The 62997-nt window shown below is 39.4% G+C and overlaps 2 protein-coding genes across 5 annotated transcripts; one reads left to right on the forward strand and one right to left on the reverse strand.

Moving 5' to 3' along the window:
- The first annotated feature begins 11122 nt into the window (after positions 1–11122).
- NRDE2 (NRDE-2, necessary for RNA interference, domain containing) lies at positions 11123–45432 on the forward strand. Of its 2 annotated transcripts, XM_054201289.1 has the most exons (14): positions 11123–11256; positions 18586–18694; positions 20716–20940; positions 23025–23174; positions 24662–25124; positions 25314–25716; positions 29144–29277; positions 31322–31442; positions 33462–33640; positions 34342–34728; positions 35760–36688; positions 38957–39095; positions 43918–43989; positions 44649–45432. In XM_054201289.1, exons 1-14 carry the CDS (start codon positions 11178–11180, stop codon positions 44772–44774), a joined length of 3516 nt encoding a protein of 1171 aa, XP_054057264.1. In that variant the 5' UTR covers positions 11123–11177; the 3' UTR covers positions 44775–45432. The 2 variants fall into 2 exon arrangements, with proteins under 2 accessions (XP_054057264.1, XP_054057265.1); XM_054201290.1 differs by lacking the exons at positions 43918–43989; positions 44649–45432 and adding an exon at positions 42537–42835.
- Positions 45433–48346: 2914 nt separating this feature from the next.
- PSMC1 (proteasome 26S subunit, ATPase 1) lies at positions 48347–57401 on the reverse strand. 3 transcript variants are annotated; one of them, XM_054201291.1, is made up of 11 exons: positions 57339–57401; positions 56522–56575; positions 55570–55666; positions 55035–55159; positions 54370–54555; positions 54040–54168; positions 53026–53122; positions 52663–52852; positions 51297–51448; positions 49397–49596; positions 48347–48654 (listed from the first exon to the last, which is right to left on the reverse strand). In XM_054201291.1, the coding sequence occupies exons 1-11, from the start codon at positions 57339–57341 to the stop codon at positions 48520–48522; spliced, it is 1368 nt and encodes a 455-aa protein (XP_054057266.1). In that variant the 5' UTR covers positions 57342–57401; the 3' UTR covers positions 48347–48519. The 3 variants fall into 3 exon arrangements, with proteins under 3 accessions (XP_054057266.1, XP_054057267.1, XP_054057268.1); XM_054201292.1 differs by having other exon boundaries at positions 49397–49551; positions 57339–57400; XM_054201293.1 differs by lacking the exon at positions 57339–57401 and adding an exon at positions 57167–57185.
- Between the last annotated feature and the right edge of the window lie 5596 nt (positions 57402–62997).

The raw sequence follows: 62997 nt of genomic DNA on the forward strand, positions 1-62997 counted from the left end.
AGCAGATCACACTATATGTGGGATTATGTTTTATAGAAGAAAGATTGTTTATATATTTTGTTTGTTAATATGACCTGTAAATGAGAAATTGAGCTTTTTGTTTGCACTCCTTTTCCACCTAAGCGAATAAGAAATGCTTTAGGTTGGCTATACTGCTTTTTATCCTAAATTTGTTAACAAATGAGACCACCACAATAAACTGAAGAGGAAAGATCTGTCGTGTTTTCTATGGTGGGAATCTATAGTGAGAAAAGAAATGCTAGAACCACTCCAGTTACCTCAAAAAGGTAACTGAGACTGTGTTATTTGACAGGGGTCAGCAGAATGCTTGATGTATTGACGTATGTATTGAAAATTTATTGGCACATTGACTTAGAAGAATTTGAGGAAGAATATTCCACATGATTTCAAACAAAACGTAAAATACTTCTTAAGCAAACAGCGCTGGTTATAGAAATCAATCTTCTGGGGCTTCTTCATTCATGGAGTCACTCGTTACAAGCTCTGTAACACTTTTTGTTGGCTACGGGCTTTGGTGTCCACTGCTTGACCTCTCAAGAATGATTAGGTAATTAGAGAGGTCTTATCTCTCAAGGCCACTACAGCTACCTCCCACCTTGCTGTTTTGCAGAGATGTGCACAGTATTTGGGAAGCAGAGTGTAATCACAGGCAGACTGATAGACACAAGTGAAAAAGGAGAAGATATTCTTTCACATTCCATGTATTTATCACATTCCCTCACCCATCTGGACTACACATAACACTTCTTTTGCCAACTATTGAGGTCTAGCCTGGATCAATGCAGTGGTGGTTGTTCTTTTGCCTTACTAATGCCTCAGTTCCACCCCAGTGATAGGTCCAAGCTTGTATTTCTGAGGGTGGATTTCACATCCTGCCAAAAGTGAAGTCGTAAAAATAGGTGAGAAGTCCTCTGACCAAAAAGGACTTATAGCCAGATGGGTAGAGAGTATTTCAGATAATGGCTGCAGTTGTGAAAATGGGCTCAGGGTTCATGAAAACCCAACAGCTTTGAACAAAACTGATGATCTTGGAGAAAGTGATGAAGAATCTGAGGGGAATTAAAAAAGAAAGTAACATTTAATAAGGGGGGAAAGAGTATTTTGCATGGACAGTGAGATAAATGAGTGTTGTGCAATGTTGAGTGAGTAGAAGAGAAGGAACAGTATCTGACTGTCCATTTGTGAGCAAATGGTCATATGCGTTGATGATGATCTTCAGTTTGGGTACCAAAAAGGAAATATGTATATATGGGAAACAGATTTAGGCTGCGAGCTATTTGACAAAGCGTTATCATCTAGTTTTGTGCATGCCTGGATGTGGAATAGTGGTTGTGAGAGAGAGAATTCTAGAGGGAGGGAGAATTCATACAGCATCATAGCACAGGTCAGCTTGGAAGAGCCTTCAGAAGGTCTTCTAGTCCAGCCTCCTGCTTACATGGGAAAGAAGATTGTTGCAAACATTTGGATGAAGCTGTGCATATTCATGTTTGTGGTACAGATTGAGTAGCAGATTTTTGACATACTCAATTTTCTTGGAAATTATTAAATTTCAAATTGTTCCACTTCTGTGTACGTGTATAAAATAAGCTATGAAATACAAAATTGTATAGACATATAATTTTTTTTTCATTCATACCCTAATGAAGGTACATGGACATTCAAATTATTCTGGCTTAGGCTATTTTATTGCACTAAGAACTAGATTTGAATTACCATCACCCTTACTTTTCCTCCTAAGACATTTAATGCATGTACAGCTGGTTTTTTTTTCCAGCCTTCTGAGCCAAAAGAACTGCTTTTATACAATTTAATGGGTGTAGGAGAACACTGAGGGACAGATAAGGTGAAAAAGAAGTGCATGGAAGTAGCGCGGTCGTACCTGTGAGGAAGGACCATAAAAATAAAATTAATGTCCATTCTTCTCTACATGAAAATTAAATTTCCTAAAGCTATTATAGTGCTTACCAAGTGTTCTTGCCTGTCCATTCTCCTCTTCTCAAGGTTGTGCAGCATATTGCTGCTATTCAGGTCAAAAGTAAAAGCACTTCAGTAGAATAACTGCAGTTTATATAAAAGGACTTTCACTGCTAATAAGATAGAGGATTTCATTTTAATAAATATATAGTTGATTAGTCACAGTTAATATATTATTGTGAGTTAGTGATGCCATCCATAATTTAGGTATGTTAGGTTGGTGGTTTTATAGGCGTAGTAATCCTTAGTCTGCTGAAAGAACAGTGTAATCGTTCAGGACAGCAGGATTCCAGTTCATTATGTTACAGTTTTTGTTTGGTTGTGGTTTGTTTTTTTTTTTTATTCTGTATTTATCAGCTAGTTTCATTGCCTGTCATATTGGTTGTCTAGTGACAGCCATCAGCATTCTGTCAGAGAGGTGACATTGCATACAACTCAAGCATTATACAAATTGTCTGGTAATAAAGCTTTTCAATACCAATAATGGATACCTATGTGATGTTATTTACAAATTGAAATTTTCTAGAAAGCTCTGGAGGAAAGTTTGTGACCTTGATAGCAGCTGAGTTAATGGGATTTTGCAGCACAAAGGGAGACTGGAGGAAGGAAAATCTCCTTCAAGCATCCCAGCTCAGTTGTTGGTGAAACATGGGGGTGAGGGAGATTTCTGATGAGGTTGAAGAGAGATTAAAAAATGCAGATGTACAGTGGAAAACATAAATTACTAATACCAGTACAGCCCAGATATTTGTGCAAGTGACAACTGAAGCTTTTTTTTTTTTTTTTTTTTAACTGGGCACAAACTAATGCTATTTTAGGCTAATTTTAGGTAGGCAGTAATGATAGGGAGAGACCTGGTTGCGTTTAAAGTAAGACAGAGCAGTCCCCTCTCCATCCACACCTGGTTGAAAAATCCAAATTAAATGGAAGAATAAACAAAGCTGTTTCAACAATTAAAGTTTATGAGGGCTTTTTTAACACCATAAGAACAAATGTTGACAGATTAGACATAGTAATTGAGGTATTTGAATAGCCTGAATAAATCGGAGGTTTAAACATGACAGAGATCTGGAATTTATCTAACTCAGAGATGCAAAAACCGTCTGGAATTTACATTCCAAGTATGGAAGCAGGATGAGTAACCTCAGCAGTCAGAGCAAAAGCAAGGAAAAGGTCTATATGGAATGGTGAAGGGAAATAAATGAATGAAGAAAGCTATGACTTGGAGACTTGGAGGTGCAGGAATCAAGGAAGATTTGCCAAACCTAACCCAAAGCTAGATCTTGCAAAAGAGTAAAACAAAAAGCAAAGACTATTTAGTGATGTAAGTAGCACATTGCAACTGGCACAAAAAGCAGGGGGAGCCCCAAAGCACTGAGGTTATATATAATCTAGCTACATTCCCCAGCCTAATGAGGAGTTTTTGCAGCTTTCAGAACAAAGATGTAGAAAGGAAAGACAAAGCAAAGTTTGCTGTTAGAAGAGAATATACACAAAGTCAAAAGAACCATGGCTTGGAAGCTAAACAAGGAGAGCTCAGCTTGCTCAAATGGGGAAGCATTACTGACTAATGAAAGAAGCACGGCATGAAGTTTTACGGCCAGTGGTAGAGATTTTAATCCGTCTGTTGTATTGTGTTGGTGCTATATGGCAAGCTTCACTTTTCTTTTTATAAACATTTAATGTATTTGCAATTATTCTGTTAGTCTACAATAACACACAAAGCTTTAAAACAGATGTTGAAAATAATGAACACTATGCATATAAATGGAAGATGGGATAAAAGGCAGTTCAACTTTACTAAGACAGATCATGAGTGTACTTTAATGGCAACAGAATTTTTATGGATGGAAACCTGGTAAATCCGATTGATTTTTATCTCAGTAAAGCTCTTGACAATGTAGTACTTGTGCGATTATTAGTTGAAATGGGAAATAGCACAAGGAATGTATGTTAGATAAAGAACTGGCTAAAAGAAGGATGACAATAGGTCTGTGCTGCAAAGGGCACTATGAGACCAGAGAGGGTTTTCAAGTGGGGTTCCTTATACCAGCAGTTGGCCCAATCTTATTTAGTAAAGGCAATGGCACAAAAATAAGAGTGTGATAATTAAACTTGCTGATGGCAAAACCTGAGAGGCCTTGCTTACAATGAGCCACATCAAGAATTTCATTCCTAGAAAACAGGTGACCTAGCAGCCTGGACTAATAGAAATAAAGTTAAATTTAATACAAAATACGAGGCCATGTCCTTAGGGATTAATAACAAGATTTTCTGGTATAATAGGGGCATTCATCCAGGGGAAGCGATAGATTGGAAGTGCCCAAGTGTAATAATTGATCGTGGTCATTATGAGCCACTAGTATGATTCAGCCAACTAAACGATAAACGCAGGGGGATGTAGAGAATGAGAAGTAGGCCATTCTGTAGAGTACCACTGCATCTGGAATACTGTGTACAATTCTAGTTCAGAACACGAACTGAGAAAAGTGCAAAAAATTCTGTGGACTGAGCAACCAATCTTACAAAATTTTAAAACTGCTTAATGGAAGAAAGGCTGAGTGGCATATGGTTACTGTCTGTGCATAGATTACACCAGGTTAGCGCCCTGGTGAAGCAAAGAGCTATTTTAAGCCATAAGAAAATGCTGGCCCAGAAACAGATGGATATAAACAGAGCATGAATGAAATTACGAAGGAAGTCAGGATGTTTCTAGGTATCGGAAAATAAAGGTTCTGTAACTGTCTTGCCACAGGAGTTGTGGGTAGAAAAGCCCAACAAATTTCAAAATGGAATATAGGAACAAACTTATGTGGTACGGTTTTCTGCAGAGAACCCCGGCCTCAGTCTCAAATTATCCCTTCCAGACCTATGCTCACAAAATGTTAGAGACTAAGGATAAATGGCTAGATAAACTTTATTTTGGGGAAAAGTCTAATGAGAAATTAGCATGGATTTTGGATAGGAAATCACAAAACCCAGAGAAAGGCAGAAGACTTGCTAACTGCTTCCAAAGGAATGTATAATAGAACATGGGAAATCCCATCTGTTAGACAGTGTAGCCTATGTGTTTTTAAAATACTGATTATTTAAGCATGCTAACTGTGTTTCATAGACTGCATTTTGAAAGATTCATCAGGGATATTACCTCTCCCCCAAATTAAAACATCTGATCTTATGATCCCAAGAAACCAATAAAAACCCCATTACAGTCACTGGAAGCCTGCTGGCTGCAGGATGAAGCCACAAAGCCACCTCACAATGCATTAAGTTGAATGTTTTCAGTCCAGATGGCATGTAACACTCACTTGTTTTCATTTGAGAATAAAAGAAGTATGTAAAATTAATTTTTCTTACAAGAAGATCTATTCCTGTGTTGTTTTAGAAAGACGTATGGTGGGCCTACAACACAGAAGATACAAAAATAAGCCAAAAATAAGGGTTGGAGGGTGAGGTGGTTTTTTTGGTTGGTTCATTGGCTTTGGTTTTTTTTTCCAGGAATCAAACTCCTTATCTCTGTTTCTCTATAAAAAGAAGCTGTATAAAATTGCATGGGTTTGGGTAGATAGGAAGTTCTCTAGTCTTCGCCCTGAGAAAGCATGTATAAAATGCTACTGGGCACCTCTAGCAAACAGAATGCTCTGCTCATGTTTGCAAAATACATTCTTCCTCTTCTGGGTGTAGTTTTTTTCAGAGCAAAATTCTCAGTAAGTGTACGAGGAACAATACCAAGACCCTCATTTTTTTGTACTCTATATAGAAATACAAATTTATATTCACATATGCATACTTGAATGCACAGCAGAAGTTAAAATACTTTCAAAGTCTGAAGTTTATGTGTAAAAACCTAATAGGCCTATCTATCTAGTGTATGGCTTTGAAACAAAGGTTGTTGATATTAATTTGGTTGCTGTTGCTGTTTCATATTATGGAACGGTGTATACGTATTTCATACATGCATACAGGGTCAGTCTGACCATGGCTTTAGTTCAGAGTTCAAGGCCAGCGCTGCCATGAAGCTTCAATAATTAAATACAAAAATCTCCTCTAGGTTTTTAAAGCGTAGAATCAGAATGTATATCTGAACTAAACCGGTTATCATTATTACATATGTCCATCACAAACATACCTGCAATTGCTGATCTCCCCAGCAAGCACTTCATACAATGCTTATCATAACTTAAGATTTTACAGATAGAACTTGCATCGGTAAATAAATCACCAGATTTGTTAAAACATTAGAAAGATGGCCTGACAGCCTTTGTAAAAATATTAGCAATAGTGCGTCTGTGAAAAAGATCAACTTATATATGCTTATTTTCTATTCAATTTTATCTATTGAAGGAACAATGTTCTGTGTGATTTTATATCCCTGTTTTATTAATAAACTGCTAAGATTTTATTCAGGTATTTATTTAATACATTGTAAGGAGAAAAAGGCAGTAGAATTGTATATTTTCAATGAGCAATAGCATTATTTTCAAAATCTGTATATAAAAGACTCTAGAAAGTATACACATACTGACCTGCAAAATGGGTACTTTGGGGGCAAAATACGATACATCAAATTAATTAGCAATATTATGCAATCTCCTCACCTAGGATATTTACTGTACGTGTAATACAATATATAATTAAAAGTTGAACAGAAAGTTAGTAATTGGAATTTGCTGCTAAATATGAATCAGCTCATTTCCCTTTAAAATATAATAGAAGTGTTTTTGAAAGTCAGATGCAAAATTATTATATGTTAGAATCAAACTATGTCCAGTTTTGATCTGTCAGTTTTGAGGATTAGAAGAATAGTACCTAGACATTTAAGAAGAATTTTTTTCTTAGAAGACGTCTACTTAAGCTACCTCTCTCAAACAACAGCAAAGTGTGAGATGATGGAGAGCTCTGCGAAATGTCCCAGCCTGATGCTCACGGCATGAATCCAGTTACCTGGGAAAGAGCACGGAGGAAGGAGAGCCGGTGGCATGGCAGCGGTGGCTGACAGGCCACATCCAGCTATGCCCCTGCAGGACATCGTCTCTTCTGCCTTGTTCCCCTGGTGAGGCCGGCCATGGGACAATGCTGAGGTTGCTCAAACCGGAGCTCTCGCCTGCCCAGTGGGTGTCAATAAGAAATGAACCCTTGGTAAAATTACTCAGTGGAGCACAACACATCTGGGTAGCGTTGGCATAGACAAAAGTAATTCCCAGTGAAAGAAACCTGACAAAGGGCTGGGAAAACGTAGAGGAAGGCTGGAAACTTGGCGCGCCATCACATCAGGAACCTGTGTTATTGGAAACCCCGCCGTGCTCCACAGGCCTCGCTGTGGGGAGACAGAGCTATAGCACCCTCCTCTTACATTTGCCCAGTTCCTTTCACGGCTGGAACGTGCTAAATGGGCCGCATTAAAACCCATTTATAATAAATGGCTTATAGAGCAAGCTGCATAAGCGTTCTTATGATGATACAAGTGCATCACCCCATGATGCTAGCAGCACTCGGCACATCATGGAGGTTTGGAAAGGCTGGTGGAGCACAGAAGTGGAAGCCTGCTAATCCACCCCAGGGGGGCGGCACACGTGAATACATCCAATTGTCCCTCTAGCTTTGTGGTCAGAATTCATTTCATGTCTCCCCTCATGCAACCTCTGCTCTTACAGCCTTACAAAATTTTACCATATTTTAGCGATGCTTATTTCTTTAAATGAGTGCAATGTAGCCCTTACTCAAAAAGGTTGCCTTTATTTCTGATGCTTTTATTCAAGGTACCCACTGTGAACGCGTTAAATTACACCATTTATAGTGCTGTATTATACGGCTTGTTCTGTAAGTTTTTGCATGTGAGAACAAGCCCTCCTTTGTAAAAAGGATGGTCTCTTGATATCTTACGGAGAGATGAACCTGCTCCTAGCAGGGGCTCCTTGATCATCAGAGCAGAAGGAAGAACTACCTACAGGATTTACTACAGAGGAAGTAGAAAGTGTGGAGAAGCAACAGAAAATGTGAAAGATATGAGAGGCATGACATCACAGGCTGTAAAGTTCAGGAGTGGAGAGCACGACAGAATGAAATGTGAGTGCGTAAGGCCAAGAAGCAAACTGGCCCGCTGTGGCCCTTCAGGGTCTGGTGAAGGGCCATGAACTACCGTGTCATATGGCACCCATTTCACCAAAGTCAGATTCACAAATATCTACTGCAATTTTCTTGTAATAAGGAAAATATTATGGACCTGATGAGAGGGGATGTTCGTTGGTCCCTTAAGAGAATGTTTTGATTTTTGTCAAAATCTACAAAAGCACTCAAGTCTGAAATCTACTGAAAACTATCACTCTCACATCTGCTTAGGCAGTGCAGTACATTAATTACATAAGACTTTCCAAGGAAAAATCCTTATCAAAGAAGAAAAATCCTTAAAATGGATTATTAATTAAAATATTAACTATACCAGACTTTAATATGTTAAATAGGTAGATACTATGTAAAGAGCAGACCAGAGTGTTCGTAAGAAAGGAACTTGCTAGTTCCTACAGTTAATTAGTTTGTTCCTTCTTATTAACAAGGAATTCTTACTGTATACAGCTGCTGTGGTTTTGTCCGCATTGTAAGTTCCGATCAAATATGAGAAAAAACTTCTTTATGGTGAGGGTGACAGAGCACTGGAACAGGCTGCCCAGGGAGGTTGTGGAGTCCCCTTCTCTGGAGACTTTCAAGACTCGCCTGGGTCCTGAGTAATGTGCTCCAGGCAATCCTGCTTTAGCAGTGGAGGTGGACTAGATGATCTCTAGAGGTCCCTTCCAACTCTGAAAAATTCCATGATTCTGTGATTCCATAAGAGGCTTGATGATTTGCTGTATTAGAATAGAACTGAAGAAAAAATGCTGAGTGTTTCAGGTAACTTTATTCTAGACATCAAGAGGTGTTTTAGTCAGGTTCTTCACTAAATCTTAAGAAAAGGCTTGGCTCAACTGGGTTGAGGCAAACAATTCATTTATAATACTACTTTTTGCCTGTAAAGGCTTAGTAAATTATTCATATAACGTTATTAAAATGCATTTTGCAGAGTTTTAAGGCAAAAGCTGCAAAATAAAACTTGTTACACGTGGGGCTAAAGACATTGCAGAAAACTACATTTCATCAGAAGGAGCATTGCTCACTCAGTAAGTCAAGGAACTGTCAATGTAGAAGATTTTACTACATAGCCAATTTCCACTAATGATAAATAGGAACTACTTGTACAAATAAATGCAGTAATCTAAAAGCAATGTTCACACAAATTTAACTTCCACTTGTGATAATGGGAAATATTGCCTGTGTTTATGTGGTAGTGTTAAATATGGTGGGTAGGTTTTTTTTAATGTCACAGTAATATATGTATGGCAACAATGATAACACCCTTTGTTAATTTATCCCTCTTTTTATCCATAATTGTGGCTAACTTCCAGTGACATGGGGCATAAATCTGTATTTAGGATTCTTATAAACTCTCTCTTTGGTCATTTGCTTTACTCTCAAAACACATTTTCTGTATTCCCTTTGTTGAGAAGTTCTTAGCTACCATCACTATGAGCAGCCGAGAGACAATGTGAATAAGGACATTCAGGAAATAAACTGAATGCTTTCGTTATGAAATCCATTTAGTTTATCCTGCATCTAGAGCATTAGTATCTTGAAAGGGCTTTGAGTCTGGTTCGTAAGAGAATAGGGAAATAATTAATTTTCTGTAGATAGGTGGTAGTTTTCCCAGTGCTGAGGTATGCAGAATAAACACATTTACAAATTTCAATAAAAGTCCAAATAAGATTAAAACAAATATTTCCATAAGCAGGAGAGCTCTGACTCAACTTTCCCAGTAGGTTAGACTCCCAATATGAACTGCACGCACTGGAGTTTTCCTCCCACTGAAAATCCTGCTCTGTGTTGCCACCTGTTCTCATGTAATTTGCAGTAATGTAATGACCTGTAACCTCCCGTTAAATTTGTTTGAAATCGGTCACGAGTACTAAAACTACCTGGAGAAATTATACCAGGCAGACAGAAAGACAAATGCTTGTTCAGGTAGCACAATTACAAAGGTTTTCTCTTCTCAGTAAAAAAGCTAAAATGTGCATGTGGCAAGATAATTTTTTTTTAATTATCTCTTCAGAATTTGGTCACAAATTCGTAATGTGCTGCTTTTAGTTTTTTTAAAGCCCATTCTTTCCCCATTGGCAATCAGGCCCCACTCATTTGATGACTTCCAGACTATCGGTGTCCATGACCACTATTTTGTTCTGAATCCTGTTCTCTCTGTACTTATATTCTGCTCTCCTGTTGATAAAAATGAATAGCACTTTATAGATTAATAATAAATTAAAGGTAGGAAAGAAGGATTTAGAAATAGTTTTATAGTTTTCTATAGGAAGAAGTCACCAGCGGGATTCCTCGGGATCTGACTGTTCAACATCTACAAAAAGGCTGCAAATGGCAGCGAACAGAGTTGAAAAAATCCACAGATGGTGCAAAAGTATTCAGGATAATCAACTGGAAAGCTGACTGAGAAAGGTCATTGATGTATTTCAGAAATAAATTATAAAATGACCAAAAAAACCAGCTCGATAAGTGCAAAGCGGTGTGTGTAGGGCAGCTAATCCTAAAATCTATACGCAATAGTTACCTATTATCTTTAGCCACTCAGGAATGGGCTCTTAAGAGACATCGTAACTCGGAAGAGGCCAAAAGCCAAACGGAATTATCAGAAGGTGTTGGGAAGGAAGCAGAGAACAAACCAGTCATTGTAATTCCATATAATCCCTAAACCAAATGTACGCCTATAGCTTAATCACTACATCAAATTCAGGTCATGCAGCAGTATTAGTGTACGAGTTAGAAAAACTAAAGAAATTCAACAAGGAGAACATTACGGAGTGGTTTTAACATATGAAGAAAAAAAGCAGACTTTTCACTCCAGAAAGGAGAATACTGAAGTGAAGTATCTTAACAGTGTATAAAATTTTGCAGAGAAAGTGAATAGGATCACTTATTTTCCCGTATTAAGCCTTTCTACCCCCAGCAGCCACCGAGCACCGCCGCCATTTTGGGAAGTCGGGAGGACGAACTACACCTCCCAGGATGCTCAGCGTCGCGGCGCCATCTTGCCCCGCCGCTCCGCGGGGCACTTCGGGCAGACAGTAGTGGCGGTAAGCTGAGACATGGCGCTGTTCCCGGCTTTTGCCGGTGCCGCCGAGCCCGGGGAGCCCCCACCCGGCAGCAGCGAGGGCTCCAGGAAAGGTAAAGTCCTGGGGGAACGCTCTTTCCCCCAACAGCCCTCCGCGGCCCGGCCCTCGGAAGACCCTTCCGCTTCCACTCTGCCCCGTACCGGCCCTTCCGCGCACCCCCTCGGGCCTGCTGCGACCGCCAGTTCGCCCGGCGGCGGTGGTCTGTGCCCAGCGCCAACGAAGGCTTAGGAGCACGGTAGAGGCGCCGGTCTGCCCGGCCAGCCCCGCCGCTGAGCGGGCTCCGTGAGGTCCGTGTGAGGGGGCGGTGAGCCCCTCAGCCTGGGCTCCTCCCTCACGGGCAGCGTACGAGCACAGGCGTCCTCTGCGCAAGGCATGTCGTCGCCGGTGTGAATAAAAGTTAACCATACTTGCGAATAAAGTTACTTTCCCTGAGGTAATTCTGAGGAGAACCCGAAATAGGGACACCCCGGCAAAAAAATGGTGCTGGCGTCTCGTTGATGGGCTCTCAGACGTGTTCAAGTTTGCTTCCAGCTATCTGCTGGTAGATGCTGGGGGCATGGCTGTAGAAATACTCACCTCTGAAAAATATGTCTATGTTAATTTTCTGTGTGTGTTGGTGAAGGTTTGCTTTATGCAGAAAACGAGTTTTTTTTCTTCTTCCCCTGCTACCCTTGGATAACTTTAAAAGTGTTTTCTCATTTCCTTGCTTACAAAGCCACATTTTAGTTGTAAAGGATATTTTTTGTAAGGTCATGAGTGAGATTGTGATTTGGTTTATCATTTGGCCTCTCACGGTTGCTGACTAGTAGTTACACCTTTATTATACGAATAGAAGTATTGCCAAACTCTGATGTATGCACAACATTTATTAATTGTACTGGAGGTGTTTTGAACTATGCTTTTTGCTTGCCAGCTTCCACCACACTTTAGTCTGCCCATCCTCTAGACACCACAGCAGGGGTAAACTGGAAGAGAATTGTTTACCTAAGCTAAATTTCTTGTATATTTGGCCTAAGCGGTACGGTGAGTTTTTGAAGCTTTTAGCAATACAGGCTGGGGTTAGCTTCTTGTTCTAACCAGGCATTACCCCCTGATGGCGTTGCAGCTGTTGATACTCTGTCTGCCAGTACAGAGATGTTGTAGCCACATGCAGGAGCCTTTCTGGTAATGACATGTGGTGCAGGGAACAGATAATAATATCGCAAATTATAGCCTCTAGGAAGAGGGGAGCTGCTCTGCCAGGCAGAGGTACAGTAAAATTCTCTAATAGTAAGATCTTGCATATATTTTAAAACTCTGGGAATTTTAGCCTTTAGGTTGGTTATGCGTAGTCTGTGTCACTGCAGACCACCTGTCTGGAAGACCAAATTACACAGAAAAAGATGTTAAGACTGACTTTTGGAACTAAAGTTCAGTTATTAGCACTGTTTATGAGTTACATTTTGGTCTACTGGAAGATTTTTATTTTTTTTTGAGCATTATTGACAAAACTTTCAAGAACATAATTTGTTTGTTTTACGTTTTAGCCAATATTGTGCTTTGTTTTTATTTCAGTATAGTTATAAAAATTAAGTATTAACTTAGAACCATGTTTTTGGTGGCATATATCAAATTTCACACATTCAGCTTGTGAGAACTTGGGAACTTCACAGGCAACTTTGGTATCTCTCTGATAGATGACTCTCCTCAGAGCTGATATGAAGCCAAAGTCCATCATAATACAGAGATCATGGAGTATGTTATATTTAACATGATATGCAAAACTGAGCTGTCTTTTGCAGTCATTTAGGACTGCTTCATAATTTTACTGTGAAAGTTGAGGTAATAATGTAAATATGCTGACCGTATTTCATTACTTCAGACCACCTCTGTCTCTTACAAACCTTCCTAAACCATTTATAAATATAAGTGTTGCCTGAAACAGAAGTATTGCTGTACACTCTTCCTACCCTGCTAGATTGCGGAGTTGCAGCAGCCTCTAGAGTGTAAAGTAGTTTTGTATATGGTTTCTTACAATTATGTTGTCAAGCTTGACTATTTTTGGGTAGAAGATAAATTACAAATTTATCAGTAGCCATACTGAACAGAGCAGTGGTAATAATTAACCCTGCTGACAGTAGTAAGCGTTATGCACAGCATTAGTTACAATCTGGACTATTCTATAGGTAAGGCGATGCAGTGATTTTTGCTGAAAACACATTTTCAGGATTCTGAGAGGCAACAAAAGGATCTACATAACTCTTAAAAATTGTCTCTGTAGACATGCACTGTAAATTTTATTTTTTTTTTTCTTGGGAAGGTATAAAAAGAATGCCATTGGATTACTTCTACTGTTGTGCCCATGCATGTGGATAGTAGAGTAGAACAATAACAAGTACATGCATATTATCACAAAAGAAGTCTTATGTATTTTGTTCTTTAAGAATGTAAATCTGGCCTGAGAAAATGATAAACTTTTTAAACGTCTAACAAGAGAAAATAACAAAGAAATGAAAGATAGAGTTTTAAAGTGGGGAATGGATTTCGATGTTTGAAATGTTTGTATCCAGCTAACTGATTCACTGGAGATTATTTACAAGGAGTTTTGGACTTGCATGTTGTGTAATGGAAAAAATTGTTCAGTTCTTTCCAGAGTATTAGGTCAGTTTGATTAAATTGCTCAGAAAATACTGTAGTTGGAGAATTCTAAATATTTCCCTGGGGTATCCACAGAGGCATACTGACTGTGCTACAGGGGTTCGTTCTTGCAGTGTGATTCTTCAATGTTTTAAAAAGGCAATTTCATCTCATTTGCTCAGGTAGGACCAAGCTACAAGAACAGTCAGGGGATTAATGTTTATAACTCCATTTCTCAAGGTGAGTTTTCCTTGGAGGCCCTAAAACAATACTTTAAAATATAAAAAATAAACCTTATTCTGCTTGTGCTCACTGTTGTAATCATATTGCACCAAGTTAGTGACTTCACATCTGTAAGGGAATAAGATATACTTTCAGCTAAAGTTAAGTCAAAATAACATTTCGAAGTTTGTTTCTAATAGTTAATGGTGATAGTAGGCATTATTTTGCTATAGTTAAGACACATTTTTCTATGGAAATCGATTTCCTGCATGCTTGCTGTGCATTTGTCTGCCAGCCTACTTAATATCTCTTTCTCCTCGGAAGTTTTAACCCTTTCAGTCAAATTTGTTGTGGTGGGAGAGAGAATTGGCAAAAGCAGAGGACGTCTCTCAAAATCCATATTTGCTTAGAAAAAAGAAACCTAGGTAAAGTGCCGCTGCTGATAGAGAGACTGTAATGTGAATTGAACTGCTAACCAGGATAGATGGGCTTGGCAATGAGCACATGTACATTAGCCAACTAATAAACATCTTTGGAGATCATAATCTGGCACAGCGCAGGCTGCCTTTTGCCCAGGGATATGGCAAAGTACTGTAGAAGGGTCCAGAGAACCCAGATAATTCCTGAAGCTGTGGTGACGGTGGAGGGTGTAAAGGATGGAGGACACAACTCAGAAGTCCAGGCTTCATCTTTTTGTGAGCTGCAGGATTAATTTGCTGGGAGCAGGGGGGTAATGAAAATTTTGCCAACTCTTTTTATTTAAGAATGTTATTCTGGTCTGAGAACAACCTTTTAAACACAGAAATATAAAGATAACTGTTTTCCACTCTTCCAGTTCAGGTGTAGCCTCTTTTGTTTAAAGTTGTGTTTTGTGCCTCAGGGAAGTTTATATGCTTGGTCAGCCCCATGTTTTATTTTGTATTCTAAAACAGCTGGAGCTTTACTGCTTGCTTTCTTTATTTTCTTCTCTGTTCATTTTGTCGATGTGGTCAATAATGCCACTTCAAAAAAAGAGACGTATCAGTTGATTTATATTTTTCAGTTCTTAAGACGGAAGCTCTTAGTGCTGCTAAGGATCTGTATCTCCATTTGGAAGTTATTTGGCACTGTAGTGCCATCAGGCTCAGGGTTATAAAATCTAGCATGCCTGTTTTCTGCAAACATTTTTTTCGGAATTTGGGCTGGTCTGTATCTAAGGTGTTTACAGTGATGAATAATATTAAAAAATGCATTTTCTGCGTTAATCTTTGGAGAACCTGATATTACGTCCTTGAAATCAACGAAAAGCCTGTTCTGATGTGTAGAGCATTTTAAAAGACCTTAGATCAAGATCTTGAAAGTTAAACATCTTGGACTTTTTTCCTAATGGTCTGAATATTGTAAGTCTTGAATTCTGAATTTTGCCATCAACAGCTCTTTATGACTGAAGGCAAATGAGTTCATTCTGCCCTCAAACTTACTTTTTAAAAAAACATAACCCAATGCTTTATTGCATCGTGAGTATTAGTATTGATATATTTCAAGTGATTTTTGAGCCACAATTCTTCATTCAAATCAGTACGGAACTACCTTACAATAAATTTATTTCCACCAAAAATAATACCAGTACATGATTTATTATGCATTACAAAGTGAAACAATAATTTATTTAAAAAAAAAAAAAAAGTAGCTCAAAGGCAACAGAGAATATCTTTGTGCCTGAAGTATGTTATTTGAGATCAGATCTTGCCCAAGATAAATTAGGTAAGTTTTGTATATCTTTGTAACAGATATAATAATTTTAAGGAGATCTGTCTGGCTAATAAGTTACAGTTTTTTGCTGTTATGTGATACATCTTTACATTAGAGACTCTGCTAACCAGTGCATTTTTCTGTTTTGTTAAGTGCATCTGGGTAATACAACTCAAATCAAAACAAAGATGTATTTTTTTTTTGAGGGAATTAAATGTCTCCTTTATTTCTGTAAGTATATAAAAGGCTTTATGCACAGTTTAGTTGCATTTATTGAAATCTGGAGTGCTCTGGGCCATTGTGCTTTCTCTGAATTTGTCTGTGTTCAAGGAAGACCAGTGGAAAAACATTGTAGGGTTGCAGTTTGCTCCTGCATTCCTTTACACCCTGTCATCATTACCAAAATGAACAGAAATGATTGAATGTAAGGAAGATAATTTTTAAAATCAATGTCATATTTAATAAATATACCTAAAAAATCTCAGGTATGAAGCGGCACTTGGTGCATTGCCTGACATATATTGAATTATTAACTGCAATTTGGTTATGCAGTTATCAAGTGTATGGATTTATTTAACTCCTGTGTGTTTTAAATATGTGATGGTGACGGAATTATCCATGAGAAACATTTTGGTATTTCACGGAATATACTAAATACAATTCTTCTAAGAAGTAATTCTGATTTTAGGTTTGTTCTTAACATACCTCTTACAAGATCGAAATAAGAAATTAACTTATTGTTACACAGCACTTTATTCCCCAGCAGGGGAAATAATTATTTTGATAGGTGAGTTAAATGTTTCTTGGATATTATCCAGCATAAATCTTTCTCATTTAAGCTCACCAAAGGTTTTGGAATAATGCTTTGTGGTAGATTTACAGTTTTACAGTCATAGGCACATACTTAAAATGAAGGTGTTTGTGCCAGGGTGGATTAATTTAAATTAAATAGTAGATTTTTATCGTATTTTAAATAGGCATGTAAAGATCACAGGTTTAAGGTTTCAATTTTTATTCTAATTTTACATTAATATATCCTGAGTATTTTCCTGGAAAGAAAAAAAAAAAATATCGCATGTTCATTTGCAGCAAAGTAGGGTAGTGTATTTGCCTTAGGTTTGGTGATTCTGATTGCCAGGCGGAAGGTTACAATAATACGCATATATATTATACATCTGAATTTTTATTTTTTCAGTCTACATCTTACGTCTTGGTGAGCCGGGCAATGGTGTATGGCGGTGTTCTGCAGAGTATTGGTTGGGATGCTGGTGGGAAGTGTGACTTGGTCTTGAGATTGCCATGAACCCTGGGTTCTCCTCTGCGCAGAGGAGAATCGTGGGTTCTTCTCTGTGCAGCAGTTCAAGGAACCACTGGGGAAGGTGTCCTTGCCCACGGGGCCATGGGTCTTTGGTAGCAGGGGCAGTCTCGTGGGAAATGGGAACCGGAGCTTTCCTTGATGGTATGTACTACTTGACAAGTTTAACTTAGGTTAACGAACTGTTTTGCAGCCTGCTCCGTTTTGTGGACAACAATTCAGGCATGTGAGAAGGAATAAAGAATTTTGGTGTGAAGAGCTATTTCTGAAAGAAATACTTTAGAAAGAGGAGAGATGTATGGCTTGGCAGACAATGAGTTCATGCTATTTAAGGATTAGAGGTCAGTGTAGTCAAAAGCACAAAGGCAAGAGTGTGACAGGAAGAACACTGAGGCAAAAGTGGTTGTAAAGAGCATGGAGAACAGGCAGGGAGACCAAATTTCTTCCTTCCTCCTTGTTATCTCTTGTGGTCTGGCACCGGAGAGGCTGATGTTAAATTCTGTGCTTATGTGAAATAATGTTTGTTGCTTAATATGTTAGAAAATTTCACATATTTAAAAGAATTCTATAAATGAAATCTCTATGAAAATCGTTAGAGAAGTTTTAATACCAGTAAAATTATGGCAGAAAATTCCCCCTCCACGTACTGTCAGTATCTGATCTTATCTGATGACTGAAATGGCTGAGGTCTAGATGCAAAATGCTTAATGCTGACTAATATATCAAAATTAGCATCAATTAGCCTTTTTTCACACTATTTAAAAGTCTAGTGGTATTTTGGTGGTTAGATAATTGAGAATCCAGTGACACGTTTTGACCTTGTGTAAGACGCTTGAGTATTCTTATTGGTAATGTGTATCCCTATCAATAAAATTGTGTTAAAAATATTTTCCATACACTGAGTAAAGTACATTTTTGTAAGTTTGCGTAAGTTGTATTGCATTCATTAACTACACCTTTCATTTAATTATGCCCTTCTGTAATTTTTTCCAATTTTACTATTTAAATATGTAAATATTATATATTGTATATAGTAATTATCATTAATATATACAAAATATGTGAAAATACATTGAAGATCTTACATAATTATGCATATATAACATATAGTTATACAACATAAATATATAAAGTTAGAATTTTTACATGGTAAAAATTAATAGTGGACAGATTTGGTTTTTTTTAAAGTATATAGCAGTGTATGAAACATATTACCTGCTTTCAGTATGAACTTTTAAGTGTTATTGTATAGTGGGTTTTTTTGAAGCTTAGGTTGATTTCAGGGGAAGATTCCAGCTCCTAAATATTTTACCTCATTACAACCTAGTGTTCTGCTAAATGGAAATTTCATGGACTGCTTTCCAATATGCTCAATTATTACACATGACTTAGTGACATTTGCTGCGAATTTGGCTGTCTGCTGGCTAGATTAACCCCCAAATTTAAAAAACACAACATGCTAATTTGTACTGATCTCACACTTTTCTTTACCTGCAGAATTGGACTGGCTTAGTAACCCAAGCTTCTCTACGGAAGATGCACTATTACTGCATCAGCGCACTACAGAAGTTGCAAATCTCATCCCGGAAAAATCACCACTAATAAGGTAGAATATACTTCAGTATCTTTTAAAATAGCCTCTTTCTTTTGTCCTGCTTCTCTTTTGTTATGTGAGACCAAAATCAGGAGCTTTTAGGGCTGCTTTTTATTCCCCTGTTCAGTATTTAAAAAGGCCTGAACTGAGTCATATATAAAAGTATGAATAATGCTTCCCTGTCCTTTAACTTAAAATAATGAGAAATTATACTTATGCAATTACATTCCCATTTCCTTTTTCTCACAGCTGCATTTAAATCATTGTTATTTCGGAATGGAAAGGGAACTGAGTGATCATGATTCTTCATTAGTTTTTGAATGTCCTAAGTGACCCTTGAAATAATGTAAAGATTAAGCATCATCTTTGTGATTTCTCTGTGAAAACCAGTTCAATCAGCCAATTCACAGTTGAGTTTTTTACTCTTTAAAAACTCATTGAAGATGTGAATTAATGAAATATTACTTGTATCAAGTTGTGCGGCTGTGTAGAACATGCTGATCACTGAAGTGGGTGATTATATTCTTTTACAAAAGTGAGTTTTAAGCAACCATGTTTGCTGAAGAACTAGTTTTAATAGCTTCACTAGAATAGTTGCTATACTTGGCATATCTACAGTATAACTAGCACTTAATAATTAATGGAATCAAGTTGCAGTTGCCAAGTTCAAAAACTTAGTTACTTTTAATTTGATACAAGCTCCTGTATTGACAATGACTGGTGGTGGTTATGATAGAGAATGTCTTTATAAAAACAGTCACAGCTGAATATCTGTTTTTGTATACTTACTCTTACATTTACATGTATTGTGTGAGTGAAATACGATCACTGTTCTGTTTATCAGTCATATATTCTGCTTATATTTCTTCAAATCTTTTCAAGACTTAATTGTCATAAAACTAAGGAATTTACAAATTACCATTCAAATAGAATGACATAGTAAACCTACCATATTTAATTAATCTTTGAAAAAGAATTTGTCAAAAAATAATGTACAGGAAAATGTTCGATCTTTTTGCCTATTACTAGGGTACATTCTCAGTTCAATAAAAACTAATTACTTCAACGTAGCTGCTGGGTTTTTGGGATTCTGGGGTTGTTTTGCTTTGGGGGAGTGTGTGTGTTTGTTTTAAAGGTCTGCTAATGGTTCTCCCATGGCTCCTATTTTCTTAGTGCCCTTAAATAAGTTGTGTAAGGGTTGGTTTTTTTGAGGTGCCTTGCTTCTGAAATGCATTTTCTTTTATTGGCGTATTAGGAATACCGAGACTTGTCACTCCTTTCCCTTATTGAAAGATTCCAGAAAAACTGCTTAAAAAGAGCTTGTGCTTTAATTAAGGGTTAGAGAAGACCTCCGTTATTTCAGTTGATTATTAAATATGGCAGTGTATGTAGTATGTACAATGATATACATGTGCTTTACCAAAACTATCAGTCCTTTGTGTGATCTCTCAGTAAGTCAGTTATTTGTTTCATGTAGTGTTTCTTACTACATTTTATTATATGATAACATTAATTCAGTAGTCATCAAAAATTGTTCCTTGATTGGTGAGATTTGAATTTATAATCTGGGAGTGATTTTAAAAGTATGGTTTTGATATTTCTTGTGTAAATCATAAAGATACATGGAAAAACGTGCAGACTTTTTTCTTTCGTGGGTCACCCGGAAAGATTTCTTGTCCCTTTAGCTTGTCTTAAATCGTCTTGGCAAAGTTAGGAAATTTTATCAGCTCAGCCATCTTATTTAATTTGGTGATGGTAACGTATATTTATACAGATCACACATCAGAATGCCTTTGACAATTAAAACTTTAAGACTGGTTGTCAGTAATGCCAGCAGCTGAAAAAATAAATGCAGTTGTTGTTTAATGCAGATTTATATCACTTTCATTCTGTGTGTTGCTGCTAACTCTACTCTACAAAACTAGAGGGAGAATAAAGGTAAAGGGTAAAACGATTCTGAACTTTATTATGGTTGGATTTCTTTACATTAGATGCATAGGGGTATATAGATATATATGCTTGTTTTCAAGCAGGACTACTTCAAGATCAGAGTTGTCAGGGGAAAGTGATACAGATGAGAGTCTGAAACAGTCAAGTAAGAAAAGGAAAAGGAAAAAGAAAAAACATCACCACTATAAGAAGACAAAAAAGAAAACCAAAGGGGACTCCAGTAGCAGTGAATCGGACCTGGACACTAAGAACATCAAGGACAAAGCCACAGGAAGTGGCAGAAATCACGAAAAGGAAGCAGCAGCAAAGTATGTATTTATTAATACTATGCAAGATGTAAATTCATTGTGTTCTTGTACCTGTCTTTTCAACTTTATGAATGAAATTCTTACTACTGGTGGGTCATTTTTTTCTGAGCTGTATATGACTAAACCTGCATTCAAAGCAATGAAAATAGAATTAGAACCACTTGTTTAATCTTATCTGAAAAACTGACTAAAACATTCTGTGAAGTAGTGTTCTGCAGAACAAAGCATGGTATGGTGATAATGAAATATATTTTTAAAAACATGTAGAGGCTTATGTTGAATTTTTGTAAGCATCTTGTTTCCGTTCAAGGTTCGCTTTTGGGAGAGCTTGGAGAGGGATTGCATTAAACATTATTCTTAATTAGTGCAAAAGTCTTAATATACAGCTGTGTTTGCCTTGTAATATAACTTCCTCCTCAGAGTTAACGTTGCCCTTTTTTCATATTAAGACAAAGTTTCTTGAACAATTTCACATTTCTTTTATGTCCAGCCATGTATTGCTCAATGCTGTGTGCTTCATACTTCTTGCTTATGGTACACCTAGATGGGTATTTGAACAATTGAAAATGTTTTGCGAGATCTTTTTTGTTAATTCCAGGAGCTCTAAAGTACTGTGTAATTAGTGGAGGTGTCATTTTTTTATGGAAAAATAAAATAGGTATCTAGTGACTAGCGTGATATTTAAGCAGTAAAAGAGGTTCTGTGAATGTACTGAGTGTTCAAGTTTGGCATACCTAGCTGTGCTTTTCTCAGTCTGTTGGGTTTTGATCATTTAATTCAAAGTGTCCCAATCTAACTGGCTGTGTAAGTCACCTTTCCGTGTTTCTCAACATGTTTGCTAGTTTGATTCCCTAGTTCCTGTTTTTTTTCTTTAGCATCAGCAGCTCTGGCTCTAATTCACAGCACTTGCAGCTGCTCCTGGGACAGAGTGAGGATTTGGTGACATTGAGGAATTGTTGTTACAGCTGTCCAGGCAGTCCTTGACTTCCTCCAATTTACTAATTTTCCCAAGGCAAATTAACCAGGAGCTGAGAGCAGAAGCTTGTGGGCATGTGTCTATGCCAAGGGATCTTAACATTGTTTCCCTTTGGAAGAATGGCAGTGATACTGGAGGTATTCTCTGATGCCTCTAACCACACTCACCTTCCGTATGAAGACTCTGTTGTTGGCTTGTGTCGGCTAAGGCTTACTTGTCTGTGAGGAAGCACAATAAAAATCATTGGGATGCTAAGACCATTGTGCTCTGCCCAGTCACTCTTGTGTTTGCTGGGAGGGTGTCTGGGCTGGATGGAATGGGCTTATGTGCTGAACCTGGTTCATCAGCTGTTTGCTGTACTGGGCCAACCAGCCAGTGCTTTGCCCGAATGAAAAGGTTGAAGTTCTTTCAGGATCTCTGTTTTCACTTCTTTCCATAAATTGTTGGTAGTGAGAGAATATTGAGTTTTCAGGTGACTGGTTTTGAAACCTGAACCACAAAATCGCTCTAAATGCAATAGGTCTTGTGAAATTTTACAAAGCTTCTCAAGACCGTAAAACTTATTTACTAGGTTATGTATGAATTCAGATTGGAAGTTCATAGTTGTCTACAGTTTGGAGGCACGTGGCAATTTCCACTTAAGTATATTTGTATAACTGCAATTCATAAACCACTTTGCACACTGTTTTATCAAATGCATGGGTATAATTACAGCTAATCAACATAATCCTTTTAAAGATCATCCTCTTTTTCTTAATTGTAGCATCTTTACTAAAACAAAAGTAAATTTTAACTGTAGTAATATATGGCTTTCAGATTATGGTTTGCCAAGCAATTGTTTGGTTAGATCTGGTTGTTACCTTCCATAGTCCTAAATGCAACTTTTGCAAGCGCGAGGAGTGTTTGTGTTTTGTTTCGATAGTCCTATTAGTGTATTTGTAATTACTTTTTTCCAAGTGTGTGACTGACTTTGCAATAATGGATCAGGTACCATGACTTTGAGTAGATTAAATTATCATGAACTACAGAAATGCAATGTTTCCTGGGTTTTGTAAATGCTGAATACGGCCACAAATGTTTAGAATATACTACTTCTCCTTTTCTTCAGTCTAGATAAGAAAACATCAAATCTTGCCAGCAGTCGCTTTGTTTGGCTTGATGATATCCAGGCTTTCACAGCAGAAACCTACAGAATAGACAAGAAACCAGACCCTGCAAACTGGACCTACAAATCTCTGTATCGAGGGGACATAGCAAGGTACAATGTGTTGGTTTCTATTGGTATTCAAACTATCACAGAATCACTATCTCAAGATTCATTAACTTGAGTTTGGCTCTGAAATTTTTATGTAGAAGATAAGAAGATAAGTGAATAGTTGATTTCAAAATTTGACTTTGCGTTGGGCAGAAATATTTTAAGAGGGCAAAAGATGCCATGAAATAATGGGGAAAAAAGTGCATTATTTTCATTTTTTCTAAAAACATTCTCTGTATAGTGGACTGCAGGCATGTGAACTTTTAGAACTGTCATCCGGAGGTGGCAGCATGGGGGAGATTCAAAAGCATGGTTTTAAGGTCAGAAATCTTGGATTCTGTTGTAGATGATCTTTGGGCGAGTGCCCTTTTTGATCTCTGTTCTGTTTCTGTGTCTGAAAGGGAAATGAAGGTACTGATTAATTCGTAGTAGATTTGTCAAGAGGTTTACTTACTTGGGTAGTTTGATATCCTTGCAAAAAAAATTTACAGGTACTTTCTTAGCACACAGATTCTGTCTTAGATCACCCAGACATAGTGCCAAAGGGTATCTGTCTTATGCGTTGCTACATTTCAAATGAGTATTGATGAAATTGCATATCCAACATCCTTTGTGGGTTACTGGTACTATGATGACCCTTAGGAACATTTTCCTGCATTAACGGAGAATCTAAAGGAACTTACACTGAGCTCATGCATTATGTATGTACACTCACTTGTTGATGTTCTCAAGGAAAATTGTTTACAATATATAAAAAGTAATTATTTGTGGAGGAGGGAGGATTTATGGTTTTTATTTTTGTAGTGTTTAAATGTTTGCAGTAAAATTGCCTGGTTACAATTCATTCCAATTTTCTGCCACCTTTGGATTCTCAGACATTGTTTGAGATGAAAAGTGTTATTTTAACATTGCACGTCACTCTGCCACTGAAATTACATTCTTGGTCATATTTTAAGATGGTATTTTCTTTTCTTAATCAATAGGATTATTGTGGCCTTTATGAACCTGGCCTCTCTTTCCTCTCCCTCAGCTCCTCCCCGCCCACTTCTTGGCATATAAAATGTATAGAGGCTTAGGGATACAGAAAGATATTATTAGACTGAACCACTGGTTTCTGATTTTTGAGTTTCAAATAATCTAATCTAAATAGCCTTAAATGATGCTGTCTGTTGTTCTTACTCCGAGTTTGTCTACGTGGCTTAAAATGATAGGAGGAAAAATAATTTTTCTTCTGCTGAGTATGAAAGATACTGTTGAACTCAGAGGAGGCTTAGTATGATAACAAAAGTTGTGATGGCACTGAAAAAATGTAGAAATTGAAGCCTTAATTAAGGAGAAAGTTATGAAGTTCTTCCACTTTTGAAGGTCTGCCCATACATTATTTGGGTCAGTTTGAATTAAAGTACTTCTTCCATGCTTTATTTCAGAAATGGAGGTATCTTTTCAAATGTTTATTTTGAAAGATATTTAATTTTATTTTTCCTTCTAAGATATAAGAGGAGAGGAGAGTCCTGTCTTGGAATAGATGCAAAGAAACAGTGTATAACTTGGGACACTTCTGCATCAAAAAAGAAGCAATTACAGAGGCGACCTGAGCGCTACTTCACAAAGAACAATGTGAAGATGCTGAACACAGATGGGATTCCTGTTTGCAATAAAAGTTCTCCGTCTGACTCAACTGCTTTTATACCAGTTTTCCAAATGGAAACTGATGATTTTTCTGACACAACGGAGGTAAATCCTCTTGGGATTTATGATCCATCAACTACAGGGTGGCTACAAGGAAAAGAGTGCAAGGGTGCAGAACATGAGCCTGTAAATACGCAGCAAACAATGCAAAAGCCTGGGATAAACATTAACTCCATTCTAATGACAAAAGTGGAAGAACATAACAAGAAAGTTAGAGAAAACCCAAGAGATATTAATGCATGGATGGAATTTGTTTCTTTTCAGGTATGTTTTCTGATAGACCTGGTTGCTTATTATAAGTAATAAATAGGTGAGCATTATATGTTTAGGACTAAATATCTTCTGCTGGTAAAGAAGGAGCAGTTAATTCATCTTCATAAATGTCAGCATTTTTCTTGTGATTCTGGTGATGGTTCTTCCTAATGTTGTCATGATTTCTCTTTTTGTTTTAAGGATGAGTTAATGAGAGGACCTAGCCCTTACGCCAGTAAGGGAGAGCAAGAAGTAAGAAGAAAATCACTGAAGTTAATATTAGAAAAGAAACTGGCTATTTTAGAGAGGGCAATTGAAAGCAATCCAAGTAATGTTGATCTGAAACTCGCCAGGTTGAAGCTTTGCACAGAATTCTGGGAACCACCAGCTTTGATCAAAGAATGGCAGAAGCTAATTTTCTTACATCCCAATAATCCAGAACTGTGGAAGAAATATCTCCTGTTCTGTCAAAGTCAGTTTACTACATTTTCTGTTTCAAAAATCAATAGCCTCTATGGAAAATGTTTGACTACGTTGGCAGCTGTACAGGATGGCAGCATGGTATCACATCCTCTCCTGCCTGGTACAGAAGAAGCTATGCTAGGTAAGGTTCTTTCTGTTTCATGTCATGGTCAGAATGGTCTTCATAGGAGCTGACTACATTCTCTGTAAGAATAGACTTTCCTGTGTATTGCAGGAAATTTTTATTCTCTTCAAAATGCCTGGCATCCTCATCTCTTAGCTGAGAATTAAAGCAGATATTCCAACCAAATATGAGTATAGCAGATGCTTTTCTTCCCCAGGGGAGTTTGTGATATAACATCCAGTAAGGTCTAATGTGCTTGAGCGGTTTACAGTACAAATGTCAAGGCTGGAGAATAGCAGCCAACAGCCGAAAGATGTGCTTTTATCTTTGAAAAATGTTTATTAACAAACAGAAAAAAAAAAAGTTGGCTTGTTAAAAAACCAATTATCTCTTGTTCAAAAGTTTTATAGTTAATTATTTTAATCCAGAAAAGAGAAGGGACATGGGAATTCTGATGTGAAATTTTCTTGAGCATCCCAGTTCTTAGATGGAGAATTCTAAACTGTGATACCACTGGATCATGCCTTTTGTATTTATTGTATGCATATAACTACCACTTATAATTTATTATATAATTACCCCTGGAAGGAAAATTAGTCAGATGGTTAGGATGCTGGACTAGATCCAGGGAAGAAACGAGTTCATGCTCAGTTCTGGCATGGGCTTTAAATTTATTTGGAGCTAAATGACTTAACCTATCCCATTTGAATTTTACTTCTCTACCTTGGAGAGTCATTGTGATTATTAATCTATGAATACACTGAGGAGGGGGAAATACTACTGTCACCATGAATATCTTTGTTGTTTGGTTGTTGTTTTTTTCATTTAAAAATTTGTTTTAAGTTTGTTTTAAGTCTAGAGGAGACTATTATGAAGCAGTCCACATTTCTTCATATGTGTCATAGGCCAAGGAACCTCTATTTTTATTCAAGTCCTGCAATTGCTGTTTGAGCAATGATGCTATCTGTTTATGCAATATCCAATCTGGACTTACAGATCAAGATTCCGGCTTACAAATTGATTTCAGTTATTCAGATGTCTTATGGTCTTCAGTTAATTCATCTTGGATCAAGCACTCGAAAAAGTGCTGTGAAGGAAAAATCCTGTGCTGGCAGGTGGATATTGTACTGCCTGATAGTTTGTATTTGCTTCTGCTGTCTCTGATTTCCAACTGTTCAGTCACTTTGTACACAAACCACAATGAATGTTTTTCATGAAAAATATATTAAGACTATAATGATTTGTTTATGAATGCTGTTGAAGGGTTTGGGTTTTGGTTTGGTGTCTTTCCCTCTTTGGAATTCAAATGATCGGAGTCGAGAAATTTCCAGTGGGGAGACTTCTTGATCTGAGATTTTTATTTTTTTTTTTTAAGAGACTCAACTATCTAATTCTTGGGTTGAATTTGAACTGACAGTGTACTCATTAGGGAGATTACCAAGTTGTTCATTAAGATAAATATACAAAGAGTTTCACAAATTAATTATGAGGTGCGTGGCAGTGTAGGTGTATGGTAGGCCTGTATCTTCAGCCTTTGACCTTTGCTAATGACAAAGTGTAAGAGCTAATTTTAAATAGTGGTGGATTATGCCATCTAGTGTTCAGTTCAGTACACAGTACTATCTGCTTGGAAATAAGTGGGTGGTTTTTTAAACATGAAATTTAAGAAAGGTTAAAATCTATTTAAAATTATAGATCAGTTTTTACATAAATTTTGAGATAGCAATTTGTAATATTTTAATTTTACTAGAATCTGCTAATGTAAAGCAAATGAAGGCAAGCATTCTCAAATTTTGCTGTGGAAAGGGAGTCCTGTCTTTCAAATTATACCTACTTGCTGGGGAGAAACGTCCTTATCTTTTAGGTCAGTTCAGCTGCAGAAGTGTCTTAGCATCAAGGACTGAATTAAATATGTATTCATGCGGTTTTCAGATTTTCGCCACAAAGAAAATGCCGATCTTTGCATTTCTTCAAATATAGTTGTTTTTTTTTTTGTCATGCCAAAAATCTTACGCTGTAATTTATTTTTGTTTCCAGTTTGACAGCAAGTCCTGGTGAGATATTCTCTACCTTCAGACTATTTTAATCAAACTTCCTCTGTTTGAAGCTGAGAAACTAGGAAAGGACAACTTTTTCAGTGTCATTTAGATACCAAAATTGATGAAAAAAGTGCCTAAATTGGTTAAAATACTTTGGAAGGCTCTATTATATACTTAAACATACTTTTTTGTTGTTTAAATATCTTCAGAAATCTCAGAGTCTTTATTATCAGAAACAATCATTGACTGTGTGGGAAAAATCAGATGAAATGCCTAGTTTGTGTGTTCTAGTTGAATTCAAATTTTTACGTGTGCTCATCGGATGTAAATCAAAATACAAGAAAAAGGAGTAAATCATTTGCTACTTAGTATTAAAAACTAAGATGATCATTAGAAGCAATTGATGCGAACCTATGTTGTTACCCATGTGTGTATCTAGGCACTTAGATATTTTGATTATGTAAAACCCTCCAAAGCCAATGCATTTAGTGAAGAAATAATAGTTCTTGAAGAACTGTTTTCAAAACTGTCAGTGACTTATTTAAGCCTTGATGTATGGGGTTTGGGTGCAAGCCAATTAAGATTATGATTTAAAGCAATTTGGTTTTTGAACAGCTATTGTTTTGTTAAGACTTGAGTGTAATTTGGAGTGGTGGAATATCTGTGAGATGTCCTTGAACTGCCTCGTAGTAGAGGTGTTTATAGTACCTGCTATTTCTTCAGCTCTTTCCATTAGGACTCTCATTGAGAATATATGAATAAAAAATCTGGAGCTTTGCTTTCCTTTTTAAGCTGAGACTTGAGGCTCAGTGTGCAGTATGGATATGGCAATGATTACAGAAATAATTTGTCGAAGAGCAAGGGATAGGACTCTTCTCTACTTTCAAGCAGTAATACTTTGGCCAAAAGACTGTACATCGCTTAACTGAGTTCTTATATAAAGGAAAAGAAAATGAGAATGACAGTTGGAATGAAAATGTTATATTGCCAACATACTACCAATGTAACCATCTCATGAAAAAATTAGGCAAAAAGGATTTGTGTTGTAATCACTTACAGTGTGAATTATAATAATGCCCTGCATCTTCAAAGAGGGCTATGACCCAGTCTGTCAGATGTTGAATAAACTGCAGTTGGGACCATTGTGTATAAGTTTTATTCGTCAACAAGGACAGTGCATGTTTGGCATGAATAAAAAGTCATCGGTTTGGTGCGTTTAAAGTTAATTAAGTTACGACAATTTTGACATGCATTTATGCTAGTTACTCCGAGTGTTTTGGATTTTGATACTGTTCCAAAACAATTATGCTCTACAGCACGTCTTTTGTGTATTTGTGGGCTGTAATAAAATACTTTGCAGCAAAGTGTATTTGAAATACTAAAATTTTATCTTCTTTACTTTACAGCTATATTTGTTCAGCAATGCCACTTTCTGAGACAGGCTGGCCATTCTGAGAAAGCAGTGTCTTTGTTTCAGGCTCTGATTGACTTCACCTTCTTCAAACCTGACAGTGTAAAAGATCTGCCAACAAGGGGACAGGTAGCAATTTCCGTTTAAATGCATGTATATGCGTGTGCACTACAGAGAATGCTGTAACAGAAAAATGTTGATGAATTTTTAAGAGCATAGGGAAATATTTTTAATCACAACTTACTTTGCCGTTCTTCAAGGTGGTGCTTGCATTGGAAAAATGCTTGTGGGTCCTCTGGAACTGTATGCCAAATGTCTGCTTCTATTGTATGTAATAGAAGTGTGATAACTAGTCGTTTCATGTCCTCTTTTTTTCTAATTAAAGATGGAAAAAAATGAGCTGGCTGACCAAAGTCTGTGTCTAGTTAGCGCTTCCCCTGCTGCTTTTCCCCAAAACTGCTGTTGTTTTGTTACTGTTGTTGGAGAAAGCTGATAGGACCTATAACCTCTTTCTGTTCAAGACAGTTCTTGCGAATGTTTCTTAGGTTCTCTGTTACCATTTTTTGTAATTCTTTGGCTACATTAGGAACACCTTCATGCTTTAAAGTATCTTTTATTTGACCCTTGAGATTCCATTCAGCTTATTCTGTTAAAGTACTAAATCACTTATTCTCTCAGTTTGCTCAGGCAAATGTTGGGCATGCACCCCAATATTAATCAGTAAGTTAATATTCAGAGGGCGCTGTTGCCAATGTAGCATCATCCCACTGAATTGTTGGGAGCTGCTTCCTTTTCAATGAGTGGTGGGAAGGGCCACCAGTTAGGCAGCTGGGCTACCGTAGAGGACAGAAATTAATTTTCCTTTTATTACCTCATCTTCTTCCCCAACAGCTACTACTGAGACTGCTTTTTTTTTTTTTTGCTCTCTGGATTAATGTTGTTACCCACTGGTGGAGCAGTCTTGTAGTTCAAATAATAGGGGTGTCCTCCTAAAGAGCCAGAAGTTTAGGGTTCAATCATAATTATCATGCAGGATGGGAGATTTGGTATAGTTAAACAGATAAAGCTTGAGTTATACTTTCAGTCACTCGAAAAACCTCAAGATCATCTGATGTGCTTAAAAACTCTTAAGAAAGCAGGATGGAAAGGAACCTCAATTTAAAAGGACAGTGTTTAGTTTGCAAAGTGCAGTTCTTGAAAAAAGGAAAATGCCAGATTTACAGCTGATCACACATCCTGCCCTCTCACAGAAGCATTATGACTCAATCTTGAATTACTTGTTTCCGTACTGTTTTCACAGTTCACTTTCTCACTTGGAGCAAAGAATAAATCCATGAGGAGCAGAATTAGGCTTTGCAGTTGCTGTAAGCCTTGCATTTTCTGATACGTTGATGCTTGATTTTTCTTAGAGTAAATTTTATTGTTAATATTTGTGTTAACAGTCATATCTCAATGTCCAAGCCAAGGTTTGGTACACAGTAGAAGCATGTAATAGGAGAGACATGGTCATTAGAGCTAAGTATACAGAAAGCAGGGGAGGAATTGATGAATCTAAAGATGACAGATTGCATGCAGGCAGTGACAAAGTCAGAACTAGAACCCTGGACTTCTATTTCACTGGAAAGTGCCCTGAAGTTGTTGAACAACCAGAGACATGAAACACCTTACTGATCTTTTCCTCTTGTCCTCAGTTCAGTCATATTTATGTCCAACTGTAATATTTTTATTTGACCGTAGGTGTATGATTGTCTGAATTCTGTTCTATTAGCCAAATTCTTCATGGTCGCGTGGAAGATAGGGAGGATAGGAGATTTGCTTTCTGAAAGCCACATCTTGGGGACTTTGGCTGCCTATCCTTGAAGGATCTGTATAGGACGTTTGGCACAAAAGTCTTTTGCTTTCTTTAAAGCTTTAATACCTTTTAAAAACAATCTTTGTGTTCACGAGAAGAGCTGACAACAGTCTTGCTATGCCACAGGCATAACTGAAGTAATTAGCTGTTCCTGCTGAGTCTTAAGTCTAACAAAGTCTTTAGCTACGGAAGTTGCACCCAGATAGGTGATTTTAGAGTCTGGAAAACCTGAGTTGACTTTGTACAGACTAAGTGTTTGTACAACAGCAAAAATTATTTTTCTGTATGTTTTCTTTTGGTTCCCCCTATCCGAAACAACAGGTGGAATTCTTTGAACCCTTTTGGGATAGTGGAGAACCACGAATTGGAGAAAAAGGAGCAAGAGGCTGGAAAGCCTGGATGCACCAACAAGAAAAGGGTGGCTGGATTGCTCTTAAGCCTGGTATGTCTATTTCAGTATGTGTAGTTATACATCTGTGTATTCTTCTAAACATTTTGGTTAGAATGATACAAATTGTTTCTTCTCATGTTTTTGCATATGAATTTAAAAAAATACTTACCAAGATTAAGATAAACCATATCACACTTCACAGGGAAAAGCATGTGTTGAGTGTTCTATGTATGATATCGTTTATGGAATATTGTTGTCCTTCCTAGGGATGAGAATTGAGGGAGAGGATGGCATATCCTCCACTCTGCGATGAAAAGGCTAAAGGTGTGAGTACTTTGTTTAGACTTGTGCCCATGTAAAGTTGAAAGAAGCTACTTCCCTCAAGAGCCTTTCATCATATTGGTAGACCAGGTGGAATTACAGTGTTAGATGCTGGTTGCCTTAAGGGTTCCTAGCTTAATTATTCTGTTTCTAGAATCAGATTTCAGTGTCTCATAGCAAATAATATAGTAGAAATAGGAGGAAAACCTCTCCTTGCTCTTTGTGATGCAGAAAACAAAGGAATTGCATCTTCACTTGGCTGGAGTGCTTCTGGGCAAGCAGGGATGCAGAAAACACACCTTCCTGCTGCTTAGTTCCACCTTGTCTTCTGGTGCACAATGCTTCCCTTAAGGACTATTTCTCAAACAGATAGATCTTGAAGGGAAGCAGGGGGCTGGAATGCGTCTGACCAAAGATGAGCTGTCTCTGCTTTTGCTGCTCCTCTGTCGTAACAACTCTAATGAAGCAAGTTTTGTCCTGCTTTTAGTAAAAAAATGGAATTGGAAAATGATGCTGTGCTTCCTTTGTCCCTGGATTAAAATGGAATTTCCTTGTTCCTTAACTGAGGTCAGCAGTTCCACTCCTGATGGTTGTAGACATTTTGCCCACAAATTGAGAAGACTCATTATAGAGAAGAGGACCACTGCCAGTCTTGGGCAGGTCCAGCATATATCAGTGCTTTTCCCCATTTGTGTCAAGCCCAAAAGTTCAAATCTAATGTATAATCGGGTGTAATCTCTAAAACTCTCAATTTTTCCAAATTTTGGTTAGATCATGGAAATTATGTCATTTTTCACAGAGTTGCTGACTAAAGGAGAGGCTATAGATCACAAAAAGTAAAAATCTTGCCACCAGCTGTTTGTGTTTAAGAATTGGGAGTGGGAGTGTTTCACCTATTTAATGGCAAACATCAGGAAGAAGAATTTGGAGGTGGCATAGAAATGGCATGATTTTTGTACAAAAAAAATACTGCAGGTAACTATAGATTTTGAGGACTTTTTTTTCCACAACAAGAAGAAAGAAAAAGGTATTTGAAAAATCTCTACAAGCTTTCCCTTAGCCTACAGGTGCTTATCAATTTCAGCACAGAATTAATATATTGCTGTAACAGGAAAAATATGCTAATTGCATCTAACAGTCTGGAAAGATCATCATAAAAGTGAGATGTGGTTAAGTACTTCCTTTTGTGTGTGCTTAACGACGTTGGTTGTCTGAATTGCACATTAATTAAAATGTTGAAAATGCCAGGTATTTTAAAGCAACGTTGTGAAGCTTGGTTTATGATGTTTAACATTATAGTGTTACTTGTTACCTACAGTGGTTTTCTCAAAATGTTTTATGCACATGAGTATTGATAGAGCACGTTTCCAGTTGTGTGTTGAGGTATGAAGAACCTAAGTTGCACAGAAAGGTGACTGACTCTTGTCTGTTGCTTGCAAACTGCACCTCATAAAAGTGGTCCACAGCCTGTCAGTGTTTTATTTTCTCCTCTATGAGAAAGCTTGAGTCCTGACACTGATTCACTGGTTCAAGAAGTTTGGAAACCTCCTACTCTTACAGACTTGGTGTCAAAACGGAGAACTGTGACATGGAAATTTGCAGCTCTGTCTTGTGTCTGTTTTATTAACACTGTGTTTGTTTACATTTTTAAAGTAGTTAAATTGTGTGTTAAGTCTGGTCTTTGGATTTGGTGGATTAATTTTTCTTTAATAATTTTGGTGTGGTGGGTGTGTCTTGATTTGGTTTTAGATGATGACGATGATGAAGAGGAGATAGATGAGGATCAAGAAATAAAGGATAAAACTCTCCCCAAGTGGCATATTTGGTTGGATATTGAATATTCTCGTGAAGCAAGGCATTGGTTACCTTGGAGGCCAGACAAAACCAAAAAGGAAACTGAAGAAGATTGTGATGATCCAGAAAGACAGGTCGCTGTGATACAATAAAACAAGGGGAGATAAGATGAATTATCCTTTCATTTGAATTCATTGCCAATGGATATTTTAGAAGAGTAATCCTTTTCTTCATTTGGAAAAAATTCTTTTCATTGTTTGGAATTCAAAATTTACCTGGGGTTTTCTGCTGAAACTGGTGAAATCCATGGGAAGCTCCTGGTGAACTTTGGAAGGGCTGTAGGCAAATAGTCTGTATTTGCTGTTCTGTGATTTCTCTCATCTATACGTGGAAATGTCACAGAAATCTGTGTTTAAGAAGATATATGCATTAAATGAACAAAGGTTTTGTTGCCTTCAAGTCAGATAGTTGGATTTATTTTTTTTTTTTCTTCTTAGGAGCTAGGTCTAATCAAACATTGATTTTCAAATAAAAATGTATTAAATGGTCTAAACAATAATATCTTTCATAGCTTCATTGTATAAGTTTTCTGTGAAGATCTCTGATATTCCAGGGCAAAGAAATCTCTTGATAGCAAATTTACAGTCTGACTAGAAGAACAGATCACCTGTTTAACTTGTTTTGTTTTAATCTGAATGACATTCTGTTAGCATTTAATAGTAATAACAAATCTTTATTGACCTGAAAAGGTTTTTCAATTACATAAATTATATAAATGCTGATTTTATTTGATTGCATAAATTAATGGAGTTTGTTTTAATTTGGATTTTTTTAGGTATTATTTGATGATCTTGGACCATCTTTAATCCGTCTTTCTAATCCAGATCTTCAACGTCAACTACTCTACTCATTTTTGCAGTTCCTGGGGGTTCCATGTACAAGCAAACTCTTTCCTTCCAACCTCTATATTGCCATGGATGAAAATAACATCTTTGACAGTGTGCTTTCTGATGAAAAGCCACTGACTTCTGTTCATTTTCCACTTTCTGGATTCAACAGTATTGGTCATATGGACACGATGCTGCGACGGAGACATCACATAGGCCACCATAAAGAAGGAGAGGAGTTCGTACAGAATGTTTTTCATGTTCTGTTCCTGCTGTTTTCAGGAAAGGAGAAATGTAACCTGTCCATTTGTTGGTTACAGTATGAAATATCTAAGGTAATGAGGAATTTGCATAGAATCACTTTTGTGATGTGTGGCTTTCTTGTGTATTAATGTTTATATTAATTAAAATAAATATTGATGAAAATTAAGTCTTGTAGGACTAAGTGTTCAAATCAGGAAATGCCATTTAAGATTGCACTGGGGGGGGGGGGGAAAAGCCCAAACCCTTTCCTTCAGTACATGTTACACAGTAGCATACATATAATGAGTTTTCTTGCAGTCTTGGATAAATGTTATTATATGGTATGTTGTATGGTAGACAGAAATGGATGCAAGTGATTTTTTCCAAAGCAAAGTGAGTCAGACAAGTACTTGTACCAAACTGTTCTACAAAGTGCATAATCCCCAATACCATGATATGAGCACCTTATCAAGAAACTTACTACTTCCTGTACAAGTTACATTTGTAGTGTTATTGAAGGAAATAACGCCTTGTCACTTGAATATGTATTTATTTAAGTAAAACTGCTCTAATACATGCCCACAGAAGGAAGAGAGTCCAGGTTGTCTTCCTAATGCTTCAGAAAGTTTAGTATTATGTTTCCTTACGGAGAAGTTCCTTGTCTTTTACCCAAACACTACCGACCAGAAGACCTCCTGTCATCTTCCCATCCAATCTCCACATTTGTCTGTCAGCACATTCCCCACTCTGAAAAGCTACTTGGAGGTTTAATTGTGCTAGTTAAAAGCTGCATCTGGCCAGACAGGATCATTTGTTTTCCTTTTCTCAACCATTATAGGTTAGCAGCTCTTGTTTTGAACAGTTGGCCTTTTAAAAGAGCGAAATTTTGTATTACTTAGTGGCAGGGGTAAGAATGATAAGACTGTGTAATTTGACTATGTTGGAGGGAGCTGACAACAGGCAGTTGTGACAACCTACAGTACTCTGTAGCAACAAATCTGGCTGGTGGTGAAATACAGAACAATATGGAAACAAACATAGTAATGAAATCAAAAAATGCTGTGAGGTGTTTTTTTCTTCTCCCATCCCTCTCAAAATTCGTTCTGTTTATTCTCCCTTGCAGGTACTTCAGTGTCTCCAAAGAAAAAAGAAGAAGAAGCTGAAAGCGCAAGGGAGGAAGAGTAAAAAGTTGGCCAAGAATCTCCTTAAAGCACCTGACAACCGAAACCACCTTTCTCTCTGGAAACTGTATGCCTACTTAGAATGGCTGCTTGGTAACATCGATGATGCCAGGAAGGTATTTGACACAGCTCTCGGCACGGCAGGGACAGGAGGACTGAAGAGTCCCCAGCTCTGCAGCCTCAGTCTGCTTTATGCTCAGCTGGAAGTGGAACTACTGGAAAGTCTAGAAGGAGCAGTTATGTCGCGTGCTGTTCATATATTGACCAAATTGGCTGAAAGTGGACCATATGTGCCATATAGTGGACAAGTGTTATCTGTGAATGTCTTGAAAGCTCGTAAAACGTATGAGCATGCACTGCAAGATTATTTAAGTAAAACACCAGTTTCTGATCAGGATCAGGTCAATGATGCTAATCAGCTGGTTAACTTGGTTGGTTGTTATGCACTGTTCCAGTATTTGACTGTTGGGATTGATGCTGCAGTATTAATATATGCGCAAACTTTGGAAAAAATTGAAGCTCCTGGTCCACAGAAATGTGAAAATACTGAAGAGAGTTTTGGCATTCAAAATTTTCCCACTGCTCTTGAAGCTGTCACACTGCTGCATACAAATTTACTCAGATTCCACATGAAAATTAGCGTTTATCCTTTGAATCCTCTGCGAGAGGCACTAACGGAGGCTCTGAAACGGTATCCTAGCAACCAGTCTCTTTGGAGGTCATATATCCACATCCAAAGGAAGTCTCACAGTGCTAGCAAAGCACGAAGATTTTTTGATGGTGTCACAAGGTCTACTAACTCTTTAGAGCCATGGCTGTTTGCAATCCAAGCAGAGCAGATGAGAAAAAAACTCATTGAGAATGTCCAGAGGTAGTATCTTGCAGCTCCTTATGATTATGCTTTTTTTCGATCTGTCTAATCACTTAACAGAGGAGAGAAAATGCTATCATAGTCCTCATTTTGCAGATAAAGAAGCTGTGGCTAGGGAAGGTTATTTGTTCAAGACTGAACAGCAAGTCAGTGGCAGAATCCTGAATAGAAGTAAAGACCTAGGTGATAGTCTCACGTCCTTTCTACTGGATCAGCTTGTGTGTTGCTTTGTGTTTGATTACTTGCTACTGTCATCAAGATGGTATGCATTTCTTTAAATAATTTTTAAATAACTAAGAGCCTGCTTAGATGTCCAAGGCAGACACTGTGAGCTTAGAAACTGCTGCATTTTAATACAACAGCAGTAAGGAGGGTAATACAGAGCTACGCTGCAGTTTCTGGCAGCTCACCGCCCTACTACTCCTGGATCATAGAATACAGTCGTGGCAGATCTGTTTCCATAGTGAGTACTTGAGAATTTAATTTTCATATGGGGCTGTTGTTACGTAGAAGAGGCTGGAAATTTCCTGAATTTGCAGCATGGTCTGGGCTCAGATTTTTTTGCTCCTGGGAAAGGTGGAAAGGGTAGGAGATGTGGAGAACAGAGGTATGTGTTCATTCTTGAAGCTTAGTCTCTAACTGTTGTCTAACAGTTGCTTGGAGCTACCTATCCACAGCTACCTACGTATCTCTAATAACATTGGCAGCTTGGTTCTTTGTGTCTGCACATAGCAACAGAGATTTCTAGGAAAATGTTATCTGGAAGCTTTACATAGCTGTAAGCTTACAATGGTCACACTTGATGAAATTACAGAATTATCAGTATACTTTAAAATGACGGTGCACCCACTGCTTTGATTGCCACAGTCTGGTAACAGGCGTGCATACGTGATAGTGACATTCAAGAGCTGTCAGTGTATGTCATCCTAAATTGTAATAAGAATTCAACAGCCACCAAAAGTAAAGGAGGATTGTAATTTGATCTACTGTTAATTACAGACTGACACTATGCTACATTTTCATTATTGTTACTGGAAACTGATCTTAAAATTCCAGAGTGATGATTTTCTCTGTGACATTTAGTTCCTTTCCAGATTGTTCTCTGCTAGCATAGCCTTTCCTGTAAGTTGTATTTGTGCAAGGATGAGTTGGATGTTGCAAGAGCAGAGCTGAACTACTGCAACAGAGAGATAAATGGCCTGTCAGTCATGCATAAAAGTAATGTTTATGATGTTGTGACAAACTAAGAAAATGTCTGTACTGTGTGCGACTATTTCCTATTCTGTTTTGTATTTCTGCCTGTTTAAGTGCATGGAATTCATTCAAAGAAATGAACGTGAAGGGTAAACCAGTAGCATATGTAAGTCAGTGTGAGGTACAATGCTTCAAATGTCTGACTCCATGCAGAGTAGATTACATCATTTTCCCTCATGGCAAAGGTTAAGATAAAATGAAACATGACCTGAAAAACCCTTGAAAAAAGAGGCAAATTAAGGGCAAGTATTAAGGGTGAGTGGAAGAAGCTGGCAGGCTAAGAGAGTGCACGCAGACAGAAGTAATGTTGCCATGAGTGCTACAGGCTGTTTCTTCAAGGTCAAGCATCAAGAATAAGACACCCTGTATCAGCTGTAGATAGAAATCAGTGCTTTGGAGAAAAATACCTGCCTGGAATTTAGGGCATTTGAATCACTAGGTGAAAAAGAAAATTTTTATTGTAATCATGGTTGAGATCCAGAGCTGTAATCTAGGCCTTGATCCAAGACCAACACAGAGCCTTTCAAAGGCAACACAGGTAAATTTGAACAGGCTTTCCTGGGCACCAGAAGAAGGCGTGCTCACCTAGACTTGAATTTGGTTTGAGCTGCCATGCCAAGCTTGGAACAAAAAATGATCTTGAATGAAGACTAAGATAAGTGTTTTAAGATCATATGATAGTGGATTATTGTACTCAAAGAGAAATTATCTCCTCCACTTGGACAGGGTTAACTTTTCAACATACTAAAGGAATTTTCACAATAATACCTCATTTATCTCTTTTTTTAAAAAAAAACCCTGATTTTCCTATTTAGAAATCTGTTGATTAGATTAGCAAGTGCTAAAAATGTGGTTTATAATGTTCAGAGTTTGTAGCATGAAATGCAAAAATCTGGCTATATACGGTGCTGTGTGTACAAAGACAGTACATTGATCTTCACCCTCTCTTACCTGGATGTGGTTCTTTAGCTTGGGTTTAAGGGATTGTGGTTTCTTTTTTCCTCTGTGTTTCAGGGCAGATGTTGGTGAAATACATTCTACTATTCCTGAAACTGGGTTAACAAATCGGATTATAGCTCTATTTGAACACGCAACTCAAAGTGAAAATGGCACCCATTGTCCACTGCTGTGGAGAATGTATTTGAACTTTTTGGTAAGAAAAGAGTATCACTTTTATTATTTTTCTTACTATATTTGGAATTTTTCATGAACACAGCTACAATACTGTATAAAAAAAGGAGTACTAAATGCTGCCATACCTATACCATTTGCAAGGTGCTGTATTTGAGTTGTAATGCTCCTTTTTGCTGGGAATATTAGGGAAAATGTAATTCATATGGATTAGAAGGAGTAATAGCTTCTGACAATGTAGTTTAGATATAGATGCAGGCAAGTTATTGTGGCTGACATCTTACATAGATAAAAAATATGTCATAAGATGTCAATAGATGGATTTCACCCAGTCTTACTCACAATATAAAGGTAAGTGGGCAGGGGAGCAAAATTTAATAGAAGAGGAAGCAAATTGTAGACACTTAAGATTTTATTATTGTTGTATAAGTAAAATCAGCAAAGATGACTTGTATTTATGTTTTAGAACTACTTTAGGGTTCTGTAAGGAAATATTTCTGTCAAATCTAGATCCTGATTCTGTATAACTTCACAGAATCACAGAATGGTTGAGGTTGGAAGGGACCTCTGGAGATCATCTTGTCCAACTCCACTGTTCAAGCATGGCTACCTAGAGCCACTTGTCCATGACAGTGTCTAGATGGCTTTTGAACATCTCCAAGGATGGAGACTCCGTAACTCTCTGAGCAATGCCCAGTCACCCTCACAGTAAAAAAGTGTTTCCTGATGTTCAGATGGAGCTTCCTGTGTTTCAGTTTGTGCCCACTGCCTCTGGTCCTGTCACTGGGCACCACCGAAAATAGCCTAGCTTCCCTCTTCTGTATATTTTCTGTTCAGGTATTTATATACATTAATAAGATCCTCCCCGAACTTTCTCCTCTTCAGGCTAAACAGTCCCTGCTCTCCAGTCTTTCCTCATAGGAGAGATGCCCTAGTCCCTTAGTCATCTTAGTGGCCCTTCGTTGGACTTTCTCACTGTGTCCATGTCTGTCTTTTACTGGGAATCCAACAACTGGACATAGTACTCCACGTGTGACCTTACTAGTGCTGAGTAGAGGGGAAGGATCACCTCCCTCAACTTGCTGGCAGTACTTTGCCTAATGCAGACCAGGATACCATTAGCCCTTCTTTGCTGCAAGGGCACATTGCTGCCTCCTGTTCAACTTGGTGCTCACCAGGACCCCCAGGTCCTTTTCTGCCAAGCTGCTTTTCAGGTGGGTGGCCCCCAGCATATACTGGTGTACGGGGTCATTCCTTCCCAGGGGCAGGACTTTGCACTTTTCCTTGCTGAACTTGTTGGTGTTCCTGTCAGCTCATTTCTCCAGCCTGTTGTGGTCCCTCTGAATGGCAGCATGACCCTTAGGTGTATCAGCCACTCCTCTCCATTTTGAGTCATCTGCAATCTTGCTGAGGGTATACTCTGTCCCATCAGCCAGGTCATTAACAAAGATGTTAAATGGGATTGGACCCAATGTCAACCCCAGGGGTACACAGCTAGTTACTGGCCTCCAACTAGACTTTGTTCCACTGATCACCACGGTCTGGGCCCAGGCATTAAGCCAGTTTTCAACCCACCTCACTGTCTGCTCATCCAGTTCTTACAGCAACCACTTGTCTATGAGGATCTTATGGGAGACAATGTCAAAGGCCTTACTGAAGCCCAGGTAGACAGTGTCCACTGCTCTCCTCGTCCACCAGACCAGTCATTTTATCGTAGCAGTTTATCAAGTTGGTCAAGCATGACTTTGAGTGAATTCACACTGACTACTTCTGATGATTTTCTTTTTGTTCATGTGCCTGGAAATGGTTTCCAGGATTAGCTGCTTCATGCCCTTCCTAAAGATCAAGGTGAGGCTGACCGGCCTGTATTTCCCTGCATCCTCCTTGCCCTTCTTGAAGATAGTAGTGACATTTGACTTTCTCTAGTCTTCGGGCACTTCTCCCAATTGCTGTGATTGATCAAAGATTATCAAGAGTGGCCTCACAATTACATCTGCCAGCTCCCTCAGCACTTGTGGGTGCATCCCATCAGGGCCCATGGACTTGGGTATGTCCAGTTTGGTCAGGTATTCCCTGACTTGATCCTGGTGCATCTTCCTTGCTCCATGTTTTCCCCCTGGTTTCTGGGATTTCTGAAGGCCAGTCTTGCTACTAAAGAGTGAGGCGAAGAAGGCTTTCTGTACGTCAGCCTTTTCCATGTCCTGTGTAACCAGGTTCCCTGCCTCATTCAGCAGTGGGCCCACGTTTTCCCTATCCTTCCTTTTGTTACCTGTGTACTTAACAGAAGGCCTTTTTGTTGTTTTCGACATTCCTTGACAGGTTCAATTCCAATTGGTCTTTATCTTTCCTAACTTCATCCCTGAACAACTTCCAGATCTGAATTAGAAAAAAATTATGCATGAACATCTGTATGGTTTGGATTTATGGTGGAACAAAGAATATGGTAAAAACACTATTTTATGTGGGCCCTTCAAATATTTTCTTCTGTTTTCTCCATACTATAAAAACCTTGCCAGACCAAGATTTTTTGATTGATTGACATTGAAGCAAGCAAGGTTCAGTCCACATCCAAAATAACTGCATGATAGGGAAAACATAACAATAGGTTTATAACTTGCCTTGAATTTTCACAACCTTTTTGAATCTTAAAAGCTGTATACAAAGGTTATGCTAACTAGCATTGCAGAATAACACCAGAAGGCAATAATGTTCATTTCTTCATAGTTCACTGTGGAAGTACATGAACAAAATCAACTTCACATAGGCAGTTTCATCATCTTGGTTCTTTTCTTGCTTCTCCAAAGTGCAATATGGAAGATTAAAACACAAAAGAAATGCTTGGAACTCCTGTAAGGGGAATTTCTTTCCACAGTATTACTCCTCTGTTCATGTCCTCTGGCATAATAAGTTGTCAGAGGAGAACAGCAGTTAACAGGCTGTGAAATACAGAGGCAGCAGGGGAAGGAGAGGCTCTGGTTTTGTGTTTGAGAAGATCATAGAATCATAGAATCACAGGGTTGGAAAGGACCTCCGGAGATCACCCAGTCCAACCCCTCTGCCAGAGCAGGGTCACCTAGAGCAGGTTGCACAGGAACGCGTCCAGGCGGGTTTTGAGTGTCTCCAGAGTTGGAGACTCCACCACCTCTCCGGGCAGCCTGTTCCAGTTGCTCTGCCATCATCACAGTAAAGACGTTCCTCCTCATGTTTTGGTGGAACTTCCTATGCTCAAGTTTGTGCCCATTACCTCGTCCTGTCCCCAGACGCCACTGAAAAGAGCCTGGCCCCATCCTCCTGACACCCACCCTTTAAGTATTTATGAGGGGAGATCTTATCAACACTTATAGATGATCTCTTGTGTGGGACTATTACTGTGACCATTTCTACACAAATACGTGCTTGTAATTACATTTTATACAACCTTGTATATAGGCATGTCCAATTGGATTCCTGTTAGTCTTTACAGACTCCTGATGAGACTCTAGTATGCACAAATGCTAAGGTAAAATCACCCAGTGTGTATTTTATCACTAATGATTCATTCATAGAAAGCATCTTTTTCACAAGAACAAGAAGGAATATTTATTAGACGCTAACAAGACAGAGGAAAATACTACTTTTACAGTAACAGCTTTGAATAACATTGTGCAGAAAAGCAAAATCAATTAGAAACATTAAAATTTTCAGATATAATTGTAGAAGAAGTTGTGATTATCCAGTATTACCCTAAGTTCTGCAGATCTCTCCCTTTTCTCTTTGGGTGTGTCTAGATATTTGGTCTTCAGTATTTTGGGTAAAAGCCTCTCACTGCTTAAAAGTGCAAAGCTTTCATATAGATTTTGAAACAAACTATTTATCTTAAATTCCTGTTTATATTTTCTGAAATCATGCTTGACCAATCTGGTAGCCTTCTACAATGAGATGACTAGCTCAGTGGATGAGGGGACAGAAGTGGATATTGTTTATCTCAACTTTAGCAAGCCTTTTCCACTGCCTCCCAGAACATCTTCATAAACAAGCTGATGAAGTGTGGATTAGGTGAGCGGTCAGTGAGGCGGACTGAAATCTGGCTGAATTGCTAGGCTCAAAGGGTTGTTGTCAGCAGTGTGAACTCCTGCTGCAGGCCAGCCGCTGGTGCGGTACCCCAGGGACTGATACTGGGACCAGTGCCCTTTAATATCTTCATTAACGATCTGGACAGTGAGAGAGTGTACCGTCAGCAAGTTTGCAGATTATACAAAATCAGGAGTGGCTGATGTACCACGTTCTGCTGGTGGCTTGTCCAGGTCCCTTTGAATAACCAAGAGGCATGAAGATGAATAAGGGGTTGGAGCATGTGTTGTACAGGGAGAGGCTGGGAGACTTGTGATTTTTCAGCCTCAAGAAGTGAAGGCGCCTGGAAGATACTGTCAATGTATGTAAATACCTCACGTGTGAAGACAGAACCAGATTCTTCTCAGTGCTGCCTAGTGACAGGAAAAGAGGCAGTGGCCACAAATTGAAATATAGAAAATTCCATTTAAATGTAAGAAAAAGTTGTTTGTTTGTTTTTTTACTGTGAGGGTGATGAAACACTGGAACAGGTTGTCCAGTGGTTGCGGAGTCTCCATCCATGGAGATATTCAAAACCCAACTGGAGATGGTTCTGAGCAAGCCTGCTGTTGCTGACCCTGCTTTGAGCAGAGGGGTTGGCACAGGTGGAGCAGTTGCGTACCTACCACAATATATAGTAATAAGGATTCCTCATCAAAGGAACACTGAGCAGTAATTTCTTTGTCTCAGAGATAATGTTTTATTGTTTTAGCTATTACTGCATTGGAGCATGAACATTTCTTTTTCTCACTCAGGCTTCACTAGGAAAAACAGAAAAAAGTAAAGGATTGTTTTATAAAGCGCTTCAAAACTGTCCTTGGGCAAAGGTAAGCATAGAAAAAATATAAACCTGTCATCATACTCTAATTTTTGAAGTTCTGTATTAAAAAAAAAAAAAAAGTTAGGATTTAGTAGTTGTTGTGATGAGTTATATGCAAATGAAAGGAGAAATTTCTGAAGCAGAAGCACTGTTAAGATTTTCTGCAAATATGAGATGCACCTGCAGTGGAAACAAACATGGTTGTCAGTGCCATTTGTGTTTCAGAACAGAAAGGTGTTGCATTGCAGGAGGCAAGGAGATAATAAATTCCTTTCTGTGTGATGTAGAAGTCCTAGTGTCTTTTAGATCATGTTTTATTATGAGCAGGGTAGTAGCAGAAATATATAGGCAAATGAAAATGTACTTAATTAATAGTATAAGAAATTATTCAGGGACGCCTGCAGCTCCTCAGGTAATGTCTGTATATGCTGCTCTTGAAATTTGATCTTTTTTGAATAAAATTATTTAGTAAGAGTTGTAAAAAAACTTGATTAAACATCTGTCACTGTAGAAGAACTAGTTCTGTTTTCATATTATTTTAAAGAAGTGTATGATATTTCTTCTGTTCTTGTTACAGAGTCGTTTGCATATCTGCAGACTTCTTTATACTGTGTTTCTTGCTAGGATAGAAAGATGGCACAGTAAATGTTCTCGTTCTCTTTCTAGGTACTCTATATGGATGCGGTAGAGTACTTCCCTGATCAACTGCAAGAGACGCTCGATCTAATGACTGAAAAAGAATTGCGAGTGCGGGTACCTATGGAAGAGCTGGATCTACTATTAGAGGTTTAAAAGAAGACTGTAGACAAGTGGAGAAAGTACAGAAGCTAGTTCAAAACCTGTCAGTTAGACCTGTCTCTCTTCAAACAGGAACTCTGTTGGGTACTGTGTACTTTTTTCTTTTTTAAGGTTGAGTGGTTTGTTTTGTTTTTTTTTAAGGTTTTATATAAATTGCTATCAAAATGGAGTTCTACTAGGTGTAGCTATTCTGGAATCAAGTACTGCGTTTTGCCCACAAAAATGAATCCATTTCCCTGAAGTGTTGCTGGCTCCCACAGAAGGATACCCTCTTATAAATAGCCTCCTGTTGAATGCTGCCCACATTTCTTATTCTATTGTTTGAAATTACATTCCCTAGAGTTCAGTAGAGATTCAGTACATGCCAACTATGGTTTGGTGAGCAGCACAGGAAATAAACATCTGCCAAATGGATGCTTCACTGTTCTCCAGTTGGCGGACTTCAGTAATTTTCTGCAGCTTGGTATGCATGCGTGTGTATATTTAACTACCAAGTCAAACAGTCATTACATCTGTACATAAACTCTTAGTAGAAGCTAAATCTTTGCTTGAGCAGGCACCTATTTTGGACTTGTATTTGTATGTTTTGACAGATGACTGTTTTAATACGAATATTTATGGAAAATATATCTGAACATTTGAAAATTCAAAAGGAACGAATTATTTTTTTATTTCTTAATTTAATAGAACTGTGAGTGTATTAAAAATGAAGTTGTATCCATAATGCACCTCTAAGCAGCTAATTTTCAATCAAGTTTTTGTGATTGATTACTGTCTCTTGACCCAAATACAGGCAATCATCTTAAGAGAAGTCGAGGTCTGTTCTGCATTTAATCCTCACCAAAGAAGGCAGAGTAGTCAAAACATGACTGTTTAATTAGTAGCTTCTGTTCCAAGAGTCTTTGGGCAAGCTCCTAGAGAAGTAATATGAAATACAGGAACGATTTAAATACATAGTTCTGTTATATATTTATTTTATAAGACAGAATATGCTGAAATATGTGAAAGACTGTTTAGCATCCCTGCTCTTGAGACCCAAGTACTCAGAAACTGGATCTTCATCTGGAAGAAGGTACCTGCAGCCACTGAATGTCCAAAACTGTTTCAGAGGTTTTTCAGGAGAAAACTAACAACTGTCACAGCACTAAAACAATTGGGGGCGTCCAGCTGGGGAGATCTGATTACACGGAAAACTATGTCTGGACAAAGCCGTACAGCCTATGGCTTGGTTTTGCCTGTAGCAGCACAATGCAAGATATAACACATTTTAGCTTAGGCTGCACTTTGTTTATTTTTTTCTAAAATTATTTTTAAGTATTACAGGGAATATGCAGAATTTTAAATGGTGTTACACCACTTTCTAAGAGCTTTATAATTTCACTGCGTTGCAGGTGATGCTATAGAAGTAATTAATAAGGCTTTGTAAAAAATACATATTTTATTTTTAAAATCACAGCTTAAAAGTTTAAAACAGTTTAAAAAAACAGCTCCAGAAGTGAACTGGAGGTCAGAGTCACTCCTCTGCACTGAAAAGTAACATCACAAATGGTGTGCTTGTTTTTGCTCTCCCATGAAAACAAAATGCCGTTTCTTCTAAAGACCTGAAAGGGACATGGAGAAGGGGAAGCTTGGTTGTGCTCCTGCTTGTGTTTCTGGTAGAATCACAGAGCGTCCCAGGCTGGGAGGGGCCTGGAAAGATCGTCTTGTCCAGCCTGTCGTGAGAAAGGGAGCCCAGGTCTATCTGGCGCCCTGTCCAATCGCATCTTGAAAACCTCCAGTGATGGCTCTTGTTTTAGTCACTTTTCCACGCATCCCCTTTCCTTTGCACAGCTTCTCCTCACGCTGCGGCCTTCACTTGGGATGGTCAGAAGCTGCTCATTTACTGCAGGAGCTCCTGGAGTCCTGCCTTTTAATTCCGATTCCAGTAACTTTTTCGGTCCCAATGGGGAATATACTCACTGTTCATTTTCTCCTCATCTTTATTACTTTTGTATTGATCTTTGTGACTCGAGTTCAGAAATGTTGGAGGAAGTGGTGGAAGTTAATTTCTGCTGCAAAAGGTAAGAATTTAATTTTCAAATGTGTTTCTTTTTCAGTTGCTGTGGTGGTAGACAGGGTACCAGAACACAGTTCTTGGTTTAGCTTAATCTATCGCTTCTAGATGGCATTACAGCCATGTCCCAAAAGGGAAGGGGAAAAAAAAAAAAAAAAAAAAAAAAGCGTTGCTTGCCACACATGTCATAAAGCTCTTCAGCCCCTCAAGCAATGATGAGATCAACTGCCACGATTAGAAAGTGCTAAAAAATCACTGGCTTTTTGTGACCTTTCCAAGGAGGCAGATCTCATAAGGTTTACAAGAATGGGTAATAAAACTTTGCTTCTTGTTTTTCTATCTCCAGATGAAAAACAACTCTATTTCAGGGTTCCTGTCATCCAGATTAAATAAAAGACTCCATGCAGCTGTAGGGTTTGCTTTTAACAATGAACCACATAATTTTTACCCAGAAAACCAAAATGTGCTGGCCTTGCTGCCACCATTGTTGTTACGGCACTGGCAGTTAGCAGAGGGATTTGCGCTGTGTTTAACTCCACTGTCTCTTCCTGGCCAGCGTTTGCTCCTGCAGAAAGTTTCCAGAACAAAGACTGCACATTGCTTAACTGTGGTCTGTATATGGAACTTTATATAAACCTTAAAAATCACATGGACAACACTTAGAAAGTAATTAATTAGAACTTAACGAGTCCTTCACAAAAGTACACTGCCCAGAGTACTTAATAAGCAGTATCTGCATCGTTACAACTTGGCAAAACAGAAATCTAACTCCTGTGGGGGTGGGGCTGCAGGCAATGAATGTGTTTAGAGGGGAAGAATTCCTTTTCAGATTACGCTGCAGAACAGCAGGCAGGTGACTCACAGTTTGAGTTTGTCCCTGTGTGACAGACCACGCACCTCAGGTGTTCCCTGCCTGCGCTGCGACAGTCCCTGCTGGGTGGCGCAGGGCTGTAGAACTCCCCACTGTGCTGGGTGCCTTTTAGAGACATTCTCTGACTCAGAGGAGTGAGGAAAGCATGTTTATGTAATGAACAAATCTATAAACTCTATAAACTGTTACCTTATTCAAACATGTTTAGAGCTTTAGACTGAGACTACTAATGAGTGTTCCCCTTGCTTTCACGTAAGCACACGTGCTAGATAGAGCTGGGTGCTTTTTAAAGTGTATCGGACTGTTACTTAAGGTTGCATGTTTTTTCATTAATTTTTACATATAGATGACTTAAGACACTGAGGTTTGTCAAAAGTTACTTTTGTCCTTGTTACTTAAGCCATTCAAAGAGATAAAGAAAAGTAATTACTGTAAGAAGAGCTGCAATTAACACAGCAGCTGTAAAAGACTCACCTCCCAAGGACCAACAGGTGGGGAACCGGCGCAGTGTGTCCTGGCAGCACAGTGGGGTGGGTCATGGAGAAAATAACTCCTGTAGCACCACCATATTTTCTTGGAAATAAGCTCAACGAAAGCAACAGACAGTTCCACGTAAATAGCAGGCCTTTGCCACCAAAACTGTTCGGTTCAAATAAAAGCTTTATTGGGAAATTAAGTATTACACTGACTGAGAAATCACAGCCCACCAGGATTTAACCTCTTCAAGAATGAAAATGAGCCAGACTATGTGATTTTACACAAGACTGTCATCAGCACGGAAACAGCTTCTGACAGTCCCCAAAGAGACAGGTGACTTAAAGGTACAGTCCCTCGGGGGTTCCCTCCTGCTTCTTGTAGAGAACATTCTCTTTAGACTTTTTGAAGTCTTCATTTGTAACTTTCATTCGCCGTTCCCTCAAAGCCATCAGTCCAGCTTCCGTACAAATTGCCTGCAACAGAGAAAGCCAGAACACATTCCTATCTCTGCACACCTCAGAAGGTGGCAGCACCCTCATACTGCTCCAGTTGACTCTCCAGTAGAAGTGAAGAGTGTTAACAAAACTTAATTCTTAAAATTCTTAAGTTTGGTATTGTTCAGTAGCAATCTGGGTAAAGCTAGATGAGCGTAACGCTTTGGTGACAGGAATGCAGCCTCATAACAGCTGCATTATCCTCCTGCAAGGGGATAAAGTAATGCCATGTTTGGTCAAGCCCATTTGCGTGGTAACTCTACCACGTGTGCCATCTGCTTTAGAAAAGCAGACTAAGTACAGCTGAAGCTTCTTCATCTACAGTTGCATTTTTATCTGCTTGCAACGGAGTCTCTAAAAATGCTGCTTATCCTGCACTATCTTAAATAATGTTTAAGATATCTTGCATGTTTGTGCAAGATTCCACATTCCACTCCTCATTTCCACTTTGCTACTTTTAAAGTTTCTTATTCAGATAAGACAGGTGCGTACTCTTACCAAGACAAGCTACCTCATAATTAGAGTTTTGATAAGTTTCCCATTTGTAAAGCTGAGTACGTGTCACTCAGAAAAGGTTATTTTTAAAGCCACACAACTGTCCCTCAGTGATGTAACCACAGGTAATTTGAGAACAGTTTCAATACACGTTTTTTGGATGCAGTAAAAAAAAGTGAGGCTTAATTTGCGTTTTGAAGTATAAACAATGGTGATGTACACTGACCTTAATATCTGCACCACTGAGATCATCTTTTGCCATAATCAGCTCATCCAGAGTCACATCGTCTGCCAACGTCATCCTGCTTGTGTGAATCTGAAAGATTCGTTTCTTGGTCTTTTCGTCGGGTAGAGGGAACTCAATTTTCCTATCAATGCGTCCTGTGCAAGAGAAAAGTTCAGTCGTAGGATTTTTGCATGCAGCTACTGGAAACAGAGCAGGAAGAACATTTCAAGGTTAGACTGACGGTAACAGCTTCTTCACACCACGATCGTGACTTTGAGTAGAAAGTGAGATTGGACTATCCTGTCCACAATAAACAGGAAGCTACTACAGCTGAAAGATCCCGTGCTGCTGGAAAGGTCTGTGTCACTGCAGGCAAGACAAGCCACACCTGGGAAACATGAGAAACCATTGGCTTCCTTGAGCTGCATATAAATATAAAAAAAGCCAATGTGTCATAGCGCAGAAAGGTACTAATGAAATACTTACATTCTTGTAGTAAGTTTTATTCTACTCTAAAATTACATTTAGCTCTAAAGTTTATTTAGCCTGTGTTTATGTGGCAGAAAATTAAATCACTGTGGCAACTTGAAGAACTTCCTCCCTATATAACCAGCCTCCTAAAAAAACTGCAAGTTCTTCCTGAAGAAGGAAGGTTTTGCTGCAAGTCCCTACCAGAGGTTTCCTTTATGTCAGTAGGGACCTTTGGATGTTCTGATACTCTTTGTTCCAACTTTAATGAGTGATCTTTTTAAACATATTTCCATCCCTGGATCACTCTTTTCTTTGTTTTTATACTATCATTTCTAAAGAAGGGTTGATGGCACCACGTAGGATATTCCAGACTACCCCACACAATGGTAAATCAGTCTGCCGAGCTGCTAGAAGTGCCTTTGTTGCTCACACAACAGTTATAATTTAAGTACTAACCAGTGTAGGAAGTTTCCTTCCAACAACTTTTAGATCATCGTCGTTTGTCTTTTAATACCGGTACAGTATTTTCTCCTCTGTGCTCCAACAGCACCTGGTTTTGACTTGGAGGGGTAAGGTAACAGTGACAAAGGGTGACAAAAGCAGACCTTTTGAAAACAAACACTCCTCAGCAACTTTGTACTGTGGAGGTGTTTTCTAAACTCCTACAGTCTGGTGACTGTTCAGAGTAGGTCTTTGACAAATTCATCTTACCTCATTACCTTTGCTCTCCATCTTACCTCTATTACTTTAGATGGAGTATCTTCACAACCTCTTCAATACTTACGGTTTACTTGAGGACACTAACGGGAGGCTTAGCTTATTCCTTTGCTCTCCGTGTTGCTTTCTAACTTCTGATTTAACAGACCCCACAGAGGTGTTATGTTTTGGTACATTTTTAGTGGCCATTGGAAAATGTGCCTGTTCAAGCTCTTGACTCATCACATGATACATAAGTCAAAATAAGGTATTTCTTCTCACTCACTTGTCCACCCAATGACAGCAGCGTGCCTGGTCAGTAAGGAAGCAGCTGCTTTCCTGGCATCAAAATCCAGCTCTCGTTGTTCCAGGTGTAAGTTCTCATGGATGGAGCAGGAGTGGTACCAGCTGCTGCAGACGTTAACGAAACGCTGCTGCGGCACTAGAGCTTGCCTTAACAATAACTTTAAATAGCTGTGCCTTCTTAATACAGAGGAAGAATGTTCAAATTGTTTCTGTATATATGAGAGGAACGAACACATTTCTTCTCTTCCATTGTTTTTGGAAACTCGTGAATGGGTTCCAATTTTAACAGATGCACCAACACAGATGAGACGGTGAATAAAGACAAACCAGTAACTTGCATTCTTTTTACCGGCCCGAGTTTGTTGAGTTATGACAAGTCCTTTCATAAGAAAAGTGACTTAAGCACACACGGTGGGAAGGCTCTTACCTGGCCTAATTAAAGCTGGGTCCAGCGTTTCTATTCTGTTTGTAGCCATGATAACTTTAACATCCCCCCGCGAGTCAAACCCATCCAGTTGGTTCAGCAGCTCCAGCATCGTGCGCTGGATCTCTCTCTCCCCACCTGAATTTGAGTCATACCTGAAGAAAATAATATACAAATTTAAGAACATACTTCACACAACTACCATAAACATATAAACAAAATAGTGTGGTGTTTACTTTTTTTCAAAAGCCGTAACAGATTATTTTTTTTTTAATTTAATGTTCACCCATAGGAAACAAAAAGCAAGTTTTCTGAATCATATCGCGACGTCTAGGTAAGTAAAGAGACACTGAACTATTCTTGTAGCTGGGGAAAAAATACAGGTTGTCACTCATTTTTCCATGTCAGAGCGTTTCCCAATGCAGGCAGCTCTAACTGCGCAACTTTTAACCTTACTCATATGGATCCTGGTTTAACTGCACTTCTTGAAACACAGGTACCAGTGGCTGTATTCCTCTGCTTTGTAGCTCAGCCGTTTCATTTTGCTGATCTCAGACCAAACAATCTACACCCAGAACAGCTCACCCACGTTTAGGAACAGTTTGAAGCAACATAATATTTATGAAGAATTCCGTGTGTTACGCACTTCACCATCGGTCCAATCCTTTCCACATACAATGAAATACACGGGGCAGAAGCTGCCTTACCCTGGAACTTCAGCCGTGTAGTAACATGTATGAGCACCTTTTTATTTATTTAAAAAACATTTGACTACTTTAAAGACAATTTGTATTGGATAGTTCCAACCAGCCTACGGAATTTGCAAAGTAATACGACTTGCACACAGGCTGAGCAATAGTTTAGTGTGGCACAAGCAATGCTTCTCCGTGACATCACACTCTGTAACTTACCACAGAATATTCTAAGAACTTAAGTATTTAGCCACCAATCTGGAGAGGCAAATGATAAATAGATATCTTCTCTATGAAGTACACTGCTTCAATGCAGAATCGCTAAAGCCAATTACGGTATATTTGGATTTGCACTTAAAGGATACCACAGGAACTTACACACAGTGCCTCTTTCTGTTTAAGATATTCCACCATAGAGATGCTACCAGGTAGACAGAAGAGAGATTAAGTCTCTGGTCATATCTACTTAACATGAAAAGGTTGTGATATATTTTAATTTCAAACAAGTTCTTTGAAGTTTTACTTGTTAAAAATGCTTACATCAAAAAGAGTATTATGAAAATGGCAGCAAAGCTAAGAAATTGAATATCACTGCGGTTGCAAAAGCAGTGTTTCTAGTAAACCTTTTATTGTCCCTGGCGATACTCGTTTGTGAGGTGGGAGCCAGAATACTGTACCTCTTTGTGCCGATGGCATCAATTTCGTCGATGAAGACAATCGACGGAGCGTGCTCTTCAGCCACACGGAACAGTTCGCGCACCAGCTTTGGACCGTCACCCAAGTATTTCTGTATAAGTTCTGAACCAACCACTCTCAGGAAGGTTGCTGAAGTTTGGTTTGCCACTGCTTTGGCTAGTAAGGTTTTACCTATTTTTAGTTGGAAAGAAATACTGTTATTAGTTTGCAGGGAAAAAAAAGAAAAAGTGCTTTAACAAAACAGTCATATGAAATTTGTGACAGACTTGGCAACGGTTCAATCCTAACCAAGCACAATTTCACTCATGTTAGCTCAGCAGAGCTGTTGCTGTACTGTAAAATACCTGTGCCAGGTGGGCCATACAGAATGACTCCTTTGGGTGGCTTTATGCCCATCTCTTCATAATATTCAGGATGGGTGAGAGGAAGCTCCACAGACTCCTGCAGCACAGGAAAAAATGCAACTGAGGTTTTTATAAAGAGCGCGCACTCTCCACAGAAGTGCTGTGGGCATCTTGAGAACAGCATTAATAAAAGTACCAAAGGCAAAAAGAACTTAACTAATTTCAGGACAGACCTTGAAAAATATGTAAATACGTGTCTCTGCTGCCTCCAATGCTAAGGCAACTACTCTATTTGAACAGGTCTGCCTACCGTTTCCACTTGACATGTGGAAAAGAAGCAGCGAGTGTTCCCCTTCCTCCAACCTAAACGCATCATCCCGAGTTTGGAATGTGGGGGTTCCTGACTCCCAAACACTCATGCAGGATCTTGGGGTAGGGAGGCCCTTTATGAAACGATGCCTTCCACCAGGAGTTACTGGATCCTACAGATCAGTATTTTAAGAGCATTTGTGATTTTGGATGCCTACCCAAATCAAAAGGGTTGCGTTTTACCAGAGTTCAGACAGAGCTCTGCTGGTAGTTAAAAAACAAAAACACAGAACCAAATAACCAACAAAAGCAAACAAAACAAACCAAAAAACCCCTACCCACCAAATATCCTCAGAATGCAAGGCATCAGACCCTCAAAACAACCTCTGTGCTTGTTAGAATTTAACTCTTATCTTGCAACAATCAATAACTTTACAAGTTACATGTTGCAAAATACTAAAGTTATTGCAGAGGTTTTATGAGAGCTGCGAAAGGTTTGTGTGCACAGGCGTTGTGAACGGGGGTGCCACCCGCCCACTTAAGTGAGTTAGGCCTGTAGGTCTGCCCAGCAAAACCAAATGAAGAAATGCGCTACAGCACGACACTACAGGAAGAGCAGCTGGTCCCGTTGTTAGACTGTTGAGCTCCCAGCACAACAGCTATTTGCTAGCTTACTTAACAGTGTCAATTAGTACAACCGAATACCTTGATTTCTTGAATCTGGTTGTCGAGGCCACCGATGTCAGCATATGTTTCTTGAGGCGCTTTCTCCACTTTCATCACAGTAACTAAAGGGTCTGTGTCATCCATCAGGACTCCTATCACAGCATGAACCTAGTTCAACCATTAAGAGTTGTCAAAGAAAGCAAGCACCATTACCAGTACAAGCTCAAACCTAAACCCAATGCTCATCTGTTCAGGTGCATGAAATAAACAGCATTAGCTCTCAGACCCTACGATCCTGTGATTCTCAAGAAAAAAGCACAGTTAAAAACAGTACAAGAACTCGTGCGTCGTTTTATAAAAACAACTCGCCTTATGATTTAGCAAAACTGAGCAGCCTGGCTCCAGCAGATCCTTGTCCACAAAAGAGAGAATACTGACGTAGTGTTCCGATCCTACTGATGTGGACACGATAGCGTGGTTGTCATCGATGATCTCCTCCAAGGTACCCACGGACATCGGCGTTCCTCTCAGATCATCCACCTTTGATCTTTCTTCCTGTTGCCGAGAAGAATCCAAGAAACAACTCAAAAACAAAGGCAAAAACATTCTTGTACAACGCTGGCTCAACAGTTCGCACCCAACGGAACAGAACCAGCCTTTGGTATTGTTGTTTCACTGCCCTAAAAAAGGCCTAAGAGCATAGGCCAGAAACTAATTCCACTATTATTTTAGTTCTATGCTATGGCCGCTATTACGTGGACGCGCATAGCTAGAATATTCTTTCTTTCTGTATTGATGGGTATCTGGGAGCTACACTTTGACAGACCACTAAGAAACAGAAAAACACTGTGGCCTCATCTCATTAAACCATGAGAAAAAAAATCCTGTTTTCTGGACAGTAATTGAGATTTCATGAAGAACTGTAATATACACAATATGTACATTCATGGCACTTTATTTCCATTGCTTTTGTATGAAGTAGTTTACATTAGAGCATTTATTGTATTAGAAGTAACAGTTCACTCAAACCTCACCTCTTGTTTTTCTTCCAAAGGTTTCATCTGTTCTTGATTTCTGATAAATTCTTCCTCCATTAGGAGGTAATCTTTAATTCTCTCCAACTTCAACAATTTGAGTCTGCACTGTGTGTGAGGAGTCACTGTAATCAGAGTAGAATCACAATATTTTAGACCGAGTTTGACATGGTACCAACAATTCACTAATTCATTACTAGAAATTCTGCTTTATTTTCCAACACTAACTTCTATATGAACAGCAGTCACTATTTTACTTGTCCCATGGTAATTCTAGGTAAAAGACATTTTTAAAAGATAAAAGTTTCCCCTGCGTTTCTCCTCATTTCAATCTCTCTCTGTCTCCCTCTCTTACCCAGGAATTCATGGGCATAACAATAATCTTATTTTGTGTTTTTATGTTAATTAGAAATAAAATTACATTTGTCCTTCTGTTTAATCATTTGTGACCTACATCCAGACAGATCTAGAGGACAGGACGGCTCTGCACTTCTCTAAGAGCCCACAGGGCTGCCGGGGCAGGCAGAACGCTTACCCAGGGGGAGTTTGCTGGCAGCATCTGGTCCCTTTGTTTTCTTCTTCTTTTTCCCCACTCTGGTTGGAACTGGAGGTTCATATTTCTTCTTCTTATCCTTAGTCGTAAAAACAATTCCACGAAAAAAATAAAATCAGGATATTAACAACGAAAAGATACAGACAGATGATAGGCACACAAACAGAGAGCGAGCTCAACTTAAGCTGAATGACTACATAACAAAATTGTCTCCTTTATGATATATAGCGAGAAGTCCAGAAGAAATATTATTCTTATTTTTTAAAAAAGTTCAAAAATTTATCCTCCTGCTTATTTTACATCTCTAATTTAGATTTCTACCAATTTTCAATGAACATAGAATGGGGAAGGCTAAAGCCTGAAGTAAATCACAAACAAAACTCATCCATGACAGGATGAGGAAAATACTGAATCTGAACATTTCTGTTGCATTTTAATCAATAGGTAACGCGCATTCAGTTTGCCAGCTTAGACAGAGCTTGCCAGGAACGTTATACTTCCATCTCCAAAGGAAACTGGAAAGGCCTCTAATGGTCCACAACATGAAGTACTGACCTCATGTAGATGACGGTATGATGTCATTTTCAAACCAAAACCAGTTACTTAAGTGACAGCTCAAAGGCAGTCTTTCCTGACCCAAACAGATTTATAGTTTTATTCCTTTTAAAAAGAAATTACTACTGTGAAATAATTTCAGTTTTCCTTTACAGTCAAGACCCCTTTTCTGTTTTTGAACAGCAACCTGTTTTCTCCAGCGTGCAACCAGAAGAGAGAAGACATTTCACCAAAGCTAGCAAGAGTGTAATTTTATGCGTTTCAGAGTACAAAACCAAAAAAAATAAATTGTAAAACAAAGCCTACGGCAGCCAGCCTCTATAGTAGCATATCTGTACTTCATTCTTTAAGTAAAAGCACTTCTTTTGTTTTTAGTTACCTTGTCATCCTTCTTGCCACCACCAGGACCATGTCCACCACTCTGACTTTGACCCTAAGTAGAAAGAAAAATAAACCAACAGCCAAATGTAAGTACACCACTATGAATCTTGAAACCTTTCCATGGAAAGAAATGCTGTAATTAGATTTCTCCTACCTAAACAGAGTACTAATATATTCCAATTAATGGCCAAAAGTCAGTGACTAAAGAGAAGCGTGGACTTATGAGGCAGGGAAGGGCATGGTCATGGGTCTGGTTTTGACTCCTTCGGCACGGCGCTGTTTGACCACATAGCAGTGTAGCTCATTCCGCGCCACTGTAAATTAACGCGCAGCGCTACGCGACGCGTCTCACAGAAAGTTCTCCCTCGCTCTCCCGTCGGCTGATTTACCCGCCCGTCAGCACCACAGGCCGGTCCCGCTGCGGCAGAGACCCGCTGCCCGGGGGCAGCCCGGCCCCACCGGGGCGCTGCCCAGACCCGCCGGGCGATGCCGCGACCGGGGCTGGCGCGGCCCTGCGGACCCCGGCGACAAGGACCGAGGAGCGAGGCGAGCCTCCCGCGGCGGCGAGCCCCGCCTCGCCCACACCCACACCCCCGCCCGGCCCCGGCGCGCCCGGCCGCGCTGCCCCCTATAGGCTCCGCGCCTGCGGTGACTCCGCAAAACGCCGAGCGATGGCGGTGGGATGCCGGAAGAGGCCCGCCGCCGCCACCCCCCGCTCCAGCTCCGCGCCGCCGACCACCCCGCTCCGCGCCGCCCCGGCCGCGCTGTCGCCGCCGCTGCGTCGGGCCGGCCCCGAGAGCGGGCCGCCGCCTCACCATCCTGCCCCGCCGCCGCACCGGAAGTGCTACCCCGACGGCGCCCGACGCAGCGGCGGCGACGTCACTACGGGGCGCGGCAAGGGCCAAGCGCGACAGGCGGCGCGGGCGGGGCGAAGGCGTTGCGGGACGCGAGGCAGCGGGTCACGCGCGGCGGTCGTTGGCGGTCGCTCGTGCCCCCTCAGCTGGGCCCGCCGCCGCGCCGCCCCGCGCTCGGTCCGTGCCCGTTTGCCCCCGCGTTGTCGGCCGTGAGGCGGCCCTTCGGGGTGCCGGGCCAGTACCGAGCGGCAGAGGGCTCCGCGCCGCCGCAGCTGAACGCCCGGGAGGAGTGGGAGCCGCAGCGGGCAGCGTCCCGCGCCGGTGTCTGTGTTTGCTTTGAGACCCCTTTAGTTCCTCAGACCTCCGGGTTGTAGGCCGTGGATTCGTGTGTATTGATACAAGCGAAAGCCGCCCGGCTGTCGTTCCACCTGCGGGCGGTCAAAAGCGTGTCTAAATCAGTTCTCTTGAGTGCAGTGGAGAAAAAGCAGTGTCTGTGGTGTTGACAGATGCTTTGTGGTCACATTTCAACTACTACTTAAGTTGCAATAGCTTTTGAATAGAATTTCAGATAAATAACACTTTTCTTTACAGAAGAAACGTGTAATGGCCAAGCAGAGATGATATTTTCACTGGTCTGCCAACAGCAGTGTTTGCTTCAAAAGTGTGAAACTGCCTTCTCTGCCATAGAAACCTACAAGAAAGAGTTGTTTCCCCATGAGATATTTCTCAGGTGTTCATAGAATCACAGAACGTGTTGGGTTGGAAGGGACCTTTAAAGGTCACCTAGTCCAACCCCCCTGCAGTCAGCAGGGACATCTTCAGCTAGATCAGGTTGCTCAGAGCCTCATCAAGCCTGGCCTTGAATGTCTCCAGGGATGGGGCCTCCACTACCGATCTGGGCAACCTGTTCCAGTGTCTCACCACCCTCATTGTAAACAACTTCTTCCTAATGTCTAATCTAAACCTGCCCTGCTCTAGTTTAAAACCATTGCCCCTCGTCCTATGGCTACATGCCCTCGCAAACAGCCCCTCCCCAGCTTTCCTGTAGGCCCCCTTCAGATACTGGAAGGCTGCTATAAGGTTTCTCCAGGCTGAACAACCCCAACTCTCTCAACCTGTCTTCCTAGGAAAGGTGCTCCAGCCCTCTGATCATCTTCGTATTCTTATAGTTTAGTTCACATCAAAACAAGAAGCTCATGATCCCTATTAAAGTGCATAATAACTAGCTGACGCAGTGTTAATATCCATAAAAAAAGATATTAAAACCTCTGAATATGCTGGGAAAGTATGCCTTAATCCTGGTAGTTCAAGTTACCTCCCTTAAGCACTGCTACTTAACCACTAAGAGATGGGTCTTCCTGGAAAGACCAAAACACTCTGGTTGTGTTGTGCCACACTTGGAAATGTTAAAGAGCATGCAGTTCTTGGCGGCTTGGGGAGTGGTCCTGCTCCTGTCGGGTGTCATGGGATACGTCATATATGTCACGTCATATGCCATCATGAAGAATTCATGGGTCACAACTTAGCCTCGCACATACTGCAAACTCTGCTTTTTCACAGGCCTGTGGAAGAAGGTACGTGAGCGCTGTAGAGGACAGCAGCTCTAAAGCTCAGGAGAGTAGCCTGAAGTAGGGAAAGGAACAAAACCAGAGCTAATGTTTTACAACATGGATGGAAGGATCTTCTACTGAGACTGTGTCTGGACTAGTATATTGTGCTGCTTGCAGCAAATGTTTTCAGAGTGCTACCCGTGCTGGTTGTTCTCCACCTGTAGCGTGAGCTGCCATGTATTTTGCCTGTTCCAACAATATAAACAGACGTTCATTCTGTGTGTAGTGTGCCAGTAGCTCTTCTTCCAAAAGTTTGTTTTCCTGTAATGTTTTTCCATCTGTGTTTTCAAAATAAATGAAGGCATCCAGCCTTGGTTTAAAGTTATTTGCAGAGGGAGTAACCAGAAAAGCTCTTGGTAATGAAAGAAGAAATGGAAATACAAAGCAAAGAAAGTGAGGGGGGGTTTGTTTATCTGGGAATGAAATCTCAGCTTCAGGAGCCTTAACTGCCAAGAGGGAAGAGACACTGTGACCTCTCTGTTAGGACTTGTTGCTGTGAGCTGACCTGTGTGGGAGCGTAGAAGCAGAGGAGGAAGAGTTGCAAATATTCTTTGTGACCTGTATTTAAAGTTATGGTTTTTTTTTTCCCTGGATCTGATGCTCCCTTTCATCTCTTGCATCAGCCAGTCAATAAAAAAGCATAATATTTTTGTGTATAAGAAATGCTCTTCCCATGGGTAGCACTGTAAGAACACTGGTAAAGTTTTCAGGAAATCCCTCCCTCCAGATAAACATAACATTTATACCTACAATGAGCTCCACCAGTCTGTGACATCCCTGGGGAGATGCTGTAGAAACTTCCAGTGTCTGCTTTTGTCATTCCTGAAGGTCAAGCACAAACTGGACACAACTGTGTGCTCAATCCAGAACCAAACGCCTGTTTTGGGTTGAGTCTGTTTTACACTGTGTCCTTGCACCAGAGGCCCCGTCCTTGCGCCGTTTGCGTCCCGCAGTGGCTGCTCCCGGCCTGCCCACCCCACGACAGAAGCGGCTGCCGGCTCTGCGGGAGCGCTGGCTGCGTGATGGAGGAACTTGGGGGATCTGCAGGTACTTTCTCTTCTTTGAGCTGAAAGCTCCGTGATGAGATATTGCGGGGTTGTGCGGGGAGTCAGTATGGAAGGACGGGGTCTTTTGTGAGCGTCACTATCAACAGAGAGGTTTTAATCAAGCCGAGGGTGTAGTCTAAAAATCCTTACATTCTGCTTTCACCCCGTTAACCATCATGTAGATTATATTTACACCTGTCACTGTTTTCAGTGTAAAGATCCGAGCAGTCATGAAAAGGGCCTTCACTTCAGAGCAATCAGTAGGATGTGGAATATGTTTTGCTCTTTGCTTTGATGTTGTTTTTTCTTTCACGCTTTCTCTAGAATTCGCATCTGAGTAAGGAACTTGATTTATTAAATATTAATGTAACTGTCTGAGCTGTGTAGAAAGGTGTGAGGTTTTGATCATTTACTTTGGTTTGGTTCCATTTGTTCACAAGGGTTACTGTTGTGCACTGTGGCTTTAATCTGACTTCTATTATTTTTATTCTTTTATGAATTAGCTGCATTTTTGTCATGGTATCAGCTGTTCTGTAACTTTTAAGGACACTTGGAATGAAATAAAATGAAAACAGATGTTCTTTGCTTTAATGACATTCACTTTATGGAATTTATTGTCTTACAGGATTGCATCTGTATTTCTTTTAACCTTAGGGTGTACAGATGCTAGAACGTCTTCTCCCTCAAATATATGCAATTTTCCTCTCTTCAACCTCACTTTAGATTCAGACAAACCCATATTTATTTAGAATTATACCTGTAATTGGAAGTACTGGTTATGACTCAGATTTCTTGTCCATTTTTTCTTATAAAGCCCTGATTTTACTGGCTTCTAGCTTTGCAGTCATTTGAGGTGTCTTGAGGGATATTAGTTGTTTAGCATAAATAACCAAGTTTTAATTAGAATAAATTACTTAGGATTGTAGTATGGTTTGATTTGTGCTGTTTACTTAGCATGAGTAACTAGATTGGCTGAAGTCTGCAGGCCACTCCCAAGACACATCTGTGACAGCATACCTGGTTTTGTAGCCTTTATAAATATTAGGGAATTACATATGGGAACAACAGTAAAAGGGTGTTGTCAAGATTTTCTCCCAGCTCGTTCCCTTAAATACATACTGTGGAACAGCTGCGGCAGAAAACCTGAATCACGGGAGGGAAATGCTGTGGGTTTTGAACCAATTTTCTGATTTGGGGTGATTTGGTTAATGGTTTTCAATTCCTGGGGCTGGTAATGCTGGCTAACTGCCAGCGCTATAGAAACGCGGTTCTGTAACCTGGCTGCTTGTCTTAACTTTCCACATCCAGATTTTTGGCTAGGTTGCAGAGTATGGATAATGTCAAATTAGGAACTTTAAACAATAAATGTGTTTAATGATCCAAGTGCCTCTGATTTTTTGTGTCACCCTCACTAGAAAAAAAAAAAGAGCGAGCGAGCAGGGGTAAGAGAGAGGAACAGACAGTCCTTGTTTGCTAAAGATGAACATAGCCTTGGGGGTGTCAAAAAGCTTCTCTTCATATCAAAAAATATTAAGAGTTATTCAGGGAGAGTGGGGGTTTTTTTGTGCTTTGTTTTTCTTCGTGTTTTCTACTCCCTCTTCTTTACTCTGAAGTAAGCTTACTGCTGATCTTTTAGGCATATGGTACAGCCCCCATCTGCGTTCCCAGGCTTTTGAGGAAGAAGAGGGCAGCTGAGGGCTGGGGGAATATTGGGGTTGGGATTAGTACATAGCAAAGAGGTTTATTTTCCCTTTGCACATAGAGGAAATTACTGGGATTGCTTCTGTTGTTGATATTAATTTGTCTTTCTTAATATATGTCTATGTGCCTGGAGCTTTTTATGTTTCCATAAATTTAAATAAACAAACCTACAGACATATAAGAAAAGGATAAATCTTGCTATTGTAGCTACTTATAGTGGGTTACATTTTCAAAACTTGCAATTTGGACTCCCTCTTTTCATAAGTGGGTTATGAACTTCCATCCCCTCCAATAAATAAATAAAACTGCAGGTTATTAAGGACTGTTCGGAAAAGATGGGGTGTTTTTTTAAGTGTGTATGTGTCTAAAAGTACCCAATTAACCGTTAAGTTTCTGTGCTGCTTACAAGTTGTTCAAATATTTTAGCAGTGGAATGTATTCCCACCTCCTACTAACTGGCATGTAACTATGTGAAGGGTCGTTATTAGCAGGGTACTGACTCCTTGTAGGCTCCCAGCAGAATCCAGTAGGAGAAGTTTCTCCTCCAATTCAGAACAAGGCTCATCACCTGCTGGAAGAGTCCTTTACTTTACATTTACTTCCCATCCAGGGAACTAGGGACATGGCTTTTTTTAAACTAGGCTGCTCAAATAAGTGCCTTATGTTGGGCAGCATGATTGCCCCCTCCTTCTCCTATCACTGAGACTCAAATACGATGATTTTTAAAAATGGGAATGTCACCTTCACCTCCATCGTTTTCCTGAAGTCTGTATTATACATTTGCACCGGTTCATTTTCAAAAAGGAGTGGAAGCCTCTTGGCTTCAGCCCTAACTGCATCAGTGGCTCTTAGCTACAACCCATTTGATTTGAATTATTGGGTATACACAAAGAGAATGTTCCCCAAGAAAAGATTCACGTGATGTTTCACAACTTGAATCATTAGTCATAACTTCTGTGACCTTCCTTGACACAGTGTTGTGTTTCTAAACCGTGAACAGTGGTTCTTATGCCTTCCTGGTCCCCGGGGTGTTCTGTAACTGCCTTGCTCCCAGCGTGGAGGAGAGCAGCTTTCAGCCTGCAGTGACTCTGCTGCGTCCCTGTCGGGGATGGAGTGACACAGGACTAACTTCTCTTCTAATGCTGGGGAGAACTCCACTTTTGTAAGACTCTAGTGTCTGAATTAATGAAAATATTTACTTTATAGCCAGCTAGGCTATATGGGATTCAAGGTCTCGGTGTTTTTGAGCCTTGCCAGGTGTGG

Source organism: Rissa tridactyla, chromosome 4 (genome assembly GCF_028500815.1).
Source record: "Rissa tridactyla isolate bRisTri1 chromosome 4, bRisTri1.patW.cur.20221130, whole genome shotgun sequence".
Classification (NCBI taxonomy): Eukaryota; Metazoa; Chordata; class Aves; order Charadriiformes; family Laridae; genus Rissa; species Rissa tridactyla.

Coding starts and splice junctions, on each gene's coding strand:
- NRDE2 (XM_054201289.1), top strand. CDS start 11,178: ATGGCGCTGTTCCCGGCTTTTGCCGGTGCCGCCGAGCCCGGGGAGCCC. Junction 23,175..24,661: donor TATCGAGGGGACATAGCAAG/GTACAATGTGTT, acceptor TTTCCTTCTAAG/ATATAAGAGGAGAGGAGAGT. Junction 25,125..25,313: donor TGGAATTTGTTTCTTTTCAG/GTATGTTTTCTG, acceptor TTTTGTTTTAAG/GATGAGTTAATGAGAGGACC.
- PSMC1 (XM_054201291.1), bottom strand. Junction 54,556..55,034: donor CTTTGGAAGAAAAACAAGAG/GTGAGGTTTGAG, acceptor TCTCGGCAACAG/GAAGAAAGATCAAAGGTGGA. Junction 48,655..49,396: donor TCAGTGGTGCAGATATTAAG/GTCAGTGTACAT, acceptor TCTCTGTTGCAG/GCAATTTGTACGGAAGCTGG.